Genomic DNA, 72,089 nt, shown 5'->3' with positions numbered 1-72,089 from the left:
TTTGACTCTCCGGGTCAGTATTCGGACTTTCTAATGAGATAGAACTAGGTCACCAACTTTATACTGATTCACGTTAGATCGTCTGCCATATCTATCCTTCTGCACTCTTAAAGAGTTTTTAAAAGTTTTTTCTAACAATCTGGTTTGATTGATACATACTCTCTCTCTCTCTCTGAGATTATACAAATAATCTACACATGTAGTTAATTTTTCTGTCTCTCTAGAAGAACTATATATGATCTCGAGAGGAAGCTTGACTTCTCTTCCCAACATGACCATGTTTGGAATAAATTTGGTTGATTCTTGTGGTGCATTTCTGTATGCAAGAGCAAGACATCCCATGTTCAAATCCCAATCTGTTTGTGTACCCTTAATATAAGATTTAATCATACTAATCAGTGTTCTATTGAAACGTTCAACCAAACCATTGGCTTGAGGATTTCGATGGGTTGTTCTAGTCTTTTCAATTTCTAGCAAACTGTATAATTCTTGATATAAACTGCTTTTAAAATTACGGCCTTGATCACTGTGGATAGATTGTCGGCAACCGAATCGAGTAATAACTTCATTTAGAGTTTTATCTGCACAAGTCTGGTCATGAACTGGGAGTATTTCCACCCATTTACTAAAGTGGTCGGTTACAACCAATATATATTTGTTTCCTCGTGGGGTTCTTGGTAAGAGACCAAGTATATCTATTGATAATCTGTCCATTGGTGCACCAACACTTAAGTCTCCTAAAGGTCCTCTTGGTTGCTTAGTAGTAATCTTGTTCATCTGACATTCATGGCATTTCTGTATCTGTATCCATACATTAATATCTGTTTGCATGTCATACCAGTGAAATAATCTTCTAATTTTTACAGTGGTCTTCCTTTGGCCCAGATGTCCAGAGATCACGGAATTGTGCATCTGATGTAGAACCTGGTCTCGTAAGGTATGAGGTAATATTAACTGTAAGTACTGTAAATCTCCATTGTTAGAGACAAATTTCTTGTATAAAATACCATGGAGTTCCAAATATTACAGTAGTATCTGCAGGGAAGACTGGCATTTTAGTAGAATTATCATCTGGTCTTTGACCTTTTTCTTTAGAGTCATGTATAAATTTCAAGTCTGGGTCGTATTTCTGTAATTTTGCCATATTAACTGAAAGACATACATCTTGCCATGATGTGACTTTTGTCCTTGTTTGATTACAAGTAATTACTCGAATAGTATTTGTAGTTTTGTTCCTAGTATCTAGCCATCTTTTATGCTCTGGAGTTTCTTCATTTCTTTTTATACACTTTTTACAGGGACCACATCTCAATGTCTAATTAGCTTTTTCTACACACTGGCAATTATGTGGGTCAGGACATCTTGAAAGTGCATCTGCTTTGCCATGTTTATGGCCAGGTCTGTATTCAATGGAAAAATCATATGAAGAAAGTACTTCAATCCATCTGGCAATTCTACCCTTGGGTTCCTTGATTTTAAATAACCAGACCAAAGCTTGGTGATCAGTTCGGATTTTAAATGTTCTTCCTAAGAGATATTGTCTAAAGTATTCCACGAAAAAACGTACAGCAAGTAGTTCTTTATCTGTGACACAATAATTGGTTTCAGCTTTATTTAGAGCTCTACTGGCATAGGCTATAATTTTTTCTTGTCCGTCTTTTATCTGACTTAACACAGCCCCAGTACTGAAGTTGCTTGCATCTGTATCAAGTACGAACTTTCCATCCATTGTAGGGAAACTCATAATTTCTGGTCCAGTTAGGAGATTTTAATACATTGTAAAGCCTCTTGACATTCATCAATCCACAGAAAGGTACTTCCTTTCTTTGTTAGGTTAACTAAGGGTCTGGCAATACTTGCAAAATCTTTAATAAATTTCCTGTAATAAGACGCAATACCAATGACTTGTCCAACTTCGGTCGGTGTTCGAGGAACTGGCCAATTTAGAATTTTCTCAATATCTTGGTTGGGTTTTACTCCGTCTCTGTTCATGACGTGTCCCAAGAAGAAAACTTCCTTTTGCAATAGCTGACATTTGTTTAGTTTAAGCTTTAAACCTGCCTCTCTAATTCTATTTAAGACCTCTCGAATTCTTGTCAAGTGTTCTTCAAAATTTGACCAAAATGCTATGATGTCGTCTAAGTAGATCATACATGTTTGCCATTGTAAACCATTTAAGATCATCTGTAGGGTACGTTGAAAAGTTTGTCCACCCTTCTTCATTCCCATAGGCATAGTTAAAAACTCCCATAATCCATATTTTATTATAATAGCAGTTTTTGGTATAAAAAGCAGTTTTTGGTACATCTGACTCCTTGACAGGAACTTAATGGTAACAAGAAGTTAAATCAAATGTTGAAAATATCGTCGCTTCAGGAACAGCATCTAGACAGTCTTGTATTCTGGGCATAAGAAAGGCATCATTTACTGTCACCTTGTTCATCTTTCTGTAGTCCACACACGGGCGAATTTTACCTTTTTTCTTTAAAACAAGGTTTAAAGGAGAAGCCCAGAGAATTAGACTTTCGAATAATCCCCTGTTTTTTCATATCTGTAATTGTCTTAAGCTCGGCTTCAGCATAAGCAATGGGAACTCTTCTTGGTGGACGTTTTATTGGTCTAGCATTGCCTGTATCAATCACAATCATGCTCATTAATATGAGTCAAACCTAGGTCTAAGTCATTCTTAGAAAAAGAAAATCAAATAGTAATTTGAACAGATCTCTCTGTGACTTTTCCTCAAGTTCATTAGACTTCAGGGAGTCTTCATATAATTGTTTTAAATGTTCAGGTAATTTTTTTATTAAATTGTTCCTCTTCTTTTTCAGGAGTATGCCTGACAGTGTGTCCTGTTGCAATGTTATCTGCACTTCCTCCAGGATCGTCAAGCACAGTTTCATATAGAAACACTTCAGCATTTCCAAGTACGGCGTCTTGCCAAATCTGTTTTTCTGTGCAAGTTGGATTAAAAAGTCTGACAGGTACTGTAGTACTTTTTTCTATATCAATTAAGAACATTTCTCATTTGGTTCCACTATAAATTCTGTAGGCTCTGTATCGTCATTCCCCTCGACAAAGACTTGAATAATCTTCTCACTGTAAGGGGGGACAACATCATTAGCAGCAGCTGTAACTCTTCGGCTTTTGTTGTCTGATTTGACTTGAATGCATGGTGTAGTAGTTCCATGTAAGCGTACAATTCCTTGACTAAGTAGAATATCTGCAGGTACTCCATACTTATCTTGTAAAACATCCACCCCCAAAAGACAATCATTGTTTATATTTGCTATGATGATATTCCGTCGTACAACCAAATCATCCAGATTCAGGGTAAATTCTGCTTCACCAAGTAAAGTCAAACTTGTACCACATGCATTCACAATGCCTGGTTTATCTTTAAGTTCAGGTTTCTTCTTTATTTGTGTAAATACTCTTTCTGATAAGATGGTTCTGGAAGCACCATTATCAATTGTAAAAGTAACAGGGACATCATTGATTTTTCCTTTGACATAAATTCCAGGGCATTTTTCAAAATTTCTTTTAACATCATCAGTAATAAGGCTAGTATCTTTTATTTTATTTTCAGATAGGTCTTCATTCAAAGTCTGCTCCTGGATCGTCTCTCGACCTGCAGTTACGATCTCCTGAAGTTTAAATTTCAGGGATATTGTGGTGCTGTACTTCTGAAACTTTGTTGGGCGCCAACTGGACAGTCACGAGCAAATTGACCCTGATTATTACACTTATAACGAGTAGGGTTTGAGGATGCTTAAATCTGGGAGGAAAGGCTGAAGATTTATTCATCTCAGACATCTTTTCAAGATTCTGGATTTGTCTTAGTATTCTCAATATATCATCTTTGAGATCTGTAGTGGTAGTTCCTAGGCATCATTGCAAATGAAATATTGTTTTGTGAAACTGTTTTGGACTGCTTTTCTTTATTGCCAATTCTTTTATTTCCTGTTTTTTGTATCATTTTCAGTCACTGCTCGAATAGGACGTTTATCGGCTTTTGTAGAAGTTCTTTTTTGAAGATCACTAAAATTGATCACCTGGAATATAGCATCGTCTATGTTATCTGGCTCCTTTATGTATTCAACCTGGAACTGAACTTTTTCATCATTGAGACCATCAAAGAATTTTCGAAGTAGATCCTCTCTGCGTGTAGTCTCATCTCTGTTAGGATACGCTTTGGCATAGAATTTCTTTAAGTCTGCTGCATAAAGTTCCACAGGTTCATTTGGTCTCTGTCTACGGTTACTGAACTTAGCTTCCGGTGACTTCTTAGTTTCTATGACTTGATATCGATTATCTAACCCTCCAATTAACTTCTTGTAATTAGGCCTGGTTCTTTTTGTCGAGTTGTTCAAAGACAAATTCTCCTGCGCCACCTTGCATTCCAGGTAATAGTTCATCAAGACGTTCATTGTTTGTCCAATTTCCCCTGTCTGTGATCTCTTCAAATCTGCCCGTCCATACAACCCGTTTCTCTTTAAATTGACCGGATAAGCGGGGTAACTTATGAGAAAATTTTCTGGAACGTCTGTTTTGAGTTACAATAGATGTAGGTGCGCTTTCATCATCAGAATCGGATGTACTGCTACTGGTGGAGTCATCTGAGGAGGATGAATTTTAATCAATCTTGCCCGCTTAAGCTGTCTATCTAATTGTGTTCTTCTAGATGTGCGGCTATGTCTGGACAATTTCTTAGACTGAGCCGTATCCTTGTGGCTCCTTCTAGGGTTTTGGTACTGTGCTAATACATCTGACTGGACTGTGTCTAAAATTTCTGCATATCCTTCAAATTATTAGCTAAATCATCTCTGTTGCCAGACAACTGATACATAGGGGGCTGGTATACTGCATTGTTTGTTTGTTTACTTCTGAATTCACCGTGATTTTGTCTCATAGCATTTGAATGGTCTGATCTAGTGACTGGAAGACAGGAATATGGACGCACATTTTAAGGAGGCACTGATTCATGCAAATCATCTACAGACGAATCATCTGTCAAATCATGGATTGGTAGTGAAAACTGATGAGGGTTATCTCCCGCGGTTATCTAGGATGAAAATTTGTTCATTGCACCTTTCTGGTGTTGTATGTTTTTGTTCATTTGTAATAAATGATTGTGACACATTTTTTGTGTTTAAAGGATTCATATGTATGAATTGGGCATCAAATTTGATGTTGAACTTGGGCATGACATATGCATAGGGTCTTGTACAGTAGATTTACTATTTGTAACACTTATTTCTCGAAGGATTTTCAATTCCAGTTTTTAAACTGTTATCAGAATTTATTTTGTCTTCATATTGCCTAGATCATTTTTCTGTCTCACACTCACGCCATCTGACATCTCATCTGCTTCTACAACAATCAGACTCTTTCTAATTATCTTCCCCACGATATTTATCTGAGCACTGACAAATCAAAATAAAAAAAATCACAAGTCAACTTTTATTTTTATCAACAAATAGCAAAAATATAAAAGGGTTCGAAACTCTGGATACCTATAAAAATGAAAGGTATCCCGCCGTTGATGCCAAAAATGTAACGCTAGCGGTTCTGCTAGAAATTGTTTTCATGGTATAAATAATTCATTCAACCCCTATTATAAATGTACCGCAAAGAAGACATAAGATTATAAACATTAAACAATTAAATTTATTTTGTGTGTTATCAACAAACAATTTATTTAAACGACGACATTCACACCACATTCATACCAAACTAATAATAATAAATAAGTTTAATTGAAATAGATAATTAAAATCATATCATAAAACAGACTGAAAACCACCCCAAAAATCTAACGTGTTTCTTTCCAGTTATTTAATATCTATGACAAGTCGTAGTTATTTATAACTTTGACTTGTAAAACTCAACACCAAGCTTTACTGTATTTAACAGATTAGCTTGTTAAACTCCTAAAATACTTTATTAACGAAGGACACAAGCCATGGTTATTTATAACTTTGACTTGTTAAACCTAACAAGCATTACTGTATTTAACAGATTCAGCTTGTAATCACTAAGGGCAAAGAAAGATAACTCTAATAATCTTAAGTTAGTTTGACGTGAAGCAACATTTAAACTCTGAAGTACTTCAATAAAATTTCTATCAAAAATAACTGAGGAAAATTTACGTATCTAGAAAAATTAAATTACTGAATATAAATAAAATAAAGAATTGACTTTCGTTAAATTATAAATAACTTTAGTCATCATAAAAGAGAAAGATAGCAAACCTATAAGTTCATTTACGTAGTTTGCATTAAAAAAAATGAAATAAAATGGAGTAAAATTGCAAAAAATAAAATAACCTTAGATAAAATAATTAATGAAGAAGACTACTCAGTCATAGACTGTTGAGTCCTTAAAACAATCGATAGCGGACAATAGTATTTTACTATTTAATGTCCTACGCGGTTAAATCCTATCCTAACTAAATTAATTGAAAATAAAATAAATTCCTAAATAAAAAGAAATAAAAGTAAAAGATAGAGAAAAATAAAAGTAAAAATAAAATTAAAAAAAAAAAAATAAAAAAAAAAAAATCTAAGAGTTCCGTAAAACGGACCTACCAAATCAAAATAAAGCAGAGGAGTGACTAAAATTTCTCAGCGTCTAACTTTTATAGATCTATGACTCTATGACAGAAAATAACGGAAAATGCTGGAAAATGACCGATATTAACAGAATTATTAATTATGAAATTTCATCGTATTTTTAATCAAAGATCAATTATATCAAACAGTCTGATTGGTCATTAGTAAAACATCACGATCTTTCACGTGAACGAGTGTTACCAAAATTCTATACACACATGACATAATTAATTCTTACATATTAATCAATTAAATAAAAATGTATTTCACAACAAATATTAAAAAGAAAACAATATAAATATAAAACAATATTCAGTTTATCTCGGAGCACAGCAGACCTGGGATAATGGTAATGTGAGTTTGAATGGCGGTATTTTACGAATGACTGAGCATTCGTAAAATACCGCCATTCAAACTCGATATATTTATCGATTATACTACAAATGCAAGGATAAATTTATCAATTACTTTTACAAGTTTCTATACCGGAAGTGCATCGTAATGAAGAGCGAAAACTGTCAAACAAAGTGACAACAGAAGTTTAGACTATTTTACAGATACCATATCAACTAAATAACACTGAACAACAACAATCACATACTGTTAAACGCAGTCATAGTCTTACAATGCATATTTAAGTGCTGATTTACAAATGGCATACTTTATTAATCTTCTACCAAACTCTATCTCAGTTCGAATTATCTCAGTCATCAAAATATATCAATCTACCCTTGTTTCATAAGTATATGCATTTACAATTAAATGACTTTGGTACAACTCTGCGAACAGCACATTCATATATATAACAAATTAAATCTTTGTGAATAAACAAACTTCATCAACCCGCTCCAAATCACCATAATGCATGATAAGGCCTAAAAAAATTATGTTTGTTTCCTGTAACATTCTCAAAAAATCAAGGGTCGGTAGGTCGGGATTTTTTTTATTTTGCTTATGAATAATGGGGTCAAACATCCCCGGACTGAATTATCCAGGTGTTATATTTACAGTGGACACTCAACATAGCTGCCTAGACTGGTATTTCCATTCGGCAAACCTCGGCTGATTCCGTCACCTTCATCAAATGAGGTACGAATCGGCCGAGGTGTGCCGAGTGTGGTATTTCCTGTCTTTGTCGTACCGCGCATACGGCCATATCAGGCAGGTAGGCCAGTCTACATGGCTGCCTAGTGGCAGAAAACGAACTTCAAAAAGTTGTGGGGGAAATTGTTGTTACAATAATGATTACTATTTATATTTAAGGTAAATGTTGACTAAGTTGACATATTTTTTATCTCAAATGAAGATACAATTAAAATTTTTTGTATAAATGGAATCAGCTGATTGATCAAACCAAAGAGCAAACGCAGATTTGGCAGAAAAAATCCACCAGTGGGTAATTTGAATGGGTCGGTCGGGTTACATGAAACAAACATAATTTTTTAGGCCTAACATATTACAGACATTGACCCAATTTAATAGAAAAATCAACCTGCTCCAAGCTCACACAAATATAGTAAAATGTTACAGTCATTGACTCAGGATGATTAAACACCGTTATGGACAAAATAAAAAAGTTACACCATGTAATCTAACATTACTATTATGACATCATTTCAAAGGGGCACTCCACATGCTATAAAACAATCAGATTGATTGTGTTATACTGAAGGATAATAATACCCTGTTAATCCGGTTCCCTTGCTCCAGTTCCATTCTTTGCTTTGTGCAGTAGAAATTGCATAAAAATTGTTTAAAACCGCTTCCACTCTCTGAATCTTTATTATGTGGCAAATGAATGCAAGGGTCAAAGATCTAATATTAATTACGTAAATAAATGCATAATTTGCTACAGGAAACAATATGTTTGATTTTACGAAACATTTAGATTACTAGCATACAGTTTAGAATAGACTCTCTCTCTCTCTCTCTCTCTCTGAAGTTCATTTAAGATTTTATTTTTTAAAAAATTAACCGTCCTTATAATCGTTTCCCGTTTACGCACCTCCTTTTTTTCTCTAACGTCCATGCGAGTTGTATTTTAGCATTCTTTTAAAGACCTTGCTGAATTGTCTCAAAATTTGACTCATCGGTTTGCAATAATTAACACTAGATATACTTACACATATACATAGCATGGTATAGCCATTAAAAACCTAGTAGTATATAAGATATATTTTTCTTGTTTTGTTTAAGAGAAAAAATAATAACTCGGCTGTTGAAAACTCATATAAAGAGTTATTCTTCTTTCCAATGTTAGCACACAGTTTTACATGTACCTTCACTATTGCTCACAGCGTTGAATAAGATCCAGAATACAATGTACTGATTTTTATTGAACCTGTAGATATTGATTGGTATTGCAAAGGAAAAGGGAAAAAATAAAATATTTAAAGATGATAAAGGAAAAGGGAAAAAACACTTAAAGATGTGAATAATAAAAACGCCCCTCCTTTTTTTTTTCTCTTCGCACTGCGCAGTACATTGTTGCTACATTATGAACAAAGAAAGATAACTCAAAAAGGTCAAACAATAATCCGTTGTCGGTTAAGGCAGGGAAATTGTATTTAAGCATTTTAAATGGGGTTATTTTCAAGAAATCAGTGACTGACAGAGCAAATGGAAGTTATTCTAAAATGAACACCATAATTTTAAAGCCAGTGGAACCGATATAGCAAGAACATGCTATGATTACGATCAATTTTTAAGCGGGGTAGGCTTCTGAAAAATATTGATGTTACAGGGCATTGGAATTATTTCAGCTTTTCCAACATTTTATGGTCGAAATAATGACCTTTATTGCAAATACAACGTAGCTTTGGGTCGTACTTTTACTGACATTTCGTACCAATTGTTAAGCCACTGTCCTACACTAATACTCCGTTTACCTGAACAATACAGAGAGCTCACCGACGGACCGGTCGACAGGGGATGTTTACTCCTCTTAGGCACCTGATCCCACCTCTGGTGTTTTCAGGTGTTCGCCTTTTCTTGCCCTGTTCAAGAATTGTATTATTTATGATTTATGAGATTGATCACTATTCCCTACCTTCACCTTTTTTCATATATCCGTCAATTATTGGATATCGATTTCTTTGTCATAATCTTGTTCATTCTTTAATTTGTCGTACTATAAATTTCAAACTCACCATGTAGCAGAAATACAAAATTTACAATTTGACAAATTCTTGAACCCTTTTTTCCACCCAATTGACTATCTGTACGTTACTTAGTTCCAACAGTATTTTGTGCGTTTCCCACACTAATTTTCTCAAATTGGATTGTAAAATCCTGAAATAAGTGGAAACTTTTTCTTGTTAGATTCTTCAGAAATCAAAAAGGGATAAATTCTGTACAGCAAATTGCAAGGTTACTTTTATAATGACAAAATAAAATTTGCCTATGTGAGAGCCCAGTGATAATTAAATAAACGCGATCGCCGGAACGTAACAGTTTAATCGATGCTGAATCCAACATCAACCTGTGGCTAGTCAAAGAGGCCCGGTGCTAAGTACTCGTTATAGGAGAAATGTAATGTCTTTTGTCTAATAAATCGCTTCCGGGGGAAAGGTAGATATTCCAGCTTCGTGCCTCTGGATGGAAAAATCTATCGGTGATTGATCTCTTGGGTTTGATTTATACTCCGTCTACACTAGCTGACTACTTCCGGACCAATGTTTGGCTGCTCGCCATTAAAAGGAATGATAGAATTCCAATACAGAAAATAAGCATTACAATTGGTTTATTGGGAGTTCTTTTGGTTTCTCATTAATGAATTTCCTTTCTTGAAAACTACCTTATAGATACATGTATTTCAAGGCCAATCATTTGCCTCTTTTGTTTATGGTATTAAACTGCATGTTTCTCTCTTTGGTTGGATTACTTAAGAAGTAAATGAATTCCAGTATTACTTTAAACCATACACTCAAGAAAGGAAGTTTCAAACGTTCTTGAAAAGCAATATGGTGAATCTTGAATAAGAAGTTTTATTTCGCTTTTTGATTTTTTGAAAACTTAATCTAAAGAGGTGACGTTAAAAATATGCATGTCATGCATTTACAAAATGTTTATGCCTTTGCGAATTCACATCACAGATCGCTAAAAATTTGCTGAGGAAAAAATGGGAAAAAATTTATTGATTGGGTTCATTAAAATTTCATACGTTTAAAGAGCGGTTTCAGAGTTATAACCTGTTGAAACATCACGGTAATTTGTCATGCAAGAACAATATAACTCTCTTAGGAGAAAACAATCCCACATTTTGAAATTCAATTGACAAATTTGTATCCTTGTAGTAATTAATTATTCTTAATTGTTTAACGTCCATCTCACTACGTTTGGCATAAATAGAGAAATTGACTCTAGAAAATATATTTTTCATTATCTTCATCTAGTTTGGTATTCACGTTACTACTGAAAGAATCACACACACACACACACACATTAATCATACAGATAATAAGTCAAATTTAAGATGAACAAGACTTAGTTATCTTTATTTAGCACGATTACTAGGAATATCAATGTCAATGTGTAGCTCCAAGGCCATATATGTGTGTTTATTTTAAATTAGTATTATAATTTTAGCTATATTCTGAGCCAAAGGCTCAATTGCTAAGCTATGGCCTGGCATGTGGTGAGCGTAAAGTTTTTTGAATGTGGGCCGTATCTCAAGAAACCTTGGCCAATTTATACAAATTTGTCACAGATTTTGGCCAAGGACTTTTAAGTTATACTAAATAAAGGGATAAGGGGAGCTAATTCAGAAATATAAAAAAGTGGTTGCTAAAAATCTTTTTCTCATGAACCACTGGACAGATTATCACCAAACTTAGACATAAGGATGAGGATACGTTGTAGATTGTTCAAGAGATCATCCGAGTGCAAAGGGCGTTGTCTGAAGGTCACTTCTAAATTAATATAACATTATTTTTGTTAAAACTTTGCTATTTTGCACACACTGTGAGGACTAAGATCATCAAATCTAGTCAGTTGATGTATCTTAGGACCTCGTGTTATGTTGACTCAAAGGTAGGTGAGGCTGACCTACCTTTTGAATTTTGCAGATATTTATTTTCAAATTAATTTTGATGCATATCTTGGAAACTTTGAAGCCTACGATCATAAAAAATCTTGTCAGTTGATGCAAAGTCTGTCAACCAAATGTAGGTTACCGTGACCTACTTTCTGAATTTTACAGCTCATCACTTTCAAAAAAATTCATTTAACTATTTCGGATACCGGGAAGTTTAAAATCATCAAACCTTGTAAATTTATGCATCTTGAGACCTTATGGCATATTTATGAAAAAGTAGGTCACAGTAGTGGGGGGACTTCTTAAAATTATCTGACAAGCAACAAAAAAGGGGGTTAAAAAAGGTAATTTACTGTCCAAATCCTGGAATTTGCCAGTGCACTACAACATCAAAAAGTGAAGGGGCAGCATCTAAAGGAAAATTTACTATTATATAGCAAAATACTATACTCAGAAAAAAGGGGGCGCCCCCCCTCCCCCCCCCGCCTTTTACGGGCCTGAATACAAAGTTTAATTTGTATGATGTCAATTGCTCAATTGCTGCGATGTATCTATAAAATACTTGAATAAATTTAAAAGTTTAAATTTTCTTCATGCCTTTGTCTCCATCCCGGGGGTACAATACGTGAAGGATTCGTCAGTTGATTCATTTAAACGGAAAGTGAGTGGAAGAACCAAACATTTATAGTATACCAGTTTAGTGTATTAAAATGGATTCTCAAATTACAGGTATACTCCTACCAGTGTCTTTTAAGAAAAAGCAAGCTTTGTGTAAAACTGGAGAATTTTTGAAAAATATATCAGACTTTAAGATAGTCATTGTGGTCTGTACACCTGTTTAGCTCTAATAATGGAATTGAAACACGTTTGAAAAAAACACCATTCAAGGAAGAGTATATTGCGTAGCGGGTCTCTTTAACTTTGTCAAGCATTGGGAATGTGCTTATTGAGGCAAATAATGTCAAGCTCTCGGTAAATAAAATATTTACCTCCATGTACACACCTTACATCGCTAAATGATACTCGGTAGACATTGAAATCAAATGTTAAAACGTTCCCTTAAATCGATGCGTTTTTTTTCATTTGGTGCCTGACTCTTTTAGAAAATATTGAATAAGCTTCATTTATATCCTCTATTAATGCCTTCCATCAAGCGAAGAAAAGCAACAGTTGATCATTGTTCAGGTTGTCGATAAGTATCTAGTGTAGTGAAAGCGAACCTCTTGCAATATTGGAAAATTAAAATTGATGTGTTTAGCTCTACAGGTACCTACCTGGAGATCGAATTTTCAATTTTTAACGGTTAGGTGATATTTAACCGAGGATCGATGTGCATACAAAAGCTTGATAGGACCTCGAATGGTAAAGAACCAACTTAAACAGATTTGGATCGATATGGCGGACAATGTATCGCGGTACAGGATTCAAGATGAGGTCGACAAATGTACTGCAAAAATTAGAATTAGTGTCTTTGCACATTTTTATCATAATTGATTTAATCTTTAAATTTAAAAATTTAACATGAAATTAAACTTGCTGAAAAACCATCTGTAAGTCCATTATAACCAGAGGTACTCCTGGTAGCGACTAAATCCATTGATGCGTGTCGACAATGTTTATGAAATGTAATTATTTTCATCTTTTCTCATTTATTAAAACAAGATATGAAATTATAAAATCGGCATGATCTATACTGGCATGAAAATAAAATGACGCCATAAACTTTCATGGAAAGGAGGGTTGGGGGTGGGGGCTTCATTTTCTCAGAAACAATGTATCTATTTACAAAATGACAAAATAGTTCTTTTTTAAAGTCGTTTATTCAACATTAACGTTTAAAAGACAAAGGTAATACTGATAGCGGCGATATTGCACATGTTCCAGAAAAACAAATCCTCTCGTGAGGTTAGAGGAAAAGAAGAAATAACAAATAAGAGTGAAATATAATTTGGAAATATAATGAATGTACAAGGTGATCATTATTACTAAACATTTTCGAAAAGAAATACATGTGAAAATTCTGCACTTATGTGAAATAAAATGTTTAATGATGGTAAAAAATGTTAAAATTTAAGATAATCAAAAAACAACTTAAAGCTGCCAAAGCAGACAACAGCATGACCAAGGTCAGGTATGTACAAAGTCACAACCGTAAAGAGAGCTTGAATGCAATGTAAAAGTAATACATTCTAAAATTCTGTCTACGATTGAAAACACAACGATTTGCTACTCACATAAAGACACCATCTTTTGATGTCTTTCTTACATGTTCGACTTGGAATTATCATAGACATTAAAGGGTCAACGAAGAAGCGGTTGTTCCTCTTGACTGACTAGAGTTGATAGGGACTAGATAACTCATGATTGCTTTGAACCCAAAGCGAAGCAAACGACAAAAGCACTACAGACAACAACAAATGTTGTTCAAACACCTCTACATTGTGCAAATTATTTGTACAGAAAATAAAGCAATTATACAGTGAATATCTTTAAGGCAAAATAATAAATCTTGACGATTTTAAATTATGCTTCTTTCGAACGCTACATGTATATCGAAAGGGATGTGCATATCGAAAATTATATTGCTTGATTTCCTTCTGCAAATATTTACAAAGAGAAACAACAGTTTGCAATACGAAGACACAATGGTGATGATATTGAAAGAGAACAAGTGTAAAATACTATAAAAAGTTCTACCAAAATAGGAACTATTCTTTGTTGATATGAAAATTGCTACGAAAAATGTTAACAAGAAATTACATGGGTCGTTTTAAGAAATTGTAACTGCAGAAAGTTGGCACAGGGATTGAAATGCTTTAGAATGGTGATGAGTCTACTTTGAAGGTGCACAAGTTTTTAGCAGTCGGAATAACAAGATATCTCCGAGATTGCTGATATCTCGGATACTACAGAGCCCGTCTCAGATTCGGTCCCATCTTTTATACACGCCGACTCATAATGCTTGTTCAGGTATGATTTTAGAGCAAATGATTTGTCACATCTCTTGCATTTATAGTGTTTGAATGCTGAATGGGTTTGCATATGTGCTCGAAGATTTGATCTATCAGCGAAAGCTTTGCCACAGTGTGCGCATCCGAATGGTTTTTCGCCGGTGTGAGACCGTCTGTGACCTTGAAGAAGCCATGGTCTAGAAAACGCTTTACCGCAAATATCGCACTTGTGTTTAAGTTCGTGAGTAAGAATATGCATGGACAATGCAGGCATGCTCACATAAACTTTGTCACAGTGTGGACATTTCTTGGCTGAGTGACTTTCGAGACTTCGATGTGTTTGCTTGTGACGTGAGAGATTCGATGATGTCGCATAATCTTTTCCGCATTCGTTGCAGGTATATCTTTGTTTCAGGGCTTTGGTTGGGATCCCAAACGCGTTCTTTCTTGCTCTTCCATCGCTTACAAAAAACGCATCATAAGTATAACCAACAGTGTGCATATTAGGGAGAGATGTCCGAACTTCAACCTCCAAGTTTTTATCAGGAACTGGTTCGGGAGAGGGAGTTTCTTCAACAAGATTTTCTTCGAACCTATTCCTTGAGTCTACATCATGTAATACGGTGGCCGAGTTTTGTGGCAATGTTGGAACAACAACATCTTGAATGTAACCTAAAATTTACAAGGGATAGAAGTCAGCCATTTAACTACCTACTTTAGAAAGAAAACTGGAATTATATTATATCAAGAAAAAACAGTACCGGTATATTCTTCATTTTAAATTTGCTACATTATTTTTTGTTTAGTATATCTTGAGTTTACCTTCCCAATCATTGACTAAGACATAAACTTGATCAAGATGGGTGACTGTTGCTTGCTCCTTAAGCAAGCTTAATGGTTGTTTCAGTGATAATTACAAAAGTTAACAATTCCAACTTATCAAACTTCTTTTACACGGCTAGTCGTAAAATGGGGGAATTATGTTACATTCATAACTCAATTATATCAATCTACGACAGAGAAGCGAGATTAGAGAGGCAACAATTGCATCTTTCGAACATTACCGACTGACAGCGCATAACTCATGTTCGGATCATAATATCAATTATCAACAGATTCAGAAGATGATGTTCCCAAAGTTATTTGTAACTGTGTCTTCATCGTCGATGTCTCATTTCTGCACTTCCCAAATATGTCGTTATAGTTATAAGTAGTCTGTTGATCAAAAATTGATTGAAAAGGTCACTGCGTGCTCTCTTGTATTTGACTTCTTATAAGTAATTCTGATTGCTAGAATTAAGATTTTGTTTAAAAAATTATAGATGAATAAATAAATAAAAATAAATATCACAGCATAGATAAAATTAATTAAGTGAAGAAAGAATGGATCATCAGACAGGACTTTGCTTAGTAAGATTTGTTTTCTTGCTAACAAGCGAAAGAAAAGATCCTGGAGGCAAGAATCTCTTTTAACAATCTGTCAAAAATTGACCTTAAGGAACGAAGTCGCACACTTTTGCAACGCCATTCTGGGGGAAAAAGCCCATTGACGGGTAAAGCCGTAAGTGCATTGACCAGTATCAAGACTCCCCTGCCGGTGTCAGTGAACTCCCGGCCCGCACTTCCCCTCCACGTTATTTCATTAAAATCTTGATTATTCAACTCTTTCACAACAGAAGAATATATTATGCACAACTTTTGTTCTGTTGTCTAAGTAGTCGGCTTCTTATGGTAATCTGAGCCCTGTTGAACAATATTTCGTCGTAGCTTGGAGTAGTAGTTGCGTTACGTTACAATAGACATGCATCTGTGAAGCGTTACAGGAACAAACGTTTTTCATATTCTGACAACTAACCTTATAATTTTAATTATTTATTAATGTCTTTTCATTTTCCTTGGTGAAATTCTTTTCAAACAAAAGGGGATGCGGGTCATAAAACAAAATTGATTTTCCTTTTTTTTAAGGATCGCGCATTCTATGTACATTTTAGAAGAGAGAAGGTAGAAATAAGCATCTTCTTTCAGTATTTAACAGAAAATGTAATAAGGTATAAAAGCAAGAATCATAGAACTAAATGAAATATACCCTTTATGCATGTGAATATTCCACAATCGCATTTAAACTTTAGTATATGTCAGATTCGTTTTTCGTACATTTTAACGAAAAATTGCAGATTAATGATTCCAGTAAATACAAAGAAAATATGAGCAAATATATCAAATTAATAGACACATCTTAAAGATTATAGCATCAAAGTAAACTCAGGTACATAGAAACAATGATTTATATCGGTGAAATAAACTTGAAATTAAAAATCAAACTGCTAAAAAATTAATTTCTTTTGTTCTTTTCCTTTTTTTTTTTAAATAAACAAGTCAAAATAACAGCTGATTTTTTTTCCACAAGGTAAACTCAAGCTCAAATTATTGATAAAATATTATCATTACTTAGAAATAAAGTGATTAAAGAAATATACATATTACATACTGTGCGACAATCCATTTGCCAATCTTGGTAGATATGTTACAATTTATGAGCTTTTAAACACTCTGTAGACTTAAATAATATGTAGATAGTTACCGTTACTGATGCGGACAGACAGGGGCTGTACCACCGGGGTGAAGGGTGTAACTGCCTTCAGACTCGCTACGGACTCCTCAAAAACGTCCCTGATTCGGTACTGGTTTGGTTGGCGATCCTCATCACATTTCACTTTCTTGACTAGAAATGATCGTGGCATTTTTTTTACTGTCACTTCAGCTTTAACAAATTTCAAAAGTTTGGAATCGCCATTCAAGTCTACATTTCGGAGTTTTCTTCGTGTAAGTTCCAGAAGAGTTTTCGTTTTTGTTTCATGTGTAACTTCTTCCCAGAATTTTGGCTTTTGTCGACATGGTTGTGACTTTGCAGATTTTTCTTGGGGGAAATTCTCTTTTTTCTTTCACAAGTTAAGTGATAAGTTCGTTCTCACGCTTCCATAAACGGTCTTATATACCCGGTCGCATGCCAATCAAGCGGCACGCGCCTCCGCGAATCGCAGCAAAGAATTGGCAATATTTGGTATGAATAATTGAACTTGCCCTGAACAATGCGACGAAAGTGGTGTAGCGCGTTGACAAATACAAACATTTACCATTATTCCATTCAATCGTTATTCTAGCTTCGTCATCTGGATCTTTGAATGGAATTTCATTATTTTAATTAGGTGGCATCGGGACGTTGTCTAGACATGCGCAGAAGCATTCTGTTCGCGTGTTGGGAAACCAAGATTTTACAGATTTGGCGAGAGGTGTACAAATTTCAAATTATCTTGATTAATTATTTATTTTAAAATGTGTTGAAATTGCCACAAAAATATTCATAGTTAAAAAAATTTAGCCAATTTAGCCCCTATTCGGAGAGTCGTTGCTTATAATACGACAATTCTTTTGACCATTTCTATTAGGACAATTAAGAAAAACTGAATTCCTTTTTTTTTCAAAACTATAGGATATATTAAAAAGATTTCTTTTCCATTTGTCACCTGACAATGTGTATCAGTGTCTATAAATAATGAAGTAGGTCTTTAGAAAGTTGAATATCGTTACAATTGATTCTTGCTTCATCTCAGTTCTCCTATATAAACAACCACCTGTTGTGAAAACTACCTGTCCACAGAAACTCAATATTTTTTATTCTACCTGTAGCAGTCCTGTTTGCCTATAACGATTAATTTCTTCTGTGATATGAATTTAACGCAAACACCTTTGTAACGGTGGGAAAATACGTTATTTCTATAGATTTTTTTTTTCATTCTGTCGGATCAAGGATTTGTTTGAGGAATGAAAGATATTAATAAAAAATTAGATTAAACAGTGAAAGAAATAAGGAGACAGAAGTCGAATTTGAAGAAAAATATCATGAAAAACATATCAACTATCAAACAGTGAAAATATGAAGGAACAAAACTCAAAAAATAAATATGTACGTGTAAAATGTTTGTTGTGCAAGATCGAGGCACAACAATTTTATGAAAAAGTTAACTTTTAGGGAAGATGAAATGTGTTTACAATCTCGAATGGAAAAAAATCGATTAAAAGAAATGAAGCATCAATCGAGGCATGATAAAAAATAGCATATATATACATATATATATATATATATATATATATATATATATATATATATATATATATATATATATATATATATATATATTAGATCAAGTAAGTAAATATATTTATCCGTAAAATACATATCAAGTCTTATCAATTTGACTTTGCGATATGAATTATTTTATGGGTTTATCGAGTAATTTATTCCTGTAATAAGACAGGTAGAGCATTTTTTACAGGTACATTGTACATTACTTTCGTGAAGGCTCGCAGGTGCGCGCAGTTGACATCCCAACAGTTGGCGAGTATAATACATAACATCTCTTTTGCGACCAATGCACTCAAGATGCACGTAAATCGAGGCATAACTTATTTAAGGTTACAAAGGACTTTTTTTAATGACCAAGACAGAGCACTTAATGGATGCACCAAGGATGACGAAAATCGGTCACTCAACCTGCAACAGAGAGTGGACGCACATTGTGGACCGCATAACAATTACACTGTGTTACGAAAATAGCCCACTGGACAATACTACATCCTATTTATACCGTTTAATCGTCTTGCACAAGAAAAAGCTGGAAGCTGCACCGGTTGCATGGTCTGCATGTCATACCCAGATTGGGCCATCTGCTTCTGTTCTTTGAATTTCCACCAAAATTAACTTGGATATTATATCCGACCAAAGCTTGTTACACAAAAATTAGCGGCAGAGGGCATGCCCAAAATAATTCTCTTTCATATCAGGATTATATCTATAACGGGTACTTGCAGCAATGGTATTATTTGTTTAATATAGTCTCTGACAGAAAATCGCTTGGCTTTTACCTTTGATGCCAAACTCCTTAGCCTGATTCTTAAGGTCAGTTTAGGCACGCGCGACAAGAATTTCTCTGCTACGCTTTTAACAGATATCCATCTTTTGCTTAGCTAACCTTTATTCGATGATAAAATTTTAAATGGTATCAACAACAAAGCGAACTTGTTACATCAGTCAGCGCAACAGTTGGGAGAAAGCAATGACAGAAGTGACGAAGAAAGAATACAATGACATAACCAAAAACAGATGCCAGCGGCTATTGTTTCCAGAGAAATGGAGAGTTCAACAGTCTTTCCAACATTACCATCCAGAATGGGAAAATTATGGAATCGCAGTGTTAGGTTTCAAATGAATTTTATGATGAAGTTGTGCGATAAGTGCCTCGTATTTTCTGTTCAAAATGATCACAAAAACTTAAAAGAAAATCGACAGCATCGCGAAGATAAAGTAATAACAACCCTTATAAATTTTCAGTTGCTCTCATTCAAACTAAAGCTGATTGAATTTTGTTCATCTTTAATCTGTCAGGCGATCTGTTTGTACTGAGTATTGTTATGACGTATTGTAAATATATTTGTAAAACAGACAATTTATCTTATTGTTAAGGGGGGGGGGGGGGGAGACTGTAATGCAGTATTGTTTAAATTGTTAAATTCTCCAGTATAATGACAACTTCTAATTCTTTTTTTATGATCATTATCAAAAGCGTCTCTGAAGTTAACTTTTCGATTTCCAACAGACATACCAAAAACTTTAGAATCTAAATTATACACGGAATTTAATGACGCAATTATCTTTCCAACAGAAATTTTATATCACTTACCGATTGAAAAAAAAAAAGACAGGGAACACAGTGCATACTCGGTTTATTATTTAAAAGAATTATATTATTTTAATGATTCAAGTATATGTGCATTAAATTTAACGTATTGAATCTGAAATTTTAATGATTTTTGTCTCTTCTATTGTCTAATATTGCAAACAAAAAAAAAAAAAGAAAAAGAAAAAGGCAAAATTATTTAAAACAGGTAATTTTAAAATTGTCATCAAAAGTAAGAATGGTTAATAATGATATTTGCATTAATGAAAATTAAAAATCTCAATTTTTTTCTGGTTATTTGAAGACCGGCATTCAATTTAGCAAGAATAAAGAAATGTCGGATTGATGAAAGGACTTTGATTTGTACTAAACACGTGCCCCTGCTTTTCATGAATTGTATTTAATGTTATCATCATGATTATTATTAATACATTACTAGAAAAGATACAATGAAATAAAGACAGAGGAGTGTCATTTCAGTGGTGAAATTCCGGGCATATTCTGGTGCCACCTGCGGCAGACGAGTTTGGTCAGTATCTTCTGATTTATAGTTCGGTTTTTAGCTCTTTTCTCCCATCGTTTCTTTATTTTAAAAAATCGTTTTCTTCTTTTTTTAATATATATAAAATAATTGAGTGTTTTTTGTTGTTTTCTTTTTTGTTTTGTTTTTTAGACATCTTTTTTAATTTCACATAAGATATTTTTTTTTAATTTTATCCACTGATAAAATTTACATTTGGGCTAATTCTCCTCCGTTGATAATCAAAATTTTGAAATGAATACGAATATATATTTAGTGTTTCTAGAAATATGAATTTAAATTAAACATTGCATTTAATTGAATGCATGGGTGTTTTGATTTGATAAATGTTTACTATATATATACAATCTTCAGAGAAAAAAAATCTTGTCGTCTTGTATAGACAATTGTACATTTTGCAATATGCATAATTGTTATTTAAATACGAACAGTTTTACAAAGGCATTGGATATCCAGGATAATTTTAGGAGAAGCAAAACTGTCGGGAAAAAGGTAAACTATATTTTTTTTTACAAACAGTATCACTATTATTCATTACAGTTAAACTTAAGTCACATTATAAGACGTAGTCTAAATTCAATTCTATACAGATTATATAAAAACTGTAGAAGGAACACTTCCAAAACAGCAACAATGTCTATCAACCAAAATTATTGAAAGAAGGTGAGTATCTTGATGTAGTACAAAAACTACTTTTAATGCGTCGGTTTTTGATCAGGTCAGAGAAAAAAAAACTGCAGAAAAGGTAGAAATATCCTAATATACATGTATAGTATACAATTGTAGCTGATTTCATTCAAATGATTGTTGCAAGTAAATAAAATTATTTATATGTTGACGTAATTAAGTTGCATCTGACAAATGTCATATCTGGACATAGTTTGTCTTTCTTAAGGAAATTATGTATTGAACAATATCTTGGATGTTAACATGTACATACGCTGCATGTTGAAACATTTGCCTGCATATTGACCAATCTGTAAAAGAAAATCAACTTGCTTATAGGGACAGAAGTATACTATACATAATTATACCAAAGTGTTTTCAAGTAGGATAAATCTGCATGGGGAGTAGTATTTCATTTTTTCCCCTCCAGATTATCAGAGAGACGACAGAAAATTCACCAGTGGGTTACCGGTATTTCTTCTTGAGATCAATTTTTTTATTCAAGTGTCTTAAAAAGTCAAATGCAATGTATTGATATGAACGATTTATTTCTTTACATGATCAAATTCAATTTTTTGATTTACTTAGGCGTATTTTCATCCGCTCTGGTAAAATTAGAATAAAAATTACAGAAGACAGTGTATAGGTCAAACATAATTAGAAATTAAAACTGGCCCTTAAAAAAATCAAATTACAACTACTTATTTTTCAAAGCTATAAAATGAGAATATGGGATTTTGTAGATAGCCGAATGTCTAAATAGCGAACAAAATATATTTCTTTTTGAGATTCATATTCAGATTAATAAGACACGAGTTTTTTTTTTTTTTTTTTTTTTTTTTTTTTTTTAAACGAGAAACGAAAGAATAGGATGCACGTCAGGGCATTGTCCATTGGAAATAAAACTGCAAGCCTGCTGCGCTTGTCAGTGTTCAAAATATAATTATTATAAATGCATGAACAAAAGCATTTCTAAGATACAATAGACACACGCCAAAGGAAGATTCGGTTTAATTTGATAGAACATTTAATATTAAGGGGACTATCTGTCCACGCGCAGCTGACATTGTCCGAGCTGGACTCTTCACTTAGATAAATTATTCATACATTCGGAGAAAATCATTTAATTTGATCTTTTCGCATTCTTTATTTATGGAATTGTGTTCTGATTTTTAACACTTAAGCTTCTTGAGAGTTAATTATGGGAAAGAAAGCCAAAACTGTCACCGAGTTATGAATATTTAACGAATGCTCCACAAGTCCAGCGCACTTATTGGACAGCTGTTGCATTGTCCGACGACGATTTATCCTTAAGATACAACATTTAGAGAAATTCATGATAGGTAGATGGCAAACGAGATCATTAAATGAAGATTTATTGTACAAATAAGACGAATTTAAAAGTCTGAAAGGCAGCATTTTTAAGCAGTCTCATTGTTACATCACATTTATATGGATTAACTTACATGGTTAAGTACGAAGCAAGGCACCATTTCGTAGTCTTTTGTACCTTTCCGATTCCAGTAACAACAACACACAAAATTAAGAAATTCATTTAAAAACGTGCATCCTTTGATTATGGAAATATCACAGACCAACATATACAGAGTGTTTGCTGTTCAAGTAACTGAAAAATCATATAAAATGTTGACCAGCTGTTGACGTATTTGGTCTGTTAACTTCCTTGAGATGATCAGATAGAAAGTTTGTAAAATTTAATAATTTCATCTCGAGAACAAATAGGTCAGTTTTATGTAAACCTTTACAAGGAAGACAATTTGCTTCCTTTTCCACTGTGAAACCAGACATTAACTGCTTGAAGCATACTGAAATGACTGAAACATGAGATTTTTTGCGTCACCCACATCAGTTAACTAAAACCTACTATGGAAATGTTAATTGATCATTTGATGATTTAAACAAACTTGAATTTGCATTGCAATACCTGGGGATGCTTGCAAATTATTATCACAAATCATGGTTCTGTTGTTTTTTTTTAAGAAGATTTTTGAGCATTTTCCCTATTTATTGCATTGTAAAACTTTATTTTTATGGGGTCTCCTATTGTGACCCCACCCTACCCCCGGAGGCCTTGATTTGAGCACACTACCTTAGTTGAGTACACTATAATATTAAATACTCTGTTGAATGTATATATATATATTATTTTTACAATATTCATATGAAAGCTGGAACAGTATGTAAATAATTTGTATACAGTTAGGGGGTTATCATCTTTTTTTATGATACTGATGAATAATACTTGATTATGAATCTTTATTTTCCATTATTAGCAAGTTTATTACCATGTTCAAGTATTATTATTCAATGTCTATGTCTTGACCTATTATACAAGGAGAGGGTGTGCATAGGCCTTGCCTGTTGCCCAATCATTGAATTACTCAATAAAATATGTTTAAATTAAATTAAAAAAAAAAATTAAAAAATTACACTACCCGGGGATGCTTGTATGTTAACACCACTTGGTCCTGCTGTTTTTGAGATTTATAAAACATTATTTCATATATATTCCCATGTAAAACTTTGATCTCATGTTGTGGTCCCAAAGTATCCCGCGGTCATGATTGAACAAACTTGAATATACATTATGTCAGGAGATGTTCACAAGTGTTTCTTTTTGGTCCATTGGTTCTAGGGAAGATTTTTTTTTATGACACCCACCCTATTTTTGCCTTTTCTTGATTATCTTCCCTTTAAATAGACCGTGGCCCTTGAAAAAAAAATATTCCCTTCACCTAAGAATTTGGTTGAAATTGGTCTAGTGGTTCTAGAGAAGATGAAATTGTGAAACGTTTACGACGACAAAGACAACGGACGAATTTCAGAAAACTTCACTTGAGCCTTTGGTTCTGGTGAGCTTAAAATCATGTACATGCATTGATCAGTGTAACACTTTTCATCAAATAAAAACCTACATGTATCTATAAAATTATGAGTCTTGGTGAAGTCTGCTTCTCAAATTAAATCAAAATCAGACAAAAACTGTGGGAAAGATACGATTTTGAAAGAATATCTTTAATAGTCTTGACAATATCACTAATCGTAATCGTGAATATGTGTGTGGCATACCAGTGTACCAAGTTTTATCGAGTTAAGACTAAAACTTTAGGAAGGGTAGCATTTTCAAACAATTTCAAATAATTTTCTATTTGTTGTAACCATGGCAATATTGTTCATTACATTCAACATCCGTTAAATTCTAGTATGTATTCATGTAGTCTATGCATTGTATGTAATTTTTTTTTTGTACCGGACCAAAATTTAGGAGGAGTAGCATTTTTTTAAACATAACAGGGTGACAGAAACTCTACCATGACATACAAGCTTTTCTGATTTTCGGTCAGGTTAGCTAAAATTACACACCGAAAATATGTTATATTGTTATGCAGTATACTTGTGTACAACCTTTTTTTTTTTTTTTTTTTAAAAATGGAAATCTTGTATAAACTCCACAATGTGTACCAAGTTTTCTTGAGATCTTTGCAAAACATACTAGGGTAAGGAATACTCTGAAAGATTTTTAGTAGCCATAGTGACAACTAATACCGGTTTAAGGTTATGTGTTTAACTGAGGTAGTCTATCTTTGAAATTTGTACAAGGAATAGCGTGCATTAATTTCAATTTCGCGAATTTCCTAGTGTAAACTTTCAGTGAAAACGAAATAAAAAGACACCACAGAGTCTGCCACATCTGTTTCATGTTTGGGTGTTATACTGACTAAAGACGATAAAGGCCATCTTACAACTCACTCGTTTGTTTGTTTATTGTTTAACGTCCCTCTCGAGAATTTTTAACACCACCACTTGCCGATGGAGGGCTGCAAATTTTGACCTATACTCGGTACTAAGGGCCACTGAGCAGCGAGAGATCTTTTTCGTGCCAACACCTACTGCAACACGGGACCTTGGTTTATACGATCTCATCCGAAGGACCGGTCTCCACGTCCCGCAGTGGATTCACAAATCTGCGACGTAAAGATCTACTCCTTACATCGCGACTCTAGAACAAATGCTCTAATCACTGTGCCACGCGGGCGACCAACTCAATCGTAATGCAAAGGAAATGACTTCAGGGTTTCCATTGTCAACTTTCCTTATTTATATATTTTACTATTGCTTGCATGTCGTGTTTACGTCTCCCAAGAGCATGCTTTGAGTACTACCAATTTTTAAACCGAGAAAGGCTACTGAAAGATAAGTTGATGTTACAGAGATTTCATCGACCCCGTTTAAAGTCAGCTGTTCGTAAATTCTGTGCATAGTCGTTATAATGACCTTGTTAGCAAATATAACCTATCACTGGGTCGTCGTATTTTGACTGACATTTCAAATCAATTGTTCAGCCTTTGTTTTTATACTGAATTCGACTGCACTACATAAATGACTCAGGTGACCTATTGCTATCTTTTTTTGTATATCATTGTGCATCGTCTCTTCTGCCATCCATTTAGATTTAAACATTTCAACAATATTCAAGAACAAGGCTATGACCCGTGATATTAGTATGCAATCATCTATAGGTAGTGTAGATTAAAGTTTGTTAAAATCATGACCGCAGGGGATAAGGTGGGGCCACAATAGAGTAATTAAAATTATATAGAGGGAATTGATTAAAAAACTTCTTTTCAAGAATAACTGTCCCATGATTTGGGATATCAATATGCAAGCATTTCTCGGGTAGCGAAGATTCAAGTTTGTTCAAATCATTGCCCGGGGGGGGGGGGATAAGGGATCAAAGTTTTACAAGGGAATAAAAGGTCCAAATGTTTAAAAATCTTCAAGAAATACGGGGACATAATTTGGGATACTAATATGCAAGCAATCTCATGTAGTGCAGATTCAAGTTTGTTCAAATCGTGGCTCAGGGATAAGGATGGGGCCAAAAGAAGGGATCAATATCTTAAAAGGAAATAAAAATTAAATGTTTTGAAAAAATGGAAAGGCCACACTAAAACACATTTATAAAGTTGTATGGATTCACTTCTTGTCAAATCCTCTTGATTCAAATTAGGTTTAAATAATACGTCATGACCATTGGGGCTATGGTGGGGCCACAATAGGGATAAAGATTTTTGATGTGGTTGGATTTTTTTTTTAAATCTTGTGAACAGGTGACTCAAATTGAAATATGATTTGAGGTCCATGGGCCTCTTGTTATATTTGCTACAATTCCGAATATCCACAACTGTGGAATCATCAGAATTTGTGGTGGCTCTAGTTTTTTTTTTTTTTTTTTTTTTTTTTTTTTTTAAATTTGTGGGTACCTCTCATCCACGAATTAACATCCTTATGAATTAATAAACTAGGGTTACAGTCACATTTCCTTTTGTAGGTATAATAAAATACACGAAATTACGTCCCCACGAACCTGCAAAATTTTAGCAATCCACAAAAATTGCCCCCCCCCCCCTCCATCAATTTTAATGATTCCACAGTAATCTCAGAGGATAAAAGCAATCTATTTTCTGCTCAATATGAGCTACATTTGGAAAGTTTAGCACCAACATATATATATATATATATATATATATATATATATATATATATATATATTTTGAAAAAAAAAAAAAAAATGGCAAGGCCACACTAAATCACATTGATAAGATTCATTTCTTTTCAAATCCTCAGAATGTGTGTTGATTCAAATTAGGTTTTAATAATGTGTCATTAGGGCTAGGGCTGGGCTACAAGAGATAAAGAATTTTGAAGTTTGAATTTTTTTAGGATCTTGTGATAAAGAACAGGAGGGCCAAGGTGACTCACAAAAGCCATGTAGCCCATGGACCCTTTGTTACATTTCTAAATATCCAATAAATTAACTCAAAGGATAAAAACAATCTATTTTCTGCTCAATATGAGCTACATTTGCAAGGTATAGGCACCAGCATATATATTATCACATCTATGAATCAACACTGCAATGTTAGGCAAATGTTCAACATGCTAGAACTGGCATAATTTATGTGATACGGTCCAAAACTTTGCATAGATTTCAAAAGATAGAAATCTTTGGCTCACATTTTCCCCTCTTCTTACTGGCCAGTTTTGTCTGATATTTAAATTGCAAAAATTTTAACATCAGACCTTGTGCGAAAAAGTAAAATTATGGGAATAAAATGCAGTTTTGTGATTAGCTCAAGCTATAAAGAAAAGTACAGAGTACACAGGGCAGCACACTACAAAAATAAATACAGGTATTTGTCTATGAATAAAAATTAAGTTGACATGCTACACAAAATTGTGGTCACTTAGCATGAAGTTTCACCCATTTATTGACCATTCAAAGTCAGTAAATTAATTCTTCAAATGTCCATTTACCAACAGTTCTGTAATGCATGATATTTCAAAGTAAATGTCAATTTTTTGGGGAAGAGAAGATCACTTTTCAACATTAATCAACAGTTCTGTAATGCATAATACTTCAAAGTAAATGTCAAATTTTTTTTGGAAGAGAAGATCACTTTTTCAACATTAATCAACCATATTTCTTTTAATACTTAAATCTTATTGTAAAAAAATACAAAAGTTATGGACCACATCACATTAAAATCTTCAATCATAACAAGTATGAAATCACGAAAAACTTTACAGATGCTTGCATTCTAACAGATTTGTGCATGTCTCACATACTGCTTGATTACTGCAGGTCTCCCCTATACTTTAATGTACATAGCTGCCATTAAAATTAAATATGCATATATGATGTGATACAATCTTCTTTCGTTGAGGGCATATCCATCAACTGAAATAAAGCAAATAACACAAATTGTTTTCTTTAATGAATTTCAAAATCAGTGATGAACATATCAAACATACATGAAAATCAGTTCTGAAACTTGACAACATATTGTTTAGAAGATGATGAAATACATGATTGATTTAACACTGAAACTGAAATGTTCTATAACACTGAGTCCACACAGTCACATGACAGAACACATGATCTTCCTGCCAAAAAGTTCCTTCCAAACTGGTTCAGATTTCAGTTGTAGATGAAGTTGAACCTTTAAAAAAGAAGTAAAATGTTCAAATAAATTTCAGCAAATAGTCAAATCATTTATTTCTGTTGTTACAAAAAAAAAGTTCTTCACACAAGAAAGGAACTAGATGATGTCATGTGATTTTATAATACTTTAAGCCTTGTCTTAACTGTAAGTTCACCAAAGTATTGTTTAGATTTATTTACAAATACGATTAATGAAACAACTTGAATATTACCATGTAATGATATCATTACTTAATCTGCCGAGAGAAAAAAAAATCTTTCACGGTCAAATTTGAAATTGCCACTTTACCATCCTGGAGCCATATGAGCAAATTCAACAAATAACAGCTATTTGATTAAGAATCAAATTTTACACTGCTTTGAAACAATACACCCTGATATAACACCTTTGAATGGACCTACAGAAACTGGTTTATTGGAACAGATGGGAACCAATTTGATACAAAAAAGATAATTTGCATTAGAAAAAAAAAATTCAAGACAAGCTTATTTTCTAATCAATATAAAATGAATACTACTGAACCAGTGTAAATTAATTATGATTACTAAACATAGAAAACCAAAGGTTAATGTCACAAGATAAATTCTTATCAGACTCTATTAGAAATAAATTTTGTTTCCAATAACATTAAGATCTGTTTTCCCTGTGCACTTCAAACATCCATACCAACAACACAAAGGCTCCAATTACAAAGCCTGCAACATGCAATTAACAGCAATTAAATCATCATAATGACCCCAGCTTGACCTTTTCCTTATAATGCATTAATAACAAATACAAACTTGGGATTTCATCAAAAGGAGGCTTGCACAACAATTCCTCTGTGCAACATTTTGATTTATCCAGAAATGAAATAGTTTACCATATTACCAGCGATGCCATTCATGGCCTGTAAAAGGGTTTTTTGTGATGGAGTGGGATTAGATGATTGAATTATATGGTGTGACTTCAGGGACTACCAGACAGCAGGTCCAAGAGTGTGGGGGCCATCTGTGGCAGAATTGTTCCATGTTGATTCCTATTATGCTAAATGTCGTCAAAATCACAACCTTCCTTACTCTTTTAGCAATTCTTAATTCCATTTTTTTAGTCAAGTAAATTATGCAAGAATTTTGAAAATAGAATCTTTAAATTTTTTATATATTTTTTCCTAAACTTTTCTTAAGAAATGGTCAAATATACAACAATCAATGCAGTATTTTATAAGAGATATTAAACTGTTAAATGTTATGCTTATTTTCTTCCAGCATTTTCAAAGATCAGACTCCTACAAAGTGCAATTTCTGACAAAACAACCTGGTTGTTTGATATATGAAGTATATTTTACATTAGCTTTTACAATGCTTGTTGTATATTTGACCATTTCTTAATAATTCTAGTTTAAATGAATGAACTCTAAAATAAATAGTCCCTCTTGAATAAACAGTTATATTTGGAGATAAATTCTGGTACTGTTAAAAAAAAATGTTTCAGTGACATGGTGTGGAAAATTTCAGATCTTTCACAAATTAACATCAATTTAATTTAATGCAAATAAAGTTTTGCATTCTAATCAGTTCTGTTTGTTCTCTCTGATTTTTTCTTTCATCCACAGGGATTTTAACTTCTTTAATTAAGAAGTAATTTATTCAAATTGTTAGAGGATTGTTGTTTGAAAAATAATTTGTAAAAATTTAACATCAATTAAAACTGTTCAAAGAAATAAATTTATGCTGTCCCAAAACCGAGTAGAATTTTTGCTTCCTTGAGCACTTCTACATTAATGTAAATTAGAGAAGAAAATTCAATTTCTTCATCAATCCCATTAAAATACATCTTCTGTTACTTCTGCTGAATTTAGCCACAAATCAAGCACACAAAATAGAATTAATAATTCATCCCATTATCTCCATCAAACACTACATGTGAGGGAACACATTGTTACTTAAAGCAATAATTACGCAAGCCTGAACTTCATGAGGCTTCGATTATGTCAATTTTCATTTCCAATTTTATTTCAACACATGTAAAACTGTTGACTTCTCGATTTAAGATTCTCATTTACACAACCTTAAATCAAGTCAAATAACTTCCTCAGCGCAAATCCTGGTAAGTTCGAATTTACAGTGATTGGCCTATATGGTGTGTGTTTCTAATGTTATCATTAAATGGTTCAGCCATCAGTGGGGGGAAAACTATTAAATCCATTAAAATGCACAGCAATAAATAGAGATTTATTGCTTTATTTCCAAGAGGTTATAGAAGTAGTCTCATCATTAAGATGTTTATGTCCCTTTATCCTGATGTAACACTAGTAAATTAAACAAAAGACATTTTTTACTGCATATTACCACACTTAGCAAGCAGCAAGTTTTTAACTATTTAAAAATGAACACTGCATGAAATTAATTTCATCTTCGTCAGAATGCTTTAACTTTAATTCAGGAACACCATTATCATGGATGGACTGGAAACATATTTTAAAGATCAATGCAACTACATGTAACACAATGATTTAATTTTTTTCTTTTAAATACACTAGATTAAAACAAGTATGAAAATTATTTTGCATAATGTTTAATTTTCATACTTTCTTTATACCCAAGTTTTTTTGTTTTTGTATATATTCAACTTGCACAAAGAAAATGAAATGAAGCACTATTTTTTTAATGTTCATTGATATGAACTCTCACCTTTTTTGCAGGTGGTACCCTAAAATAACCCCTGGTTTGAAACCCTGTAAGGACAAAGCTAACTGACCAGTGCTTTGGTCACTAGAGATACAGGTGTCTACCCTGAACTGACCCCTCACTGACCAGGTCCAGATACAACAGGTGAGACCTGAAATGACCCTCTACTGACCACTGGTCATCTGTTTGCTTTGAATGGGTAGAAACTCCTTGTGCACCAAAATAGAAGCACAGCTAGTAGTTACCTTGATTCCATATTAATTCAAATTTGCACAATTGTTCAAATTTTGCAACTTATTTCAAGGTGAGTAATTACAATTTCTGTTCAAGAATTAATGAATTAAGAAAAAATAATACAATGATATAGTAATCTTAATTATGCTTTGGTAAAATCTTCAGAACCTGAGATTTATGTTAAGAGTTGTAGGTTGTTGTTACATATTGTCATTTTATACTATCTGCATAGTCTTCATATAAAGCAATGCTCAAACACAAAAATAATAGTTATCAAGAAATGCTGATGTTGCAAATGATTGTTTGTTAAAACTTTTCAGTCAATATTTTCCCCCCTATGAACATCTCCCTTTCACTGACAAGATCGATTTACCTTGATGTATATAAATGAAACAATCAGGATCATAATATTGCTCAGGGACCTACATGTAACATGTACAAGGTTTTCAACGAAACATTGATTTTCTTTTCTTTCAAAATTCCATCCTTTCACAGTAGGGAACAATTATCAAGCAGAAGAATATCTTTCATCAAATCAAATGACATCTTTTAATCTTCTAAACATGCAAAAATCTTAAATTTAACTTGACATTACTAAAGCATCATTAAGAGCTTGCAGACACTGGTCAGAGCAAGACGTCCTAAGATGAACTGTTGACCAGTGGTCAACATGTGAACTTGCACATCTGCTGTCCACTGGGTGAAGATGGGTGCATACCCCTATTGTTTTCCATTGACCTTTCACCTGGTGCAACTTTTGCTGGTCAGTTCAGGACAAGTGACCAGTGCTCTTCAAGCAGCAGTCAAGAATGGCCTGTCATAGGATCATAGGTCATAATGAGTGTGCATACAAAATCGAATCCTTGTTCAAATATACAGGATTTGCATAAATCTTTGATTTTTGAGACATTAATTGTTTTCAAGAGGTTTCTTACTAATTGGTACAAAAAATTCCATGGTTTAACCTTTCCCCCATGATTTTAATTACTTTATTTGTATATGAATTATCTTTACAGATTTTTTTTGAAGTCAGCAAAGATGTTAGAAATTATTTTATCCCAAAATTGAAATCAGTAATGATGAAATTAAAAGAATATGGTCATTAACAAAAAGTTAATGACGGATATTCATTAACTTTAGGAAAATTCACATTTCCAACGAGTAAAAAACAAGCGAGTTGAAAGATTCCGAGCGTGATGCTAATTTTCTCCTTCTTAAAGAAGCCAGGTCAAAATGGTCTTGGAGATGTGCAGATAATTTACCCAACAGTTGACACCTGTAATTATAAACCTCTTTTAACTAAATGCATCAGCAGATTGGGTCTGATCCCAGAAAGTGTAACCTGGGTCAAAATGTCAGCCTCACGCACAAGACGTTTATAAATCTTACCACTTTGATAGAGCAAGGTAAACACAGTGATTACTGTAATTACTGATCGCAAGACAAATTCATCCCCATAGGGTTAGTAAAATGGATGGCGACTTCTATGATAAATAATTATAATTACAAGTAGTGGTTCAATATAACCTTCCATGAAACTTTACAAGCACCACTTTCTGTCATTTTAAATATGAAAAGAATAAGCACGACTTAAAAAAAAAATTTAAATAATTTTTTTATTCTGTTTGTAAAAAAGAAAAAAAAGAGGAAGAAAAAAAACCCCGTTTTCTTAAAGTATACTTAAAGGCAGAGAAAAAGAGAACAGCCTTTGAATTTACCAGGTCTAGGGACCCCTGTCAATCAAGCAAATTAAGGTCAATGGATGCTAGAAATTGCTTAAACTCAGTGTATACCTTGTATATCCCTAGGTACCTTGTCTGGGGCTCTTGTCAATTGTTAAATTAACTTTTGGTCTTCTGATGATTACCGCATATACCAGTGTGACAAAAACACTATTGATACAAAGAGTTTTGGCTTGGCAAAATATTTAAGTACATGCATATAGTATGTAAATTCATTTTGTCTACAATAATGAAAAAAATAATGACAATGAATCATGCTTAGGTTATAATATTTTTTACAGTAAATTTCGATTCGAAGTACCGGTATAATTGCTCATTATGAAGTGTCTTAACAAAATTTACATGTACATCAATTTTTAGCCTTAAAACTGAAAGTGCTGACCCTCATAGAAACTGTCATTATGTGTCATATGTATTCTACTGTTCATTTATGTATATAGCTCAGCAAGCCAGGAAAGTTACATGAGGATAAACAAGATGGCTTTTATATATAAAAAAGAAAAGATGAAGTGTAGATGGATACAGCATATCAATCAATCAAATTAATAATGTCCGAGTAGTATGATATACGAGGGGCATTTGAAAAGTTCTGAGAACTGGTTGATAAAATATTAACCATTTAACGGAAATTACTGAATTTGATATCATTGGACAGATCACAAAAATATACACATACTAGATGAAATCCCGCGCAAGCGCGGGAAATTGAATTTATACCAATACCGACAGAAAAATTCCAATAATGTATATTGTAGTTTCTACTGACAGCTTACAGGCTTTTTGCAGGAAGATACACTTTGTTCAAAACCCCGCATTTACCAGGAAAACCTACTAATAGTCTTTATATATATAAATATATTCGCAACTTGGAGTGTTATCAATGATTTACCATTATTTCAACGACCATTCACACAAATGTTTTTTTTTTTGTTTAATGTTCACGCAGCCATAATCGCCTTGTTTTTCTTTTTAACATCGGGCTCGATGCTATATGATGTTCTAGAAGTTTCCGTCAATATTAAGATTGGTGAATGACAAAAATAATTTGCATATTTCCCTTTTAAATCGGTTATCACAACTTATTTCTTTTATATCATTTAAATCAAATTTTGATTGAATAATTCAGTGATGTCGTTTTATGAAAAAATAAACGATTGCTTGTTGTCAGTTTCATTAAAAATTGCCAGTAACTTAGATCCGCCAACCGGAACCGCCACCGTACTCACGTTTTTGCTATTTCATGGCTGTTTATAGAAACTGAAAGTAGACTTTTAATTTAATGTACGATATTTACTATGCGAGTGAAATCTGAATATAGTTTACGGACATCATCTTGTATCTAGTGTATTCATAGAGGAGTTAGTAAGAACTCTGGTGTATGATTTTCGGAGTTTATTTGCAAAATTTATTAATTTATAAGTATAGATTGTGACGTCACTTTGTAATTTTTATTATGTAATGACTCCGAAAATGACGTCAGAATCTCAAATGTCTAGCATACTGACCATAAAAATGACGTAACAAGAGACACAATTTCAGTGAAGTAAAATTTTAAAGTCCAGTTTTGTTCATTACTCGGATGCACGCTAACGGACAAAACTGCCAGTTGGAAAAATGTTTACATAGACTACAGTCTATCATATGGAGTTATATTCAGGGGTTCCTATAGTTCTGAGATGGTTTAAGAATGTGTCAAACATAGCATGTTATTATCGAATCTCGTGCAAAATATTGGGTAAAAAAGACATTGCTGTGAGAAAATCACAAAGTTGACAATCACAGGAGAATAGTGGATGATGTTACAGAGTTTGCTGGCATTAATTCGTCAGGTGTTTTAACCAATTATGCGGGAACGATTAAAGCTCGAGAGGTTAAGCTAAGGGTGTACTATATTTTCTTGTAAAAACCAAAATGGCGCCGGGGTAGTTCTGACCCCACTGTAACTCGATATGTTCGAACTTTTTAAATCATGGAAAATAAATAAGATTGTACATGGTAATGGAACTCAGACGTATTTTTTTTGAGTCGAAAGTCAAAAGGAATTGTGAGTTTTGGATCGCCGAAGTTGAAATAATATGAAAAAATACGCACAGAAACAAGTCCTGGGGAAGACTTTTGTACGTCTTATTCGTACACGGCAAGGGTCCTGATACTCAAGATACATCTGTGGAAAACTGCATTGTTACACTTCAGTTTTATATAGAATATCTTTTATTTAATATAGTGGAGAGCTAAATAATTGACTGAAAATCCAGCTATGTCATATAAATAAAAATCTTTTATGAACGCCTATGATAACATTACCGTGCTTATTAATCAAGCAAAAAAAATAAAATATGGAATTGCTGATTTACGGTCCCATTTTTACAGTCTAACTCTACCTCCATGCAAATTTTGTTTGAAATATCATTTCAAATAAGTCTTTGACAGCACTTTTTCAATCCTCTCATGTGGACAAAAAACACGACTTTTCAGTATGCCAAACATTCGAGATTCTGATGTCATTTTTGGAGTTGTTACGTCATAAATGTAAGAAAATTACATTTAATTAATATAAGTGCAAATTTTCCAGCTCTTTTCAATGGTATCAAACATATTAACTTCCGTGAAATGGTTAATATTTTAGCAAGCAGTTCTCAGAACTTTTCAAATGCCCCTCGTACATGTACTGCAGTTTGATTTATACACATGTACCATGTTTCATATACACTTGCACCAAACATCTTTTTAAAAGTGTATCTAACACTTCTATTTGGTGAGAAAAGCTGTTTTGATTTATGCTAACTTTGACCAAGAACTTTACCCATGACTTTCAAAGTTCAAACCACTTGGCTTTAATAGATTATGTACCGATTCATGCTAAAACATCAACAAATAAATCATTTCAGGATACTTAAAACAATTTCAGTAGTAAAACTTGTTCATTTCTGTCAGCCATATATGGTAATTAGTGTAAATAAAACTTCAGTGATTTTGTAATATTATTCCATAAAAGACACAAAATAATGATTTCTTATTTAACATTAACTAGAACAAGGCAATTTTGGCAGTAGCCCCCTACTGAAGCCCCTGTATAAAGAAAAGGAAAGCCTTGGTTTTAATACAGACTGACAGAGGTTTTGCTGTAACAAAGGAGCCAAGAGGAAGAAGGAGAAATTATCAATTGTCACCAAATGACTTGTCTTTGTTAGGGGATGACAAAGATGTCTTAATAACAGGTTGGTAGCTCAACAGAAAAGAAATGGGGCCACCTAAAGGGTCATCATCAAAAGCCAATGTCTTAATTTTATCAAGATTTTATAAATGTATTGAAATAAGACCTTTCTGAATTTTCCTGAAGTACATTAATTGAGAAATCTAAATTTGTGATTCATCAATAATCTACACATAACACACATCTTTAAGTATCGAAGAATAAAAAAAAAAACCCAAGTTTTTAAACCAGCGTAAAATATGCTGTTTTTAAATGAGATGTAACAAGTCCATAACATAACATCAGGATTCATTAATTGGGAAACAAATTCCAATTTTAATTAATACTCTGCATTCTCCCATTATATAATTAATTCCTAAAAACATTTCAAACATTTTTTTTGAGGATGCACTTTTTTTAAAATAATAACTGAGATGCAACACGTGCCACTTTCTCATTTGTCAATACACCTTGAGCCAATCCACTCTATTGATCCAGGTGTAATATTACCTCTTCATCCACAGGTATCATAACAATTACCTGAGCATGCTCAGGTATTCACCAGCTGTCATTATCCAGTAATCAGCCACCAAGGCTAATGTGTGGCAATCATTAAAAAATCTGCTGTGTTTACATTTATCTAAGGATGCAATGAGTACATTAGAGCAAGGGTCAAAATATTACACTGAAATATGAATACAGCAAAGATTACATTATCAGATGTATTTCATTACAGTACTCAGTTATTTCATTTTCTTGTAGTACATATGCCCTTTAAAAAAATGCATTTATCCAAGCAAAAATATAAATGCATGAATTTATTTTAAGTATTATAAATTTTCTACATCTAAGTCCACTATGAACTTGTTTATTTTGCTCATTGCAAATTCAGATGTAGAACATTCACATTAGGTATATGACGAACATTCTTCATGACAATAACACTTCAAACAATTTCAATTTGTATATTTGTCTTCCTCTGTACTTCATTAGATAGATTAATTATTGGATTCTTATTGCAACACCATAAATTCTTAAATGCATGTCTTATCAGGAATATCTAGTATGACAAATGCACAAAAACAATTTGAAAGCAACTCCCAAGTCAATAAGTACTTTTCATCCGATTTGAATAAGGAAGAGCATCCACAGGTACAAGCCATCAACCTGTTCAGTAGCAGATATTATAATAATGAAATACCTGAAGCTGACAATGGAATGTACTGCAGGTGTGATCTAACCTTGACACATTATATATCTAATAACTCCCAGAAAACCCAGCCCTGCAAGGAGACAGGCGATAAAAACCCCTGATAAAAGACATCCAATTATCTTAATCAAGAAGACTATTGTATTAATTCTTAATTAAGGAAAATGATTCATAATCTTCACACCCCAAAAAATGATTCCAAGAATGACTTCAGCCAAAAAAAAAAAATCCTTCCCTGATTTGCATACAAAGGAAATTATCTGCAAAATGATTTGTTGAAATTTATGGGGTATTGTGTCTTTTGACAATGCTCAGCTGTTAAGACAAATACCCAAAGATGGTTGACTCATTCAGAATCGTTATTTTGTTTCTTAGAAAAATCACTTTAGCTCAGAGGGCAAGACATTTTATGATGGCTTCATTTTAATTATTCGTGTAATCCGATCCATCCCAGAGTTTGGAATTCCAAAATGAGGGATGAGCAATTAAAAGACAGAAAAATATTCTTGGGTATCTTTTTGCCTGCTTTGTTCATGAATAAAGCATTCTGTAGATGAATCTTTGAAAAACAATCTAAAACATCTGCAATATTAAAATCATTTTCCTCCATATATTAGTAACTTATTCTAATGACTTTATACATTATAATAACTGAAATAACTGGTTATTCCCACTTTACATTAATACATGTTCTAAGCAAAAAAAAAAAAACCAAAAAAACCAAAAAAAAAAAAAAAAAAAAAAAAAAAAAAAAAAAAAAAAATCATGAAATTATGCCTTATTACTTTTTTATCAGGAAAACCCCATAAAATTTTACAGCATCCTTCATTGATGATCATATTAAAAAAAAAATGATCATGCAAAGAATTAACAATCAAATGTTTTCTAGTATTTTATTTGAAATAAAATTCATGTTCTTAATAATTATCTAACTACTGAATAAAAGATAATGAAAAAATCAATATACACATGTATACTAGTTTGGGGGTTAGATTTCATGAAACAATATTAATGCATATTCTTAATTACTGATGCAACTCTGAGGAGTGATTCTTAACAAAGAAGACTTTTTTCCTCCCCCACTGAGCAGTTAAGAAACCCAGAATTTTCTGGGCAGAACTATTTATTGCCAGATGGGTACGTAATGACTCAGAACTGTTAAGCCATGTAAAATGTTACCATATCTTTTCATTGTATGCAGATGAGCTATAATTCCTTCATTATGCCTCGCCCTTGTCAGCTCAGGGAGTCTGCACAAAGACTTGTTTCTCTCATAATTATCGAAATCAGCACACACTCACTAATTTAGAAAAATGAGAATGGTCTGTCACTTTCATTCCTGGCAATGGACTGAGAGTGCCAGAGAAAAACGTTGAGTTAAAGAAGGCGTGAGTCACGAGAGTGAAAAAAGGACCAGGGGGTCGTAATCATCGGGGCTGAAGGAATCAAGAATTTCCCTGATTCACAACAAAAATGGCTCTAATTAATAATTCTATACATTTTTTTTTACCTCCAGGAGTCACATTTATGGAGTCTTTTATAAATAGATTTCTGAACATAAGAATCCCAGGAAATTTGACTTTGGATGACTGCACATTGAATTGGATGCTGCAGACATGAAAATTTTGCAATTAAAAATAAGAGAAGATCTTAAAGGGATTATGTTTTCTAATCTTTGTGCCAACAAAGACAAAAGCATGATCACAAGCTTGTATATCGGTACCTCATAACATCGTGGCAATTTCTTTTATGTAAAAAAAAAAGTTATTCCAAATTGTTAATTTAACTTTTTATCAAATGCTATTCATAAACCTAACAATAAGCTAAATTTTTAGTGGCAAATTATTTTCCAAGCTTGCTTCATTTAATTTGTAGCTATTTTAAAACAGGAAGTCTTATTTACCTCCTAAATTGGAGAGTATCATTGTACCACGGTATTTAAATACATGAAAGCTAAATGGCACCGTCATGAAATACAATTTTTTATTTTTTAATCAACATTGAATCTACATGAAAACTAAACAAATTATAATCATAATAACTTTACCTTTCAAAATATGATCAGTGGTCTAAGAAAAAAATAACAGGAATGGAAGTCTGTAAAATTACTCTTTACTTCAATAAATTTTTCTCTAATGTGTAATCCTCACTTTTTTCATCATCACACGAGTCAGCAACCAGATGACAGACAGTTCATTAACAAAAAAGGATATGTGCTATGTATCCTAATTTTTGGAAAATGACGCAATACAATGGAACCCATGATATAAGGAGAACGGCGTATAATACATTAATATACTTCTAAAAACATTGTTACAGGTATATCAGGTGCTGTTTATTCTTGAAATTAGTTTTTATACTCAACTTCTACAACTGATCCTTGTAAATTTACAAGACAGCATTTTTTTGTGTACAATGGAATTTGAAGGAATTCCAGTCTTTCCTTATACAATTCATGCACGATATCATTATGGAGGTCGAAGGGATCTTGAGCTGAAAAACACCTACTCAATCAATTTTTCCCATATTTTGTAAATTTCTAAATTAGATTGTCCTACTTATCTTACAACAGTTCTGTCATAAGACTTCTTGACTTATTTAAGAGATATTGTCACTCAAATTAATTTCATTTTGTACACTAAGAAAGGAAAAGAAATCACAACACCAAAAAGCCCTTTATTATTTTCAACAGCTTTCGATCTCTCAAGTTTCTTTTCTTTGATGAGAGTCTTCAATCAGAAACATATAACATAAACAATATGATTTATGTCTCTACTTCAACAAATTTGATCGACCATCGTCACCATGCAGCTATCTCTGTTGTTTTTAAGACATTTCACCTGCACACCCTGATCCCCATCTTTTTAAAAAAAATTTGCATCATGCCCGATATTTGCAAATGGTCATTTGGACTGATATTTTGTCGTCAGTCCAGACAATTTTTTACCGGCCCTGCTGACAGTTTTTGACAACTCTGCCCCTGCTGCAAAGTTTTTTAAATACCCATATACAATTTTCCAAATATGACTTTGAACTTGCCAAAATGACCTTGGTTAAAATTGGTAAAGTAATCTTTGAGTAAAACATGGACATCCATTGCTTCTCCATTAGAAAATGATAAATACACCTTTTCTGTCGGTGACTTCAACTTGCCAGAATGACCATGGATCAAGGTCATGGCACAAGTTCAGGACATATCTAATTTTTGTATGAATCAAGTTTGAACTTCAAATGTTTTCCTATTAAAAGTTATTGACTAGACAGGAATTTAACACTTTTTCTGCAGGTGATCTTGAACTTGCCAAAATGACCTTGGGTCAGATCATGACACACCCTCAATAGCAGCCTCTGTGTCAAGTATCAGATTTCAGTTAGCCTCCATTTGAGAGCTAGAGAAGGAACAAGAAAATTGTACTTTTTTGATCAGTGACCTTGAACTTGCTGAAATGACCTTGGGTCAAGATCACTACATACCCTCAGGTCATATGCAATTTATGTGATAAGTATGAGCCTCTAACGTTTTCCATTACAAACTATGGTCAGAACAGGAATTAAAAATTTTCTAAAAGTGATCTTAAACTTGATGAAATGATCTTGGATCAAGATCATGACACATTTTTAGGTCATAAGCAATTTTTTTATGAGGTATGAACATCCGATGTTCAAAGAGCCCCACCCTAACACCAGAGATCCTGACCCTTGTGCCGTGAATTTCACAATTTTGATAGATTATAATAATGCCAACAGTTTAACTGCTTGATGTCCAGTGGTAAAGAAGATTTTTGAAGATTGCTTTAATTTTGACAGTCCCAACCCTCAGGCCCTAGGGTAGCAGAGACCATGAAGTCCATAATTCTTTCCCTTTTGACCAAAAATGCTATATTCTAAAATAAGTTGAAATTGGTTCAGGGATTCCAGAAAAGAAGACAAAAATGTTCTCATGTTTATGGATGGGCAATGTCGGAAGAAAAAACATAGTACAGATAGTAAGTATATGACATTCAGTTACAATGCACATGAAAACATCCTTCTATTTGGTTCAGAAGAAACGTAATTACTAAGACCATATTGTTTTTCTCAATATTTATATTTGAATTTTTTAAAGTAAATTTTGGTATATTTAAGATTGTCAGTCAGTTTATTCAGTAAATCCTATGGAAAATCATCTTTACAAACTTGTCTTACAATGTGTGACATGCATTGAAGGAAAAGGTATTTCCAGTGCAAAAACCCATTTTAGGTAATAGATTAATATTAGAAATAAATAGTTACAAAATATATCAAGATGCAGAGCCCAGATTATGCTGTACATAATGCAAAAGAGTATAAAAATAAAAAATAACAGGTAATCAAAGATTACGAAGTTCACCTCGACGAATGTTATCAGTAAAAGTAATGCAAATCTCACATCATATTTTCTTTATAGTTAGTGTGCATCCTGAAAACAATATTCATGCAAGTTCTGTGTAAGTAGGTCTTATAGTTCGTTGGGAATTGACCTGTTCCAAAAACTTTAACCTGTTCACTAATCAAGAAAATGTCTTTCATTTCCTACATCCGAAGCAAGTTTGGAATGCACCATCTATGCAAGTTAAATCATAACAGGCCACACATGTATAAATAATTATAGAGCTACTCCAAACACATTGTCATGGTTACTCATTTGGAAAATATATGTAAGATCCAGCATCCGAAGCAAGTCTGGTAGTGCCCATCCCTAGATACATCATCCATGCAAGCTTGATCCAGGTAGGGCTTATAGTTACTTGGGAATGGACCTTCTCCAAAAACTTTAACCTGGTCACTCATCTGGAAAATGTAGGTCAGATCCAGCATCCGAAGCAAGTCTGGTAGTGTCTATCCCTAGATGCATCATCCATGCAAGTTTGGTCCAGGTAGGCCTTATAGTTACTTGGGAATGGACCTGCTCCAAAAACTTTAACCTGGTCACTCATCTGGAAAATGTAGGTCAGATCCAGCATCTGCAGCAAATCTGGTAGTGTCCATACCTAGATGCATCATCCATGCAAGTTTGGTCAAGGTAGGGCTTATAGTTACTTGGGAGTGGACCTGCTCCAAAAACTTTAACCTGGTCACTCAACTGGAAAATCTAGGTCAGATCCAGCATCCGAAGCAAGTGTGGTAGTGTCCATCCCTAGATGCATCATCCATACAAGTTTGGTCCAGGTAGAGCTTATATTTACTTCGGAATGGACTTGCTCCTAAAACTTTAACAGGGACGCCGACACTAATGCTGACACCGGGGGTATAGCATAAGCTCATCTCGACTTCGTCGAGGTGAGCTAAAAATAAAAATAACAAGAGGCCATAATGGTCACCTGAGTATAATATAGCACTGTAAAAGATCTATAGAAGTATGAAATAAAACAATATAAACTGATAGATGAAGATATGTTGCCCAAAGAGAAATAGGATGATCAGATATCAACAAAAAAAAGTTAACCTAGTACTCCACAACAACTCATAAAGTAGGTCGGTTTACCATGTTTACATGTGCTTGCCTTTATTTGCCAGTGCTAATACTCTCCCATGTCTCCAGTGCTTGAGCACATAATATAGTATACACAGAGTAAATCCAGCAGAATCCCTCTCACACTGCCCTCTCTTGGTCTTTGAATTACATTAAATAATGTACAAATATAAGGTGATATACCGTTTAATTTATCTATTATTCACAAGTCTATTTGACCATTAAAACTTTAAAAGTACTTTTTGTATTATACCGTATAACGGGTATTTTCTGTGGTTGGAAATTTTTGCGATTTTATCCCAAAGAGGTAGCAAATTATTTTCTGCGTTTTCAATTTCTGCAGTTGCATTATACCGCAAAAATTTATTTATGGGGTATGATCACTAAACTTTATGAATTACCAGAACCCTGCCATGTTTATGTTTTATAAATTCTTTAAGACATATTGATTGAAGGTGCATGAGAACTGGTATTAAGCTTAATTAGACTACTGTCTTTTAATTAGTCTTTGTAAAATATTTTGAGTCCCAATTGAAAAGAATTAATGCAGTGTCAGTCCCCCCAAACAACAATGAAAATCTTTATTCTAACAGATGTCTTATGCGATCTATTAACATGATTAAAATATTCAAATATATAGATAATGATAATAATTTTTATGCGTCTGGAACGCAGGTTCTTGTGTTAATGAGAATTTAACCCTGTCAGACATACGCACCACTTATCAAAATTGCATGTATAAAATATCTGAATCAATATAATTGAAAAATATTTTGCGATTGTAATTTTTGCGGATTTGTCCTATCCGCAAAAATTGGACAACGGCAGAAAATACCCGTTATACGGTATATTAAATAACAATGTCTTGTATAATTTTTTTATTCAATTGACCTTTATTTACTAACAGTACATATCATAAGTAATTACCAAAGAGGATTCCAAATAACTTCTCTCAGAGAACAGATTTTCCTAAAAGATCAACAGAGCCCTGCCCAGCACTAGAGTAGAACCCTGGAAGCACTAGTTAAGAATTTCATAAATCTAGTAAAAACACCCTTTCCCACCACAACTTTGTACTCTGTTTGTCTCATAGATTCCCAGGGGCAAAGAATAAGATTTTCAAAGAATAACATATTTTTATTATATATTCAATAGAGCCCTGCCCTAACACCACAACTGCTGATGCAGGGGCCATGAATTTCACAAGTTTGGAAAAGGCACTCTTGCTCATCATAACCTGTAAACCATGCATTTAGTTTGTCTGCTGAATACCCAGGTTTTCAATGAATTTATGCATTTTCAATATATAATGAATAGAACCCATCCTAAAACCACAATCCCTCACCCAGGGGCCATGAATTTCACAATTTTGGAAGATCTTACTTGCTCATCATAACCATGCACTTAGTTGTCTGCTAAATATAGAGGGGAGAGACTATGGCAGATCCAGGAATTTTGAAAAGGGAGGGCCCGACCAGTTTGGGGTCGGGGTAGGGGCCCATGGCCACATCAAAAAAATTGATTTATTAAATCTTATGTATATTTTGGACACAAAAGGGGGGGGGGGGGGGCCCTGCCCCCCTCTAAATCTGCCAGTGAGAGAAGCTTTTCAAAGAATTTATGCATTTTCACTACATTGATCAATAGAGTCCCACCCTAATTCCAGAACCCCTGACCCTAGGGCCATGAATTCCACATCTTTGGTAAAGGGTTCAATGCTTATTACAATCATGCCAACAATTTGACTGCTTGATGTCAAGGAGAAAAGAAAATTTTTTTTTGCAGATTGCAATTAATTTTGATGGTTTTAGACCTAACCCTCAGGCCCCAGAGGGGCAGGGACCATGCAATTCATAGTTTTTATTCCCTTTTACCCAAAGATGCTATATCCTGAAATTGTCTGAAATTGGTTTAAAGGTTCCAGAGAAGAAACTGGAAATGTTTGAAAATTTATGACTGACATATGACACAGGTCATATGATGGAAAAAAGAGACAGCAATAGGTCATCTGAGTGACTCAGGTGACCTAAAAAACCAAAACAAAGAGGAAATAGATAAAACAAGCTTTCCAGGACTAGACGTTTTACCAGTTATTGTAAAACGTGAATTAACATAAAATTTGTATTTTTGTTATGGTAACTTTCATCTTCTATATGTAAATGCCTCAAAGTATTCACATGTTGGGCATTTAATATGAAGTACACTAGGTGATGAAATTAGAAAAATAGAATCAGTCTCACTAATTTTGGAAGATAACTAATAAGTCAAAATAACTTGTACAATTACATCTATCTTCACTTTAGATTTCAAATATCTTCTCTAGTATTAAAAGAACATGTTTATGTAACTTACCAGTCATAATCAAATATTTATTAGTACTGAATATCAGCATGATAAAACTGAGCCTCGATTCATACTTCTAATCAATTATAGTGGAGAAAAGTTTCACCTGGGATTTCTTTTTGTTAAAGTCTTACATTAACAGAATTATGTATTCTGGTGTTTCTATACATGTACCAAGTCTCTCTGAAATCTAATCATAACTATTGGAGGAACCGCAATTCTTAATTTTCACAGATATTCTTTTTTTTTTTTAGTCTAAGAAGCCTTGGCAGCACCATGCAACATCTTAAACCTATTACAGGGTGCAAAAAAGCACTTGTCCACTCGGCCTGGACAAATGGAAAGTGACCTAGGAGGAGTGGACGTCATAAAAATTTGGGACAAGTTTTTTTTTATTGTTTTATATTCAGTAATGATTTCAACAGAATGAAACAAACTGCTTTCAGACTTGACATGAGACCCAGATTCTTAATAAATGAATATATATCATGTGTATAACAGACACAATGTAAATGATACAGCAATCTAAAATGTCATATGATCTTTTTCAATTTGAATTACTTTGCATATATAGAACGAGCAAAATCATCATGGGGATGAGTGGTCATGGAAATTATCTTACCCTGAATTATCAGAATTATGAGCATTGACCACTGTGATAAAAACATCTTCATTTAGTCATATGCCCAAAATGTATCATATATTATACATGATATATTATACATGAATGTATAATTAACATTTATCTAACTATAAATTAACCATGTCTATATGTACATGTATTTCTTATACATGTTACTAGTATCTATTTTCTTGTAATGATTTAATACTTAAATGTACATGCTTGTAAACTAAATTTTCTCTGTCATTGGTATCAGTCACACCATGAAGATTTTATGCATTATCTCCTAGTTATGAAGCTAGGTTGCAATAACTAATATTACAGTTTTTTTTTAATCTAGAATATTCAAGGCCTTTCAAAAACCTGTTTCTAATCTTTTTGAAAGCCCTGACATTCAGTACCTGTAGCTAAACCTTTGATGGTACCGTAATATTTGAACAAAATTTGTAAATACTGACCACCATGGTTAGAACATCCAAGAACAGCAGAAAATTTTGAGTTCCAATCAGAACAAAGGGAAAACCAACATCTTTTTTGGAAAACAATTAACATTTACATGTACATACTCTTCATATGATTAAATTTTTTCATCGTATTTGTACATAATCTTCGGGTAATTGAAATACATGTATTTCATCTTAATTTTGATATTCAAAATACCCATTTCAGGTTCGTCCCTAAGACCCTGGGGCCAAGGAATTTCCCAGTCTATACTGACATTATCCCCTGGTTGCTCTGGTGTTCCCCCTCAACCCCTTGTTAGGGGAGGAACCCAAAAATCCTTTCTACTTTTTTTATGCCCCCTGCTATTTCAATTCTTAGGGACAACCCAGCATTACAAAACAAATGTACATCCTTGATTAAAACTAAGAGATGAATGATGGGACAAAGGAATGGAATTGTTTTCAGGCACAAGAAAAATAACTCTAGTAAACCAATGATGATAATGGTCAGAACCACCAAAGTAATGGATCACAACTTATGTTCAGCTTGTCAATTTTACAAAAAAAAAAGAACCAAAACAAACAAAGACCACGTAGAAATAAAAACTAATCAAATTACTACAATGTTAATGTCAGAAAGCATCAATATGAACCAGTTCAACCTACACTCAAGCAACTTCATTTCATTATGAAACAATGTACATGTACTCATAAGACTTTTGATGTCAACTGACTAAAACAGAGTACTCACCGGCTTAGTGCTTGTGGTAAACTTGAGATGATTGGTCCATATCCTGCACTGTTATCATAGAGTTCAAATAAGGGAGCGGCCACCAGTTTGTAATTTCTTGGGACTGCAAATAATGCTGCAAAAAAAGGAGTTTCTTTCTCCATTAAAAATGGATAATCTCGTGTGATAAATTATAATGAGTTAATCTTACTTGTAATAAGAATGCTCATTGTCTTGTTACTATAATTACAGAGGATGGATATTGCCTGATAACTATAACATAAATAATCAATTCAAATGGTTAATTGAATTATCAAAGAAATGTTCATCTTTAAAAAAAAAAAATTTCTTATATACCAATTAGTTTTTGAAGTATTTAACATCCTCATTTTTAACTAATTCTGTTTTCTGCCATCCATTTACATGTACAGGTATGCAAATGAAGCTGATTAAAATTTAAAAACAAAACTTGGGAGGGGGTTAAAAATATCTACTGGCATTTGTTCATGGCATGTGATAATAATGATAATCTATAATTGTTAAAATGACACACAGGCTGACATAACTGCACACAACCCAGTGTTTAAGTCATCAATAAATATTTCATGATCTTGTTTGCATGATTTCCCCTTTCCTCCACTTCCGTTTTAAATATCAAATGATTAAAAGATTACAATATTGATACACATGAATCAATCATATATGTGTATACATATGACTGAATATCGACAGATAAGTAGAAAGGATAACTGCACTTAACGCCTGTTTTTGGGTCTTTTTCGGTGCTTCTGTTGCTTCTACCAGGTATATCTAAACCTTATTTCACTTTTGCATGTTTATGAAAAAATCCTGTCAACTTGGAACCAAATTTAAATCTTAAAATGATTTTAGACTGTGACGCAATAAAATGATTCAATGTTTTTTGTCCTTACTGCTTTCCAATTATTGTGAATTTACACTCACCTGCCCTTGATTGAACATTAGATATGCATGAGAAGTGGAGCTAACAGTGTAAGAATGGGTCTAAAATTAGACTTGATAAATAACAATGACATGTTTGAAAAAAAAAAACCGTGATCACTCTTTCCAATCTCCCTCACCATTCTGTATGGCACAAATACATTCTGACAAAGTTTTCAAAACGAAATTAACGATATGAGGACGTTAATGTAATTAAAGCAGATTTTATATCAATGCCAGATGACTTAACGTGTTCGAACACAATGTCCTAGTTAGCACAAAACTTGCTAGCTTACAAGTCACGTGACAGAATTTAGTATTCACAAAGTTATCTGAGGTAAGAAATCACTTGGTAAATTATAATATTCAACATGTCACAATCCTTGGTTGCAACACAAAGAGCGAATGTAAGAAGAAGCAGTTTTTTTCTCTTTTTAACCATGAGCACGTTTGTCTATCAATCTCCTTTTGACACATTATTATTTATGCAAATATACAACTACTGTTAAACGTAGAACAATAGACAAACACGTGCTGACTATGTATAAAGTCAATAAAAAAGTGGGCATCCTCATTATCGAACGGAGATTCAAGAAATTGTGACGACCCCTGCCTTTGAAAACAGATTCGAACTTCGTAAATACACACTTTTATTAAACATAATAACATAAAGTTGTAGATTGGATGTTGACCATTCTTTCAATGAAAAGAAAAATGCTTGTTTTGAAAGTTTATTTTGTTGCAAATTTCACATGTCCTTAAGTGCAGTCATCCTTTAAACAAATGTCATGAATTTGCTTTTGATATGACTGTTTCAAACTGTGAATTACTTATTCGTAATTATGCATTTTATTGCTAATCCTAATTATTACTAGGATTAGTTCATCTTTCTTATGCAAAAAAATTTCAAATATAAGATATTTAAATAATTTCAAAAAGTTGTATGATGCTTATACATGCATAAAATCAGGCAATAATAAATGTTCACTTCTACATTAGGAAACTCATGTATATGTATTTACCAGTGAATTTGTCAATTATGTTTATGAACCCTATCATGTAATGTACATATACTAATACCGTAATTTTTGGAAGATAGGTCCATACTTTTTTTCTCAAAACCTTTGGGGTCGTCCTATTTAAAGAATCGACCTTTCTAAGGCTCAAGTTTACGAAAAATGACCCCAAATCCATAAAATTTCAAATTCAATTTCAATTTCAAAACAAATCTGTACAATTTTCGTAACTTTTCAAATTATTTTACCGAGAAAAAATAATACACAATAAAGAAATAAATATATATTCCACTGATTTCTTGCAAATTAACATCAGTTCTCTGTAAGGACCAAAAATGCTTGGCCACGCACTATCATGGAATTTTATTTTATCACTATAATATTAGAGAGTGCCCTATATAAAGACTATTGGTGGGTAAATTTTGGAGAGTACCTCCTTGGTTTCCATAGCAACGACTTTGAAATATTTTGTTATGGCAAAACTGACCTGATTGTCATCACCATGTAAAATAATTCCGTGCTTCCTTAATGTAGGAAAGTTATCAACATAACATGGGTTTCATTTTATAGCTAAGTAATTAAAGTTTCTGTGCATCTAAATTTTATTCAATTTAACCCAAGGTTTTTAATATGATACAGATCAATTTACATGAATTTGTCATAAAAATGAATACAAAGGTGCCTATTTCTTGATATGCATATTAATTTTTGCAGGCAATTGAAACTTAGAAAAAAGATATTTTTAGTAGTAAGATCGAGCTTAGATCTAAAAGATGCAAAAAGATTTGAGGTGGGGAAATCAGTTAAAAGTCATATTCCAATCCCCTCAAATTATAATTTTTCCTAAAAATTAACCTAGAGTTATTTCCCTTTGCTGACTCTTTTGCACTGAAGACAAAAAATTAAACTGGTGTTATTTCCCTTTGTTGACTCTCCTGTATTGAAGTCTAAAGAAGCTTATAACAACATGTGGCAAAAACAGATGCCAGAAAAATAAACATGAAACAATAACAGAAAAATGATGTGTTTTTCAACTTTTTAAAATGGAATTCAGGTGTGAATGACAAAGTAAGTCATCAAAAGAAGGAGACACTGCTTTTTCAGCATTCAACTTGATAATGATGTATAGGTCTTTATTAATAATAGATTTTTAAAGTCAAATTCACTTTGCAAAATATTGAAACAAATTTTATGAAGTCTGACTTGTATTCCCATCATGTGGGATTCCATGCACTCTCTAAAACCCATGAGAAAAATGCAAGATGCAATTGGAGGAATACAACAAGCAGAAGATACGGCAGTCAGTGGGAATGGTTAGAACAACCCTAGGCACAGGTATAAATTTGATTTTTTTCAAATATTCATTTTGTATAAAAACTACATGTAAGAAGCTTTTTCAATTAAATTGACATAATTTTTAAATTAAATAATTTTTTTTTCTATAATAGACTTAATTGGTCTATATTCAAAGATCACCATGTTAGCAGGACATTCCAGATATAATTTTAGTAATATATTTGCATTATTATAATAGGAATTTTTGCTTGCTTCAGAAAGCAACTTACTTTGGCAAATCATAACTACAAAGTTTATCAAAAGGAGGAGAATGTTATAGAAGATGCAAGTTTGTATGTAATGAAAAATATACACAAGGCAATTTAATATTAAAAAAAAACATATATTTTTGGTAACGTTGTACACAGTGGCGGATCCAGGAATCTTGAAAAGGGGAAGGGACCAGTTTGGTGTCGGGGTGGGGGCTCAAGGCCACACCAAAAAATTGATTTATTAAATCTGATGTATATTTTAGACACGGGGGGGGGGGGGCTGGGCCCTCCTCTAAATCCGCCAGTGGTACAGTTTAAAATCTGATTTGGCCAATAAAGTAGTACCGGTAGGTGGTGGGTAAAAATTAGAGATGGTCGACTTAACGGGAACACATAAAAAAAAATTTTAGCCTAAAAAGAAGTCATATAATTCAGATTCACTGTAAAAGAACAAAACATATTTAACTGTATTCTCTATTGAGAAGTTGATGGCTCGTTTTAATACTCCCCCTGAGGGGGGAGTATTAAAACGAGCCATCAGCTTCTCAATAGAGAATAATTTAACTGCAGCTATAAATACACACTAATAAGATATAAATATAATATACCCATGTAAATGTATGTATTCATGATTGACAATAAGAATGAATTTCTTTAATTTGAAAAAAAATATTTTAAACATATTTTAGATGTACTGGTGCTTTGAAAAAAAGAAGAGGAAAAGATACCAGCACATAAAGAGAACCTTTATTCTTGTATTTTTATCATCTTTATTTCAACACAAAGGCTAAATACCAGAAGCAGGAGGCAGTTACAAAATTAACTAATGGAGAAAAAAACCTTGCAATTGACCTTGAGAACTGAACATCGGACAGTATCTTAACTGAACAATATTCTTTTGGAGAATATTCTGTTAGAGCATGGGGACAGCTTTTGGAGTAGGTGATGGTAAATTGTTTCAGTTACTTTTACCTTGCAATTGGCTACACTGAAAATACTGTATGTGTACATAAATTGGCGTATTCAAAATTTAGCGCAATCACTGGGTATGGAGTGGTTGGCGTAATCATGAATTAGCGCTACATACGTCTGCGCCATGTATTGTATTTATTAATGGTTTATTTACGATATTCAGTAATTAGCAAATTGTTGTCTGCATTCAAGGCGATAAAATATGAAGAACAGGTGCTTGAGGATGGGACCCCCTCCCCCGCGTTCCGTACCCCAAGGGTTCTCCCCGACTTTTTTTAATAAAATATATTTCTATGATACATTCACAAAGTATTACAATTGAAAAATCCAAAATATAATTTAAAACTAACTTTTTATAAAAATTCATACTTTCTGATACTAAAAGTTCTCTTTTAGTATCCAAGAGTATGAATTTTTATAAAAAATAAATAAAACAATGAACTTCATGTGTATTAACTATAAAAGAAGATGGATTTACTGAAACCAGATATTTGCACCTAGCGAACAAAACATAAACATATAGATAAATCTATGTCATCTACATTATTATTTTACTATATCTTTTGTATTCATATTTTTTTTAATTTCATTTTTATTCCTAAAAATCTGTATGTAAGCTTTCCAGCCGTGGTGTGTCTGTGTTTGTGTATGTGTATGTATGTTTGTTTGTGTCTAAAGTCAATTTAAAAAAAAAACTTTGTGAATGTGTCATAGAAAAATATCTTATATAAAAAAAGTCCGGGAGAACCCTTGGGGTATAGAACGCAGGGGAAGGGGGGGGGGGGGGGTCCAGTCCCCAAGCACCTGTGATAGGAAGCCTGTTTTTTAAAGTACACATGCAGGAATTCTGAGGCAATTTATCTGGAGGTGTAAATACTAACTAGTAGCTTAATATTATATACATTTTAATAAAATAGATATGCTTATATACTTGTATTTGTTATCACATGAAAAATGTAGTAGATATTAAACAATTGATTTTTAATTAAAGTACATGTATGTTTTTTATTCCAGGGGAAAAGATGAAGATGATTATTTCAAGTTTCACTTTTCAAACCCATTTAAAATTCTTCTTGACTGGTCAGACACAACGCCACATACTGGCCAACCTCTGATGTAAAGAGAAATCACGGAAACATCAAGCATAGCTGTTTCTATTGTCTACAAATTTGCTATATAGCAGTTATTTTCTACATTTTGTTTATCTCTAAATACACATTTTGGATAATGTTTAGATGTAGATTCTTGCTTGATTAATAATTTGAAAAAAAAAAAACTGTTTTTAAAAGTAACGATAAAATTATACACATGAATATGTGTATGTTTTCTGATTGTAAGAATATACATTAATGGTTTTATTTTTAATGGGGTGTTAATTTATGGTCATTCTAAATAACTCTAAATTTCAAATTGATATCTAAAGATTTGCATCTGGGAAGAAGCAAAATTTAAATGGAGGAAATTAACAATAGCTTATCAAATTTCAAACTTGCTAAATTAATATCTACCTACCTATGCATGAAAAAGTAATATTTACATTTGCAAATGCTTTCTCTTATATAACACTATTGAAAGCAATGCGTATCTATATCCGTATAAACACGGGTTCCTCGCGTCATAAATGTTCGACGTAATTTCTCAGTGACGTCATAAAGGGTTGACACGCAATCAATGGATTAGACACGTGCCGTTGAGTTTGAAAAATAAAACACTTCACACGTTAAAAATTATAATTAGGCAAATATAAAATATAAATAAGTGACAAATGTATATATAAGTAATAAGGTATCATTTTTAAACATCTATCGGGCTATAAATACGGGTTGGTACGAGATCAAATTTACCATAAAGCCCTTCGGGTTTTATGGAATTTGATCTCGTGACCAACCCGTATTTATATCCCGATAGATGTTTAAAAATGATACCTTATTTCTTAAATATTTACATTTGCAAATGTTTTCTTTTATATAACACTATTAAAAGCAACGCGTATCTATATCCGTATAAACACAGGTTCCTCGCGTCATAAACGTTCGACGTAATTTCTCAGTGACGTCATAAAGGGTCGATGCGCAAATCAACAGATCAAACTCGTGCCGTTGAGTTTGAAAAAATAAAACATTTCACGCGTTAAAGTTATAATCAGGCTAATATATAATATGAATAAGTAAAAAATGTAAATATAAATAATAAAGTGTCATCTTTAAACATCTATCGGGATATAAATACGGGTTGGTCACGAGATCAAATTCCATAAAGCCCGAATTTATTATTTATTTATTTATTTATTTATTTTTTTGGTTGAAAAGTATCATTAGAGTTTTTATCCATTATCTTTTTCCATTTTTTATCTAGTATTTGAAAATGTTGTTTACTGAAATAAGTACCAGTGAAAAGTTGAATAGCTAATTTTCTTCAGATTTTGAGTTACATGCCCTTTGTAAAGGATCATAGAGAAACAATAATAATTCATTTAATTTTGTTTATCTTATTTATTATCTTTAATAATATTTACTTATCATTCCGTTTGTCTTATCTATTCGTGAGAAAAATGTTTGGAAAAGAAATTTTATAAAACAACCAGTGTCTAGTAACATTTTGAAAAAAATATTATTTGGCAAAATGCCAATTTTCGAAGTTAAAAATACTGAAAACAAAAAAAATCCCCACTCTACTTTTCATAAAAATTAACTAATATTATTATGGTGTTTCTAAAATTTCAGGTGATTTTTTCTTGAATTGCCTGCATTTCTTGAAAGACTTCTTGAAATATAGGGTAATAACCACCATTTCAAAATGTTAGAATTTGGTCATCTTTGAGCCATTAATTGAAGAATTTGCAGTGACTTGTAAAATTTTTTTTTATTGTGTTATAAAGTGCTTCATTCGTTCTATTCATATAATGTATGAATTATCTCAAAATAATAAAGATGATTAAACCACGTGAAATCAAGTATATAGCATTTTTATGCTTGAATTGAGAGTAAATGGGGAAAAATCTATATTAGCCCGTTACCATGGCAACCAAGGTAGTAACCTTAATTTTGAATGTTTATTATGTCATAATGTATGGGCATTAATCACCTGAAAAAGTTTCATGCAAATCGCTCATGGTGTGTGCCACAGCCCTACAGTAAAATTTTGGTCCTTACAGAGAATTGATGTTAAGTTCCCTTAAATATCCATCGATGTATCAAAAAAAATTATTTAATCATCCCATAAATAGTGCTTCATCAAAGTATATTTTACAAAATGCTATCTGTCTCCATCTTGTGAAGTTGGAAGTCGCACTCGTTCACTAAAAATAAAACGGGGCATGATTAACAGCACGTGCCGTAAATTGGGGTATTAGTGCTACACATCATCGAACATACAAAGCCGTGGAATTCAAGATGACTGTTAAATTGCAAATGTACTCTTAATTAAATTTATTTTTACAACAATATCACAGGCCAAATTACATAATAAAAATACGATTAATTTCAATTGCTCACTATTACATGTAATAGTCATCTGCATTTTTAGCTAATCCCTAACACAAGAAATATAAAAATGACGGTCATCGAAGTTAATATTGTAAATAATGCCTATATAAAATATGTTAAGGATGTGTCCATGATGTTTAAAACTGGGAATAATTATTGTTTGGTCTGGGGTATTTCTCTAATTTATAGTTGTCATATACTACCGTATTATGGATACTGTTTAACGACAGAGTCAAACTACGATGGCATTGAACAGGCAAGTTGGAGAAAATATGTTTATAGCAGAATTCAAGGAAGTTGCAACTAAAGAAACTTTTTTTAATATATAAAACACTATTAAAATGTTTTACTAAAAAAATACCATTTATTTTCTCAATACGATAATATCACGGGGTAAGCCAAGAAGTTCATACATTCCGATATGTAGTATCTACGTAATAATCTCTAGAAAATCGATAAACAACGCCTCGTCCTATCTTCCGAATTCGTCCTATCTATGGATTTTTTAAAAATTAGAGCTAAAAATGAGCCTTTCATCCTATATACCCCATCAACGTATACCCCCCAAAATATGGTACATCATCTCAGACTCATTATTCTATGATGAACATGCAGCTTTAAAGAGAGTAAGTACCTTATCTACATGTATATAAAGAGAAATGTTTATTGTAATGCACATTTAAGTCATATAACACAACCCTCATCAACTTGGCTGAAACTTTTAACAGTCAAGATTTACAAAAAGTTATTATATACATGTAGATTATTTTTGTGACATAGTTTAACTTTATCCACCAATTGAGGTACATTGACTGTGTATGAGATAAAGGATTTACAGTCAATGAGCTTCATAAACATTACCTTTTTCTGGGAGTTGCACAAGAAAAAGTCTTTTGTGTTCCTTTGGTTTGGTTATGTGTGCTGGTATGTATGGATACTAAAACAAGATGAAAAGATACAGGCATTAAAAGGCATTACAATAAAATTATTTTAAACAAGAGATGTTTGTGAAACACTTCTGTCCTCCCCCCCCCCCCCCCCCCCCAATAATTGGAATTTTTCCAAGTCCAAGGGGCATAACTCTGTCAAAAATTGCTCGATCTACCCAAATCAGAACTTCACCCAGATAAATCTCATGATAAATCTGTATACCACATCTCATTTCATTATGTGCATCGTCTGCATAGAAAATGAACAGAAACTGCAAATAATTGGAATTTTTCTGAGTCAAAGGGGCATAACTCTGTCAAAAATTGCTAAATCTACCCAAATCATAACTTGACCTAGATATTCTTATGATAAATCTGTATACCAAATTTCATTTCATTATGTGCATCCTCTGCATAGAAAATGAACGGAAACTGCAAATAATTGGAATTTTTCTAAGTCTAAGGGGCATAAGTCTGTCAAAAATTGCTTGATCTACCCAAATCAGAATTTGACCTGGATATTTTTGTGATAAATCTGTATATTTCATTTCTCATTTCATTATGTGCAACCTTTGCAAAGAAAATGAATGGAAACTTTTGATGGAACAACAGACAGACAGCTGCAAAGCAATATGCCCTCCCTTCTTCGAAGGAGGGCATAAAAATGAGTTTCACAATAATTGGCCAAAAGGGTAAACTTTTGCAATAAATATCAAAAGTCGTAAAATTGCGGCTCCAGCAGATGTCCTCTTAGTATTTTTATACTTATGGAGATTCACACAATTAGACTCCAGACTCTATCTGAAGTCCGCATGGTATCTTTATACATGTGGGGGTTCAAACAGTCAGACTCCAGCTGAAATCCTCTTGGTATCATTATACCTGTGGGGGTTCACACAGAATCCAGCTGCAGTCCTCTTGGCATCTTTATACCTGTGTGGGTTTACAAAGTCAGACTCCAGACTCTAGCTGATGTCCTCTTGGTATCATTATACCTGTGGGGGATCACACAGTCAGACTCCAGACTCTAGCTGAAGTCCTCTTCGTATCTTTATACCTATGGGGGTTCACAAAGTCAGACTCCAGACTCTAGCTGAAGTCCTCTTGGTATCTTTATACCTGTGGGGGTTCATACATTCAGACTCCAGACTCTATCTGAAGTCCTCTTGGTATCTTTTTACCTGTGGGGGTTCAAAGTTTGGCCTCCACCAGTTCCCTATTGTATCCTCCACCACCCATTCCATTGTTCCTCCATCTTGTCTTCCTAGTGTCTGAAATCATTTAACACAGATTATTATACTAAGTCTGACAAAAGAAAAGGGACAGTCATTTACACAAGAAATGAAAATAAGCATTAATGAGAAAGATAACTCCATGTTCACATGAAAATACATGTACATGTTTTAATACCTACAATTGTTTTTGTCAATATATGCAAAATAAAATAGGGCTACCTCTGTAAGTAATCTCTTCAATCCTTCAACCTGATCTTCTCCTGAATTTAATTCTCCACCAGGTCTGAAAGTCATATATAAACAAATCTGTACACACATGTATATGTATACATGTTTATTTTAGAAATTTCTTGGTACACTTAGCAACAAACTAACTTTTCATAGTCATGCTTAAAGATGTATTTTTTTCAAATATTAATTGATTTTCCTTCCCTGATCTGTATTTGTGAAATAGTTGCTGTTAGGGCTGTCACGGTTCCAAAATTTTTTGGGTCGGATCTGTAAATTTTCGGTTCGGTTTCAGGTTTTTTGGTTCGGTTATTTACATCTATTTTGAACCTTAATTTCATGAATTTAACTTGAAAAATCTTTATTTGTTACATTAAATTTACATTCAAAACAAGTCTTAACCATGCGAACGTCTAGACATCGGTGTGTAGAACTACTTGGCCTACTATTAGCCACAACCTGACCATTCCTGCTCATTTTGATAATTATCTAATACTTCCATGACAAGTGTTTTGTCATGGAATGAAGTAGATTTCAGTTGTGATGTTTATTTATCACTGTTATCGTCATCATTCCTTTGATTTCGACGCCATATTTTGTATTGAACAGACTCTAATATATAAACCAGACCCGAAACCGAAATTCCGGAAAAATGGAACCGAAACCGAATCGAACTTGGACCGCGGTTATTGGTTATTTCAGGTAACTGTGACAGCCCTAGTTGCTGTTTAATTTGCCCAAGGTATAATTATAATCTTTCAGTCTTTCAGAATGAATTTTCCTTGGCTATTGTACTTTCAATACTACATGTCCTTTGCTTTTATGTGAAAAGAAAATGAAATAAGCCTTAAACTGAACATGTTAAATCTTTACAATTTGAAAAATGTTGTTCCCAGCTGTAGAAGTAGGACATGAGGTAAACCATGTTCATGGACAATCAGGACTCCCTCCACGGATCGTCTCATTCCAATCTTCTCAAATTCATCTCTCATTCGTTGGAATCTAGCTGGCACTGAGCTGTCCTTCTCATATAATGGCTCTTTGGTTCCAAATGTGTAGTTTGTCAATGGATATCTAAAAATAATGAAAACTTACTCAACTCTGTTTTCTTGATTCTTCTTATTTTAATTAAATGACACTTTAAAAAATAGTAATTTAAAAGACAAAGCTAACGCAGAGTTGTCGAAAACTGTAAGTCCTGTCCACAAGGCCAGTAAAAAATTGTCTGGACTGATAATTTACTCAGAAATGTCGGTCAAAATGACCGTTTAAAAAAAAATCAGGTATGCTGCAAATTTTTTAAAAGATCAGGATGCGCAGGTGAAGGTCACAAAAATAACAGAGATGGCATGGTGACAGTGTCTGATCAAATTTGTTAAAGAATAAACATAAATCATTTATACCTCTGATTAAAGTCTTGCTATCCATAAGAAAAGAAAATTGTGAGATGGAATGATGTTGAAAAAATAAAGGACATTTGTGGTGCAGTTATGTACAAAACAAGGTACATGTATCTGGTCTGACAAAATTTTGTCTGGTCCAACAGATCCTTTTACTTTGTCATACCAAACGTGCCAAATGTCTAAGACTGATGAAAATCTTTTTGACAATTCTGCTAGCTCCCTATAAAGATATATCAATAACCATAACATGGATGACAAAATGAGGTTGTAAAACTTTGTAGTGCCCAGTTCATATGCTATTTCTTTTTTTTCTTTTCTTTTTTTTCTGTCTAGTGTTAGATCCAGAAAGTTCAACTAAGATTTTCAAAATTGACTTAGGCTATTATTGCATGGCTTTAAATAGAGGTGTAATGTTCCAAGAATTCCACTGCTACAACAATTCCATGCAATAACAGCAAACAAAACAAAGGCAGTAACGATTTAGTTCATACAGACAGCTTAAAGATGAAAAGATAAGATAATAATAACTGAATCTTCTCTTTAAAAATTCAACAATGCCTTCAAAAGTTTGCATTATTTAGATTCTGTAATAGAAGTCCTACCAACATATGACTAAAGATGACACAACCTAGATTAAGTGCATCCCACCTTAAATCTTCCATTGTATCATGAGATTTGAAGATGTAGATGTATATGAAGGCATCTGATGGTATCCACAATAATCAGCATTCAAATGGTCACACCTATTCATATTTTGTATGTTTTGTTTCACACTTGACTAATAAAGTAACTTTTCCATTTGGCCAAAGTTTTTTTTTCTTTTGGTTTACGATTCCGCTGACCCTAATTTTCACCAATCGTGAAAATAAAAACAATATCTTTTTTTATCGACATATTTTTCCGGATTTTTCTCAGCTGAACTGGTGGGTTTTAAATTTTAGAATGCATCTTAGTCGCTTAAGCGCTTATAAATAATATGAGACCTTTACAAACATTTAGGTGACTGTAAATAAACACATGTGCAGACCAAAAATGGTGGTTCTGTCATGAAACAAGGTAATTCCTCACTGAAAGCAATGACACACACTTAAAGAACTTTTTCTGCATGGAAAAGTGAATAAAATCTTGGATGCATGATCCCTTTCTCCAATTGCAATGTCTCAATTGGCTAAGTTCATACCGTAATGTTGGAGAGTGTATGCCCAACCCTGATCGACCTAGCAGACACGGTTACACCTATAGATATCATAATAGTTAGGCCAATTTAGTGTTGAGAGATACATCTTAGTTGAAGTAAGGCTGACTGGTATTTCCCTGGATAAATTCAAATGTGTATAAAACATTTATTAATTTATTGAAGTAAATTCAATATACAAATCTTTGCAAATTTCATACTCAATTGAGATCAAAGCCCTTTGAATTACTAAGTAAATAATGAGCATTGCCTACTGTGCAGGTACATAACAATAATTTAAAGAAGGACTTAATTGAGAAATTATTAGGCTTTTGTGCCGCAGGTTGAACATTAAATTTGATAGCTGCATGATCAAATTATTATAACCTTTATTTCAACGTCAATTACTTTTGATACTGTTAAACAATTAAATTGTATTTTTCTTCAATCTAAATTTAAATTTTAAATTTGGATCCTTATTTTTAGTTTGTGGGGATACCGAGGTTTATAACCCATCACATATCACTGAAGAGCACAAAAAGAAGTTGAACATCATGAACCAAGCACTGATTGACAAACAAAAATCAGAACTATATGTAAATGAAAATGACATTCAGTCTAAAGTTAGAAATGAATCCAAATTAAATAAAAAGAGTTATGTGATTTAGACAATAAAACTTAAAAGTACCATTGACGTGTATTATTTTTATTAAAATAAACATTGCTGGTATTTTAAAATGAAACTGTTGAATCCTAGATTATTTTTATTTTTCGACCACCCAATGCATTTTTTTGAGACAGAAAATCGTAAACCAAAAAAAATAAAAACTTTGGCCTTACCAGAGAGGAAGTCAATCAGTTCATATCCGAGATAAAAATTAACTGTATTTTATCTCGTACTTTACCTTGTGTGCGTTGAGGCATGGCTATCAGTTTGATTACTTCACATTGTGCAGAATTATACCAATCAATTATCTAGTTGACCATAACTGACCTCCTTTATAAATTAATTCCAGAAGGGAGAAGTTACTGTGCAGTCACAAATCAATCGCTTTATATAACCAAAAAACTTTTAGAACTTTGAGTGCTTTAGTTGGAGAAGAGTTTGTAATGCCATATTTTGCTGTAAACTACACTGGATTTGCTCCTTTGAGTCTGTACACTGTTTTCAGAGAATTTCAGAGTTGAAAAATTTCACTGCACCTAAGTGCAACTTTTTTAACATGCTAAGAAAATTGTACATCTAATAAAAAAAGTGTGATTATGATAAAATAGCTAAATCAAGCTATACTCATTATACCGCATACATGTAGCTAAACCAAAACCTTGTGCCCTGTTCAGTGTTTGAGTACATTTGAGAAAATCGATCAAAAAAAAAAAAAAAAACATACACCTTAGTGATATTACTTCAAATTTAAATTTACTATGTTATTGGTGTTTCATTTGGGGTATTATTGGGGTGTCACTGGCGTGCCCAGGGGGCAAAAGGAAATGCCGAGCCAAGCACTCAGCTAATGCAGTGTACTGGATAAACAAATTGAGTGATAAATTCAAGTTGTGCAACATTTTTATATATACGTACAGATGGATTGGGCGATCTAAAGTTGGAGAAGGGTTCGTAATGCCATATTTTGCTGCATACGACACTGGATTTGCTCCTTTGGGCCAGCCAGTGGTTCTGCCGTGTGTAGTCATTGTCCCGCTATGATCTGCGTATAAATGGCGCTTGTAAAAAAGTGCATAAAATTAAAAACAGCATGTGGAAAAAGGGAAAAAAGCACATTCCGGATGGATTTTCTCTAGAATAGTGCCATTTTATGGATATATATATTATAATAAATGCATTTTATTTGATATTTCAATCTTTCTCTTTCTTATGTTAGATTTTTCCATGTTTAAAAATCCATTTTTGAAAATTCCGAATTAATTCCGGTTTGAATTTTATTTATTCAAGTTCGCGTGTAGTCATTGAAACGTTTTGATTTTGGCAAGGATTGAAAAAATTATAGTTAACTGGTGAAGACCAAAATATTAAACAATCAAAATGTCACTTAGTAGTATGCGAGCGCGTATGTTGCAGAGGAAGAAGGAAAGAGAGGGTTTAGAAGCAGAAATATCAAAATCATCACAATCTTCAGTCACAGGTCTCCTAACTTCACTTCTTCATTAACAATAAAAACACAATAGTTCTTGAATAATACTATGAGCAACACAGTAATCCTTATATATTCATTTGTATATGAAATTTAAATTAAATGTATTCAAATTAAAAAAAAACGCATTCTGTTGCAATCATCAGTTTATGACCTGGATCTATTGTGACAAAAAATGTTCACTAGTACAATATTTGTGTTTCACAACGGTAGCTTTTACTTATGCAGACGGAACAAAAAAGGATAGTAATCCAGACCTGGTTATTTCCCATACCAGTTCAGTCTCAGTACCCAAAGCAGCCCAAGTTTTGTCCAAACCAGATGTACCCCAGAAAGAAGCTCAAGAGCCCATAAAGTCAGATCCAGAGGTAGAGAAGAAAGTGCTGATGGTTTTGTGTGACATTAATTTAGATATACCATGTAATGCAGCAGTCATTGCAGACCATACTAAAAAAGCCCTAGGAAGAGGTGTTACTTTAGCTACTATTGAAGGTTTACTGCAGAACTTTGCTTCTCGGCAATTGATAAGGTGATAATTTTCTTAGTACATATTCATTACTATAAAATGAGTTTTTGTGAATATCCTTTCGATGAAATGAATTGAAATAAACATTTTCAATATCATAATGATATACCCATTTTTTCACCAATTTCAATCACATGTATTCTTGCAGTATTACCACAGAAGAAAGTCCTTCATCCGGGAATAGTAAATATATTGTTCAAGATTTAGATCTAACAAAGGTTTGTCTATAAAATTTTATTACTGATAATTAATTAATTAATTATATTTTTCTATTTATTGTATATACATGAATTGTTAACCTCCTGGACTTTCCCGAAGGAATGATACCTGTTCAGTAAAACTGAAATCTTAAGCTAGTGATGGCTCTCTTTCATTATGTTGTAATTTAATATAAATTTTATTTTGATGTTCTTCTCCTTTGTAATGTAAATTGCTTTTTAATACCTGAAATTGCAGCATATAACTTGTCATTTTAAGCAGTTTTATGAAAATGCTTACTTGCTATCAGACTTTCAGATTTGACAGATAGGTATTTATGCAGAATAACTGAAAGTAAAAATAGATTTCAATGTTCTGAATGAAAAAAATTCAAAATCTGAGATGAAGATAAGAAACATTAAATGTACTCTTCCATACATTTACAAGTATTTCTTACCGATTGTATAAAACAGAATACCAGATAATAATTAATGTACATGTATTTTATTTTACAGTTGTTAGCTGTGATAAAAAACCCACAATCGAAGAAGAGGAAAAGAGAGGAGTATGCTTTAATTATTCATTTCATTTACTATATATACTTATAGTTTTACATATGTATCATCTTCTTTTACATTTTTCTCTATCATTTTTATTGTGAATTGTAGAGATGATGATGATATAGGTAAAAAGCGACCACAGAAACAATCTAAACAGCAGAGTACAGATGCAGGTATTGATGACATTGAGGTAAACCCCTTAATTAATTTGATATGCATGTTAATAAATGTACTGGTACATTTATGTATTGAAAAATTGATTTCATTGATTTTCTTGAATTTGCAAGAAAAGTAATGAAATTATTCATCTACATATATTAATTAATTGATGAGAAATACATGTACATGTAAAAGACAAATACATATAATAGATGCTGATGCATGAAACACTGCATTGGTTTTAAGTTGATGCAAAGTTGTTTAAATTAATGTCAGTGATACATTTCCTCTTTTTATTTTTTAAAGAGTTTGCTTTCCATGCAATCAGCAAAAGAAAGAGTGAGCAAGCAAGTAAATGAGGAAATTCAACAGTTATTAGCACATCCCACAGCAAAGGTAAATATTCTTAGAGTAATTAACAAAAAAAAAACAAACAAAAAACAAAACAAAACAAAAAAGATAAAATCTTTTTAATTTCTGTCTTGAGAAAAGATACTGTAAATGCATTTGGATGTTTGCTGAATTATACATAATCTGTAAACATTTCATTTCTCTGAGGAGAAATGTAGCATTTTGAAACAATCTTTATTCTCTTTAACAGGAGCAAATCTTAGTGAAACGATTTAAGTCTCAGGGAGGTAAGTATAATTTGATGCTTTTTAAAACTAAATTCAGTGCATTCAGAATGCAGTGAAATTGTAAGTCATGCATTACATAGCACAGTCATGATTTACCACTGTCAATGTCTAGAAACATAATTCATATACAAATTTATATGGCATTGCATGTTTAGCTGCATTTCTATGCTGCTCCAAAATACGTGTTTTTCCTGATATACATGTAAGTTCAGTATTTGTGGACAATGATGGCAATCAGAACATTTCAAAGCTTATTACCACCATTCCCACATTAATTATTTTTCAGGTGTACAAGTGCAAGAATTCTGTCAGTATGGAACTAAGGAGGAGTGTCAAAGGTTAAAAGAATCCAAAGAGAAATGTGATAGACTACACTTCAGAAAAATCATACACAAACATACAGATGGTAATATAATTGACTAATTTATCTCCCTTCCATGAACACAATTAAGTGTGACATTATTTCTCTTCTCTCAAACAAATATTATCCCCCTTCCCTCTGATCTTGACAAAGACACTGGTGCTTTTGTTCTCATTTGATTAATTTATAGTTGTAATTTGAAGTCAATTTGATCAATTTTGAGGTTTAACAATTGTCAGTTTCATCATAAAAGAAGAAAACAATGATTGCTTATCTGAATTCCTGTACTTGTAGAATCTCTTGGTGACTGTTCATTTCTCAATACCTGTTTTCACATGGACACATGCAAGGTTTGTTTTTGTGGATAAATCTGTGGAATATACATGTAATTTGTGTTTCTGTAGAGTTTAGTTTAATTTAAACTCATCCATGTTGCAGATTCCTTAATACATGTATATGCACCGGATGTGAATTTCTTTATAAATGGTTTTTTTCAGTATGTCCATTATGAGATTGATTATCCTGCCAGAAATGAAATGGAAGGAATGAAAAAGGAGTTGATGATGGCCAAGTCTGTACTGGACCAAAGTAATGATGGGGATGTTCACATGTTTCCTCCCCAGGTACTAGATGGTTACAAAGAGAAAAACCTTGTTTCATTGGTACAGCGTACAAACTATAAAGTGGGCAGTTTATCTAATTCTTGGCTGCAATCTGGAATTGTCATGAATACACTTTCAAGTTACAATCAAACTTGGAAATTAGCAGACCAGAAAAAAATTCTCGTCAGTTTACTTTTGTTTTCTACGTAGAATGGTTTCTTTTGACTGAGAACTGGTTTAATTTGTTTCTGTCACCAAAAGCGTTTGAAACTTTTACTTGTGTTATGTTTTCATTTTTGCATAAAAAATTGTTGGGCTAGTTAGTTTGGGGTGTGGACAAGTGATGTTTTACTGATCAGTAGCCCCGGGCTAGTGAGTTTTCCAGGAAAATTTCAACCCCTGGTTTTCTCAAAATCTATGAGAAAAATTTCAAGATATCAGAGAATTTGAGATATTGAGGTTAAAATATTGAAATAAAAAGTGGTTGGCTATTCCAACTCATTTTGACATATCCATGTTATTCAAAATGTTAATGTTTGAGAATCTGGAGTTCAACTTTACATAATTTGCTAAAATACAGCTACATGTACTTGAAGTTTTAACTGTAATGTCACTGTTGAATATTCAGGTATGAAAAGAAATCTCATGAAAAAAGTTGGTGTGTAATAGTAAATATACAGAAAGGAAAAAGAAACTCATACCTAAATATAAAAGTTTAGGATTTATTACTATCCGACACAATGATAGCCAAATACAGTTTTACATATTATTTCATTCATAACTGTCATTAATGAAGGTATAATATCGGATCAAACGACATTTTAGCACCATGGTTGAACAGGCCAGAGTCATGGTTACGTGATTTTCTATCGCATATCCTTTTCTAGACATTATTTAAAGCCCAATTAAATTCAAAATAATTTAAACATGAATATACACAGTTATAATAATTAATCAATCAAAAATATGCATTTCTTTTTCCTTTCCGTATACATTAAAATACAGTACAATAGTAACGTATTGTAAGAAGCTATCAGTTCCCACTTACTCAGTTTTATTTCATTTTGTCAACATTTTTGAATAATATTTTTTTCAGATTTAAAGTTCCTTGTATCGTGTATGTTTAAATTTACCACAAAGGACTATATTCTGTAATGACCAATGTCTACCCCAAAAATAAAACTTTGGAGAAGTTTATATTTATGTTTGAACCAGCAGGATATCTGCAGACTAAAGCATAAATTATTTTCATTAGCCATGCCGTGATATGTTAAAAATTACATCAAGAATTTTATGTAAATTCTACATTTCAATGATTTTGAGAGAAAAAAGTGTATTTATGTGAATATTTTGATAAATTAAAGGTCATATGGTGAGGTCTGCTCCAACTCAATCTTTTGATATAATGTGTAACTGTATAACTGTAAAATCAATGAAATATGCAAATATTGTACTGGAGCAGTCTTCTGTACTCATAATTGGACAAATATTGTACTGGAGCAGTCTTCTATACTCAAAATTGGACAAATATTGTATTGGAGCAGTCTTCTATACTCAAAATTGGACAAATATTGTCCATGTTGTCCTCTTTCGAAAAAATAACGGAATATCCATAGTTTGTGACGTCCCATAAACAGGGATTGAAAATATCTTCCAAACTATAATATTTTATGTGAATTCAGATTTTACAATATTTTCAGTTATGGACATTTCTAGAGATTTTCAAACTTTGGCATTTATTGGGGCAAAAATATCATTATACCACATGTAGCTCTTTATTTGATTATAAATGTACTCACATATACAAGTATTACTAAATCAACACTACAGGACATTTTGTATGTAGCTTTTAAGGTTTGGGGTCTAATGTACATATAGATAAACATGTATATACATGTACATGTATTTTAGATACATGTATGTATATTATTTTAAAACTCTGATCACACAGTATTCAGATTAGACATGTTACATTTTCAGGATATATACATCATATTTTGTCCTAATTTATTTCAACAGTGGATCCAGTGTGACCTAAGACACTTTGACATGTCAACATTAGGAAAATGTGCAGTAGTCATGGCTGATCCACCATGGGATATCCACATGGAACTTCCATATGGCACAATGCAGGATGATGAAATGAGAAAGCTAGATGTTCCAGTACTTCAGGATGATGGATTTATTTTCCTCTGGGTCACTGGAAGGTTTGTTAGTAAATTTAAAGTAGTTCTTACATGTACATGTAAATATGCCAGCATTTCATTATTTTCTTATTTTTTTTCTGTGAATGGTTTTAAAGATAATAAAATTTGCATGTCTGTATAATTATACACTGTTTTTTTATGCATTGCCTCATCATAATAGCATTTTGGGGGCTATGATTGCAGATATATGCACATGTACAATGTATATATGGAGCCTACATGTATAATTAATTAATTATTTTTTTCTTTCAGGGCTATGGAGTTAGGCAGGGAATGCTTAGATCTCTGGGGGTAGGTCCTATCATCTACAACAAAAGCTTGAATTTTCAGTGAACATATAGGGGAGTATAAATACTCTATATAAACATAAAAAATAGAGGATACCGATATTCAATGTTTTGTAGATGAATAAGGAATTTATTTCAAGAGTGGGACAGGATTTTTTTTATATTTTCATGAGTGCAAAGCACGAGTGAAAATATAAAAAAATTCCTGTCTAACAAGTGATATAAATTCCATATTCAATTACAAAACATTGAATTTTCTGTTTATTACATTTTCTTAGATTTTTCCTTTGCTTCTGTCTTTTCTTAACACAGTGTCATAAGCTGTGACATCATAGTTGAGCAATTGAGACTTCATAGCTATAAGCAATTGTGAGAATGAAAAACTTTGTAAACATGGATTTTTAACGATACATTTGAAAAAACTTTGGCAGTATAACTATTAGTCTCTGTCAGGATGGCTCATTAACTCTATCTTATAACAGGCCAGGAATGTTTTTTTAAAACACTCTGCATGAAGGGAAGGAAAATCGTAAGTTTTGCCACACTTCTGATATTCTCACACTGTGAGAATACCATTTTGATACCCTTTCACACTGTGTCAGAATATCACTTTTATTCAATAAATAAATTACAGTACTTCACTGTTGAAAATGTAATAAATAGTCATACTCTATCTACATTAGTTACTACAGCTTTATGTTTGTATTGAATTTATGATGTACGATAAAAGTGTATTAATCAGCTGAGTTATATAATATATGTTTGAATATAAGCTTATTGATGATATGTGTTAAATTCATGTAGATATAAGCGTATTGATGAGCTGATTTGGGTAAAGACCAATCAACTACAGAGAATTATCAGAACTGGCCGAACAGGACACTGGCTGAATCATGGCAAAGAACATTGTCTGGTATGTCTTTCATTCATTAAAAAATTGGAAGTGATATTTTAGCTTTGAAACTAAGCTCTTCTTATCAAACCTTATTTTTAACATTTATGACTTGCCATAGCTACTGGATCATTTCAAACCAAACTTGATTCAATCCTTCTTCAAAGAGAAAATTAAGATTTGAAATAAGATTCAAGTTTCTTATAATCATGTCTGTCCCTTTATTCTTGTTTAATCAAATTATTTGTCAGTAGCTTGCCTCGTTTAAGAAATTGTTCTTACATAGAGCATGCTCTTGCATATCAAATCAGCTGGGAGACATAAACTCCAGATGCAGTTGATAATGTCCTACATAAATAACGGAAGCTGACAATAGAAAAGTTGAAGTCATCACATTTATGATAAAGTTTAGTTGTTAAGTTACCATTAACATCTTTTTCTAGTAAAACATCCAAATATAAAACAGATTTGTCAGACTCTGTGGTATCTTTTTAATGAGTTCAAAGTGATATAATAGTATCAAATCAACATAGGAATGAAAATGAATGTTGTTAATTGATAAAACATCGTCGATATACTGTGAAATCACTAATTTTCATGAGGGTTTAATTTTTGTTGATTTCGTGGTTTGAAGAGACCTAAAAATTCATATCCCCCACGAAATGTAAAAAATTCATACTACAGTACAGTGGTTCTCCTTTAACGGTGAATTCAAATCCTCTCGAAGCAGTAATTTTTCATTAATCCATGAAAATTTGATCCATCTAAAATAAGTGATTCTACAGTAACTACATGTATACGTTGAATTGAAAGCCACAGCAATAGACTTCTTATAATAAACTTTAACTTTCCTGGTTCCAGTGTCTCAAGTACCAAATAATGTGTTCAACTGTACTATACTATAGACATACTTTTCTATTTAGGTTGGTGTGAAAGGTAATCCCAAGGGAGCTAATCGTGGTCTTGACTGCGATGTTTTAGTAGCAGAGGTATATTGATTTATTAAAGGAATCAATTCAATAGTTACCTAACTTATACTGTATAACCTGCAGCTTAAACTCTTTCAACCCAGGTTTTACAAGTACATGTATATACAATATAAACTAATTTTTCTATTCAATCAAACAGCCTTGTAATTATTCCTCCCCAAACAAAGTTTGGGATGGTATATATATATAGGAATCACCTTGTCAGTCTGTCTAGCTGTCCATGCAATGATGTTTAGGCTATAACTTTGTAATGGAGAATTGTTGGAAACTCATACTTGGTACAGAGATTGCTCAAGACCCAAGGGAATGTCTTGACCTTGACCCAAGGTCATTCTAGAAATTTCAAGGTTACTGACCTAAAAGGTATAAAATTCTTGTCCAGGTTATATCTCTGTAATAGAGAATCATTGGAAGCTACAGAGATTACTCATGACTTAGAGGGATTGTCATGCCCTTGATCCAGGTCATTCTGGCAAGTTCAAGGTCAAAGGCAGAAAAGTTGTAAAATTCTTGTCCGGTGCTATAACTTAGCAATGGAGAATCATTGGAAGCTCATACTTCTTATAGAGATTGATTATGACCAGAGGGTATGTTGTGACCTTAAACATAGGTCATTTCGATAAGTTCAAGGTCACTTACAGAAAAAGAATAGAATTCTTGTCTGGGTTATAACATTGTAATGGAGATAAATTTGAAGCTCATAATTGGTACAAAAAATTTTATGACTTGTGGGTGTGTGTTGACCTTGACCCAATGTCATTCAGGTAAATTCAAGGTCACTTACATAAAAAGTATAGAATTATTGTCTGGGTTATAACTTTGTAATGGAGAATCATTGGAAGCTCACTTGATACTTGTGGCTTTGTCCTAACCTTGACTCAAGATCACTCTGGTAAGGTCAATGTCTTTGGTATAAAAATTGTTGAATTCATGACAGGTCTAGAATTTTCTAATGGAGGAACACTGGATGTGATCCATATTTCACTGAAAGATTACTTATATCCAGAAGATGGATCATTTTCTTAGCCATGATACTTTTGGCAAGTTCAAGGTCACATTTACAAAATTTGAATTGCACTTTAAAAAAAATGCAGCAAAGAATATCATGTATTGTGAGCTGACTCACAGTACCTCTAGTTCTTTTTATTTTATAAATGATAGATAACAGTAGGAACCAGTCAATTGGAAGATTGTCAAACGTGCATGTTATTTAAACTGTATATTATGAACAGGTGAGGGCCACTAGTCATAAACCAGATGAAGTCTATGGAATTATAGAGAGATTGTCTCCAGGCACAAGGAAAGTGGAGTTATTTGGTCGTCCTCATAATGTCCAGCCAAATTGGTGAGTTATCATCATTATTAACAATTTTCTGTTCAAGGCTACCCTTATTATTTCATTAGGCTGGCTGAAGTTAATTTTATGTCTAACATCACCTATAGACTTCAAAACCTACGAGGGAGGGAGGAAAAAAATTAAACAAACAAAATTTTAAAACAGTTGAGTATTTACTGATCTACATGAATTAAAATACTGTCAGTATTTATAATCATGTTCAGGCTTTTTGTTAATTTATTATTTCTTTGTAAGCTGTCACTTTAAATGATAGATTGAATAAACTCAGTTCAAATATACAAATATACGGATGACGTTAAATGTAGAATTTATTTTGGATAACCTTATCGAGATCGACAAAGTGAATGACAGTGAAAAAAATGGTTGCATGTAAATAAATTTGAATAATACACAAACCCCAATCCTTGAACATATGTACACTGTATATAATCTATTCTCACTATTTATTATGGGTATTTCAGGATTACCCTAGGCAACCAGTTAGAGGGCGTAAGATTAAAGGATCCAGACATTGTAAGCAGGTTCAAAGAGAAATATCCTGATGGAAACTGTATGGAGCCTGCTAAGCCTAAAACATGATCTGGTGTTCAAGACTATCTTTATAATGTTCAAGAGACAGCTTATAGGTCAATGGATTGCTTCGATGTGATAAACCAATATCCATCGGTTGGGAGAAACATCATGGCAGCACAGGACTATTAATCCCTGTTGGTTTTGTTAATTGTATTATCAGTCAAAGACTGGTTATTATTATTGTACTAATTGTTAAGAATGAAGAGCAATAAATGTAAGTAAAATGCTTTGATCATTTGTTAAAAATACATTTAGGTCTCTTTTTTTTTACTTATCCCAGGGTCCAAAATGGGATGCTTTCTTATGTAGTCTAGTTATTGGATCTCCAAAATGGTCACAAATTGCTGTTGTTTTTTGTTGCAAGCTAATCCATGTTTTAAACTAGAAATATGTC

General features: G+C 32.8%; 3 protein-coding genes across 3 annotated transcripts; 1 reads left to right on the top strand and 2 right to left on the bottom strand.

The window, feature by feature from the left end:
* Positions 1-13,629: 13,629 nt before the first annotated feature.
* Positions 13,630-17,479, bottom strand: LOC133188818 (transcriptional repressor scratch 1-like). Its single transcript, XM_061324301.1, has 2 exons — positions 17,179-17,479; positions 13,630-15,269 (listed from the first exon to the last, which is right to left on the bottom strand). The coding sequence occupies exons 1-2, from the start codon at positions 17,336-17,338 to the stop codon at positions 14,503-14,505; spliced, it is 927 nt and encodes a 308-aa protein (XP_061180285.1). The 5' UTR covers positions 17,339-17,479; the 3' UTR covers positions 13,630-14,502.
* Positions 17,480-27,380: 9,901 nt separating this feature from the next.
* Positions 27,381-61,901, bottom strand: LOC133188817 (cleavage and polyadenylation specificity factor subunit 5-like). The gene is made up of 7 exons (XM_061324300.1): positions 61,776-61,901; positions 58,490-58,690; positions 57,608-57,671; positions 57,335-57,424; positions 56,086-56,161; positions 47,266-47,380; positions 27,381-28,564 (listed from the first exon to the last, which is right to left on the bottom strand). The coding sequence occupies exons 1-7, from the start codon at positions 61,886-61,888 to the stop codon at positions 28,543-28,545; spliced, it is 681 nt and encodes a 226-aa protein (XP_061180284.1). The 5' UTR covers positions 61,889-61,901; the 3' UTR covers positions 27,381-28,542.
* Positions 61,902-62,208: 307 nt separating this feature from the next.
* Positions 62,209-71,734, top strand: LOC133188816 (N6-adenosine-methyltransferase catalytic subunit-like). Its single transcript, XM_061324299.1, has 16 exons — positions 62,209-62,337; positions 62,575-62,875; positions 63,021-63,090; positions 63,586-63,635; positions 63,739-63,820; positions 64,096-64,185; positions 64,391-64,427; positions 64,714-64,833; positions 65,083-65,138; positions 65,286-65,411; positions 67,410-67,597; positions 67,850-67,888; positions 68,689-68,797; positions 69,700-69,765; positions 70,998-71,110; positions 71,584-71,734. The coding sequence occupies exons 1-16, from the start codon at positions 62,238-62,240 to the stop codon at positions 71,699-71,701; spliced, it is 1,665 nt and encodes a 554-aa protein (XP_061180283.1). The 5' UTR covers positions 62,209-62,237; the 3' UTR covers positions 71,702-71,734.
* The last annotated feature ends 355 nt before the right edge of the window (positions 71,735-72,089 follow it).

This window comes from Saccostrea echinata, unplaced genomic scaffold (assembly GCF_033153115.1).
Source record: "Saccostrea echinata isolate AGI-Se365-2 ecotype Australia unplaced genomic scaffold, CSIRO_AGI_Sech_v1 ptg000016l, whole genome shotgun sequence".
NCBI lineage: Eukaryota > Metazoa > Mollusca > Bivalvia > Ostreida > Ostreidae > Saccostrea > Saccostrea echinata.
This window is presented reverse-complemented; position numbering and strand designations above follow the sequence as displayed.

Bases quoted from the DNA above. Each gene is read 5' to 3' on its own strand.
- LOC133188818 (XM_061324301.1), bottom strand. From the start codon at position 17,338: ATGCCACGATCATTTCTAGTCAAGAAAGTGAAATGTGATGAGGATCGC. The intron at 15,270-17,178 runs GTAACTATCTAC...TGTAAATTTTAG, and splicing joins GTCTGTCCGCATCAGTAACG to GTTACATTCAAGATGTTGTT.
- LOC133188817 (XM_061324300.1), bottom strand. From the start codon at position 61,888: ATGACTACACACGGCAGAACCACTGGCTGGCCCAAAGGAGCAAATCCA. The intron at 58,691-61,775 runs GTACGTATATAT...CATTATTTTTAG, and splicing joins TTAGATCGCCCAATCCATCT to ATATCCATTGACAAACTACA. The intron at 57,672-58,489 runs GTAAAGATTTAA...TATGACTTTCAG, and splicing joins GGAACAACATTTTTCAAATT to ACCTGGTGGAGAATTAAATT.
- LOC133188816 (XM_061324299.1), top strand. From the start codon at position 62,238: ATGTCACTTAGTAGTATGCGAGCGCGTATGTTGCAGAGGAAGAAGGAA. The intron at 69,766-70,997 runs GTATATTGATTT...TATTATGAACAG, and splicing joins GCGATGTTTTAGTAGCAGAG to GTGAGGGCCACTAGTCATAA. The intron at 71,111-71,583 runs GTGAGTTATCAT...TGGGTATTTCAG, and splicing joins CATAATGTCCAGCCAAATTG to GATTACCCTAGGCAACCAGT.